Below are 72,089 nucleotides of genomic sequence, written 5' to 3'. Positions count from 1 at the left end.
AGGTACTTCACAATGCCATAGAATAACTTTTTATCTAAATGGTTCAATAAAGAACCTTTAACGTCTTAAGAACTAGTGTTGGTTTTGGTGGCCTGTTTTAATTTCTTATTTCTGTAATTCTTAGTGTGAAGCTATCATTTTAGTTTTTATTAGTTTTAGTCACGTTCATACTCTTTTTAGACTAGTCAAGTTTCGGTCAACTAAATTTCTGAGCATTTTAGTCTTATTTTAGTCAGAATTATCCATGACTATTTTCGTCTAGTTTTAGTTGACGGAAACTGATGACATTTAGTCTAGTTTTAGTCAATGAAAATTGTATTTTAGTCTCTTTTTAGTAATGCAATTCTATTTAAACCAATCAATAAAGTATAAGTACCTATAATGGTATAGACAAAATCTACATTTTCTTTTAGAAAATGGCATTTCAAATTGTTAAAAAGGTTATCTTATTATATTATTGTTACCTTATAGACTCAAAAATACATCCATTCCGGACACGGAAGACACTCTGATTTGAATTTATAGCCTTTATTTTACCAACCAAACATGTTCGAAGTACACACATTGGTCTCTTTTTCTGTGTCAGACTTAAATTTGTTTGTTGTCGTCTTCTAAATAATGCAGTGCGACCTGATGCAGCCCCTGAAGTAAAACTGTAAGGTAAATTACTGAAGCATAAAGCAGAGAGGAAATTGCAAGAACAGATGTTTCCAAAGAACCCTTGTGAGCGCTGAGTTTGTATGTGTTCATCTGCCTGTTTTTAGTGTGGTAATGCCAGGAGCCAGAAGCTGAGGGTGAATGAGTTATGACTGCCAGTTGTAAGCCTCCACAGTTACTCAACTTCAGGTCTAGCCTTGGGCATGAATGTGAACATCCTTTTCTATCAGTCCTCCAATGCCTACACTGGAAAAGAAAAGATGGGAACTAGACTGAGTATTTGAGAGAGAGAGAGAGAGAGAGAGAGAGAGAGAGATGGAATATTAATAATAATGTCCTTTGACAATAGCCTTAAACTAAGGTAATTTATTTAGATTTATTCTTTTTCCTTTTTTCCCTCTGAACTGCCACTGTATGGTATAATATGTGCTTTAAAATAATCATTTGCACAAGTTTAAAATGAAAGGATTGTGAATAAATAATGACAAATGTTTAGGTGAACTATCCCTTTAAACCATAAAATCATGAAATGATTTGTTGAAACATTGTTACATTTTCCACATGACAGAAGCATCAAATTAGTAGAGAAGAAGCTGCAGCTAATGGCTGTGGTTGTTATCTTTGAGTGATTGCCCCAGTTAAAAATGTAAGCCAGATTGTGAAAGTCAGAAAGTCCTCTAAGCTTCCCAGGAAGGAGACCTAGTTTGTATCATGTCACCTAACAAGCTCTCTACTTAGTGTGTCTTAACAGCACAAATGTGTCAGATTACACACAGAAGAAAAACTAATGACCCTGTCAGTGCCATATCTGATATAAAAAATGGATAAAGAACGTAAACTCTTCCAAAGTCTTAGAAATGTGCCTGTTTTGACAGCAAAGTAAAATGTATGTTTTTTTTATTTATTTTTTTCGTAAAAGCTTTTGTAATCTACCTTTATGTCCAAAACAGGTGTCATACGGAGAAACATATGAACAGATGTCTGGACTGCAAGTGTCTAAAGAGTAGCAACAGTTATTTCTGTCCATATATTCTGTCCATATATAACTGCCATATGTTAAGACATCTAGTTTGATTGACTACGACTAGTCCATGACTAGGGATGGACTGATTTAAAATTGTGTGGTGGAGCTTTTTAAAGTTATTTAAAAAAAACAGATATTTAATAAATCTGAAAATACTTATTATTTGTGTAGTTTGTTGGTGTCTCCATTCAAGTTCAAATTAAATAAAGCCATTGGCTTTTATTCAGTCTGCCATTTTCCCCACATTTATATATTTTTTTATCATGTTGAAATTAGTTTTTATAATAGTTTGTGCAATACAGTGTGATAATAAAAACAACAATGCATTTTGCCATGCTACACTGCTACATACTGTAAAAAATAGTTTACAACTGGAAAACCACATTACATTTTTCAGCAGTGAGGCAATAAGTCAGCTGTGTTAAAAATAATTAACTTAGTAGCATCTCTATTTTTAGTAACCCACTCTCTGGCACTCAAGATTCATCATGAATAAGAGCTATACTCAAAGATTCTTTCTTTAAATCAATTTTATGCATCCATGCAGATTTATTGTACACCTCAACAAAGCTACATTAACATTACTGCTGTCTTCAGTCAATTTAATCGGAATACCGTTTTCTAGTTAGCTGACTATACCAAGAAAAGTAAAAAAAAAAAAGTGCACACTTGACCGATATTTTTATGTTATTATTATTATTTTTAATTCCTTTTGTAGCTTGGCTAATACATAAGATTTCAGCAAATGCATTTAACACTTCAGCAATTTGGTGCCAATTAGCTGAAATTAATTGGTTTTGTTTTGAAGTGAAAAATTATCAGTGAATCTGAATGATTTATGGTCTATCATCTGCTGTGAACAGTGAAAAGATGGCTTGTAACTGAGCCATACACTGCAAGAAAATTAATATGTAAGAAATAAAATTCACAGAAAAATGGCAAAACACTGATAATTTTGTTAATTGTATTTGTGACATGATGTTATGTGTAATGTATTATGTATTCGGCATAATTACTGTACATGAACCTAATCAACTAAACCCTAATCCTGACCATAACTCTACAGTAAGTAAAGTACTTAATTGTATAAGTGCACTGCAACAAGGACACGTTAAAATACAGTGTTACTAACTTTTCTATAGTGTGCACTAGATCAAATAAATTAAGACGTGGATTGGTTTAAAAGAAATAGAATGTAGTCACTGAAAAAAAATGTTATGTTGACTTTACTTAATTTTATTATGTCAAGGGGTTGCACGAAATAAATTTTTCTAAATCCATATATATTTTTTAGGTTGAGTGTACTTATATTTTATAAATTGGTTGTACTTATATTTTATAAGTTGATTTTATTAATAATAAAAAAAAAAAACATGCTGCAATGCATGCTGGGAGCCATGGATGAGTTTTGTACTACAATAGTACCCAGCATGCATTGCAGCATCTTTTTTCGTCACCATTGTTGAGGTTCATATTCTGATTATTCATGTCTGTGTGTGACTAATTGCTGTCATAGAAGAAAGATGTATAAGCACAAGATAATTGAAAAGTCATTTTTGACTGATTATGACAGAACCACTGGCTCTTTGAATGTTTTTTATTGTAAACATCCAAACTAATTATAAACCACCTATTTAGTCTGATGTTTGACTCTGAACAACTCCATAATTGATGATTGTCTGATATCTGATAATATTCTCTCTATGATTTTGAGTTATAACAAACATGTCTCATAAAAACATGGTTACAACAATCAGAGAAAAATAAACTGAGACAGAAGTCAAGGGTCAGGAGCCCAACTAAAGCAAACACTTATCTCTAACATGGTTACTTCAAATGAAACAATAAATCAACATCTAAACCTTAGTTCATTCTCAATTAGATCTTATGTAGACGTCTGACAGAAATAAAGTCAGTCTGGTTATTAATAAGTGGAGCTGGTGATGCTGTTTGTGGGGTTGTTTAATCGGACTGGAAACTCCTTTTGGCGCCTGTGAAAATGTGCATTTTCGCGCATGCGCACAGCATCAACTTAATATTTTTATGCTGAATTTAAGTAATTCACATCATTTAATTCACACATTCATACATCATTTAAATTACATTAGATCAGGGGATAAAATCAGTGTGCTTGATAACCTCTTATTATATGGCATGTGGTCTCATATTTCAGATCGTTGTATAATACCGATGTTGCTTAAGTGATCTATGTGACCTTCCCTATGAGAACAAAATGATACCCAGTCAGATTATACAAGCAGAAAACTGGCCTTGGGGCCAACAGATGCTCAGATCTTTCAGGATGTGTGTCGGTGTGCATGTGTGTGTAAAAAAAAGTTCTGCAGCTAAGGAGAAGATGCAGAAGGAAAGGAAAGGAAAGGAAAGGAAAGGAAAGGAAAGGAAAGGAAAGGAAAGGAAAGGAAAGGAAAGGAAAGGAAAGGAAAGGAAAGGAAAGGAAAGGAAAGGAAAGGAAAGGAAAGGAAAGGAAAGGAAAGGAAAGGAAAGGAAAGGAAAGGAAAGGAAAGGAAAGGAAAGGAAAGGAAAGGAAAGGAAAGGAAAGGAAAGGAAAGGAAAGGAAAGGAAAGGAAAGGAAAGGAAAGGAAAGGAAAGGAAAGGAAAGGAAAGGAAAGGAAAGGAAAGGAAAGGAAAGGAAAGGAAAGGAAAGGAAAGGAAAGGAAAGGAAAGGAAAGGACTGTGGATGGCCCAACAACAGACAGGAATTGTGCACATGATGACATTTCATAATTACATTTGGTGCCACAAGTTCTTAATTGAAGTGCCCTATAGTGCCCAAGTATACATTATACAGTGGTGGCTAAAAATATTATTAGAACTCTGATATTTTCACAAGATAAAAAAAGGTTTTAATTTATGAACATTAATTTAGCCATTAATTATAATTCAGTAAGAATTTTGTTTGCACAAGAAGAGTGACAACAGCCAGTGCTCCACACAGAGATCTGATCTCACCATCATTCAGTCTGTCTGGAAGAACATGAAGAAACAGAACAATCGACTAAATCCAGAATAACTGTGGCAACATCTCCAAGATGCCTCAAGACTTTGTTCTCCCAGTATTTCACAGGCTTGTCTAAATGTTGTACAGCAAACTTTAAACAAGCTTCAACATGCTTTTCTTTAGCAATGGAGTCTTGCACAGTGAGCGTGTATAAGCAACCCAGCGGTTGAGTGCATTACTTTTTGTTTTCTTTAAAATAAATGTACCTGCTAATTCCAGGTCTTTCTGAAGCCCTCTATAAGTAATCCATGGCTCTTAGACAAATCTTCTGATAATTATTTTCACTCCTCTGTCAGAAATCGTGCGAGGAGTACCTAGTTGTTGCCCCTTTATGGAAAAATAATGTTCTTTCCACTTGCAGATTATGGCCCCAACAGTGCTGACTGGAACATTCAGGGGTATAGAAATCCTTCTCTCACCAATACCATCAGTATGTTATGCAACAATAAGGATGGGAAGGTCTTGAGAGAGTGCTTTGCTTTTACCCATCATTAAATGTTTCTTGTGTGATATGTTGGTAATGAGACACCTTTTTAAAGGCCATCGGTTGTGACTGAACCAGCTAATATTAATTTCCTCTTATGAGGGGCAGGATTGCTTTCTAATTACTGATAGATTTCTGCTGGTGACTTGTTTTTATTACAATGTATTTGCTTTGTTTTCTTTGTATGTATGGATTACTTGGTTTGTTACCGACATCTGTTGAAAATATATTATCAAAAGTACCTTCAGAAATATATTTACTGAGAAAAATGGTGACATGTTCAATATTTATTTTACCCACTGTATGTATACTCCAAATTCAAACTAACTGTTTTTTTTTTTTTTTTATTTATGTAAAATGTTTACTTAAATGTTGAGAAGCATCATACATCAGAAACTGCACCCACATGTTGGCCATGCAGATATGTTGACCCAGAAACAAGGGGACAATATGAGAGAGAAACAAAACCAAAAATATAATATCATATAATTTAAGGCAGTATATCCCTTCAAATGTGTTACAGTCTTCAACCCCATCACACATTGTATTTTTAGAAAAATATAGGGAAGGCAATTTAGAACAAAAATATGCCTTGCTGATTACCATCTGACATGTTAAGGGCTAAAACCATAAAATTGTGTTTTCAATTAAAATGTTAAATTAAAACTATTTTCTACCAAAAATAAGAGTCCATAGATTGGTGTATTTATAGCTTTAGTCATATAAAAATGTGAAAATTATGATAAATGTTACATTTGTTATCAGGGACGCATGAGCAGAAGGTACATGTTTGTTTTATAAAAAATTCTGTGTCAAAACGTTTTTAAACCAATTTCCATTTGTCCCTTACTTGGTTAAGAAAAAAAAAATAATAATCAAGGGGTCTTTAATGCCTGAGGTTGGAAAATAGGATTTTTTGGAGGTTTGACATGTGCTTAATGATGTGGGGTATTTAGTAGTTGAAAAACATGTACAGTATATGTCAAATTAAAATGTTACTGAATCCCAGGAATGACCCAAATATAGTTGCAAATGGACTTTTCTTTTTCATTTGAAATGTGGCAGTAACTATGTGTTTGCAAATGCAAACAATAATGCAAGATGTGTTTGGATTATGTATTCTTCCACAATACAGTGCTTGGGTATGGTCAAAAATTGGGCCAGGAACTTTTATGTATGTGGTTGGAGAAAAACACTGATATTCCTGATTTCGACAAGAATAAAATCACAGTCCTAGCAATGTTGAACATACCTTACATTCCACATTATAAAAATTATTTTCTTAAAGGTCAAAATCTTATAGATCTTGTTTAAACTGTGTAAACACAGAAATTTTCAAATTCTGTAAACATTTGTAAAATGACACATTTGAAACTACTAAAATATTCTTTTTTAAACTTACAACTTACTAAGCAGTAGCAGGTCCTGTTTGTGAGCTAAAAATTCAGATTGTTAATTAGATAATGTTAGACTCTGATGACAAAGCAATAGTCTTTTAGAGCCAGTGATTGTTTTTATTGCAGGGGTCCCAAAGCACTGCCACTGTTTCACAGTTCAACAAACAATACTGGGCCTGATTCTGACTTACAGTGGCATGTGGGAAATAGAGAGCATAAAAAAGAGAAGAAAAGAAATGGACTTTATATTAAAGACTACATTAGAATAAATTTGATTATTTATTTGTACTTTCATGCATTCCATCCTTCTCATTGCATTATTATTAATTTGTTTATTCCGCACAAAATAGGCATAAAGAGATGTACAAAAATCAGAAATGATAAGTAAACCATTCTGTCTCTGCATTCTGTCCAGATTCTCAGTGGGAATCTAATCATGGCTTTGAATGCTGGGTTACAGTATTAGGTGACCTTTTTGTAATCATTACTTTCTATTTAATGCTGTTTTATAGAGCATGCTTCATTAAAGGCATTATTATGGATAAATCATAAAGATTACTATTCTTTTTATTATCAATCGCGATAGTGAGAGGGGTGATGGGAAACAGTAGACACAAAGATGGACTTAAAAGTCATTACATGATGTGAGCATGACTCTAACTCACATGCTTGAGCACCATCTCTTCCTGTTCGGTAACTAGAACGTCTTGTTCCCTTGAATGACACAAAGGCAGAATTGTCAATCCTTCAAAGGTATTTTTAATAAAGTATATCTCAAGAACAACCACGGGACAGAGTATGTGGTATCAATAAGTCAGATTCCATGAAAAATGTCTGCCATGTCATATGTATATATGTGTTTAATGGTCAAAAATATAGAGACCATGAATATTCTTCCTCATGGAATGACTTAAAACTCTGCTTAAACACTAACAGTTAATTTAGTCTAAGCAGTAAGGTTTATATTTGTCTTGTTGGAAAAGATTAAAATTTATACTCTGCCAGGTGTTTTTCTGTTTACAGAGAATATAGGAAACAAAGCAGCATTAACAAATCTGTTGAGATCTTGATATGCAATCTGATCAAAGTCTAAGCATCATTAGACAACAATGGTTACTATTGATAATAATTACAGGGTTAACCCATCTCAGGCTTTTGAGAGAAACTAGAGGGTTAGTGTTGATTAGACTATATTACCCTGATTTATTTTTTTGCAATCTTTTAGCATTTATTTATTTATTTATTTACTGAGTGAATGCATGAGTGAGTGACTGAGCCACAAAGCTAATATTTTCCACTCTTTAACAAAAATAAAACATTCAATGTGCATTAGCAAAATCATAGATCTGTCCACCTGAACAGACAAAACATAAGGATATTTTAAAGACAATTTTAAAAAGATAATTATAAATTATCATACAATGTTTGTGTCAAACTCATTTTCAAAGCATAATGGTTATTGTGTATGTGACTAAGTGTCTCTGTGAAGGTGGTGAAATGTGAGGGTGAGAGAGCACAACAAACCAAAGGTTTCAATCAAATCATGAGGATCAGTTCATATTTGTGTTTTCATTTGACTGCTGTGTGTGTCACAGCATCATGACAGCCGCTAAAATGTGATCTTATTTGAAACATTCAAAACCTTCACACAAAAACACCATTTTCACAATGTAAAAAACACTGGCTTAATGTCTTCACCATCTTTACATGTTCAGCATCATTAAAACAGTGGCACCGCACTTAATTAACCCAAGCAGGCATATATGAGTGGAATTAGTGTAGTGAACTTAAAGACATGAGTCATATTAATTAATTAAAGCGAGCAGTTCAAGATTTCTCTGTGACCCATGCACGGAGGAGATGTGGGAGAAAACAAAAGATAAATTAATTAATTGTGATTCTTACTAATTAATTCTGTGAAATGTTCTTCCAAAGCTTAATTCAGAATTTGCCCTACCATAAAACAAAAAGACCAGAGTTAAAAGTGGCCACTTCATTAAAAACATCTGTTTATATTAATGCAAATAACTAATCAATCATGTAAACGTAGAGGAAATCTAAGTGACTTATCATAATGAAAGGATTGTTTATTATGGAAGCATATGGGTAGCAATATTCAATTTGGGATGTAATATGCAAAATGACAATGCAAAATGTAAAATGACAATGCATTTCTGTATTTATATTTACATTTTCCAATACATTTGTGCAACGTTTGGTGAAAAATGAAAATTAAAATTAAATTACATAATTTTCATTTGCCATTTCATACACCAGTTTTAATATGTAAAATGAAAACTAATTTTAACGCTTTATAAGTTGCAAAATTAAAATGAAAATTTATTACAGAAATTATTAGATATGTATAACATGTTCAAGCAAAAACTGTGGCAAAATTATCATTTAAACACTAAACTTGGAGATGATATTATAAGATCCACAGAACTGAAAGTGTAACGACCAAAGATGTGCAAAGATACATTTTAATCATCTCAAAGTGCACAATTATTATATTAGTGTTGCTTTTGTTAAAATAATCAAAAGATGGTTACAAGATAAATATTCAGATTTTCCCCCCAGCGGTCTGTTTTATTCAAACAATTATGAAACATTTTGCATTTAGATACAGAAGAACTTTGCCTGTTGAATATTAAAAACAAATGAACAAACTAAAAATCTGGATCTTCATGTCTGCCATGCAAATCAACTGTTCTTGCTCATCTCCAGACTGGATCTCTTCTCTCCACTTTCCCTAATTGCAGATTCAGTTATTAGATCTGTCAGCATTAATATTTTTATACTTAGATTTTTGGGGGGTCAAACTGTAAAACCATGTGTCCCAACCAGATGTGATGCGACGCAATGTGATAAAAAGTATCTTTTTCATGTAATTTTGGCCTAACCACCCGCAACAGCAGCATGTGACAATAAGCAAAATGGAATTCGATTTTAGAAATACTTTTTATTTTCTGCGACGTCACAGCAGGAACAACATACAAAATATGACAGTGACAATAATGATTATGTGCTTTATTCAGTGTTAAAAGTGTCTAATGTGAGCTTAAATATTATTTTGCGTGATCTTTATAGCCATAGTGAAAGCAACAATAGATATTTTACCTCAGATCTCAAAAATCAATTATTCTAAAGCAAACTTACCTTAAAACTGTGAACTCACTGTGAACCAACATCCATTTATTAACTTTTATTAACTATTATGAGTTTGTGTACTCAAATATTTTAAGACAATAAGTTTCCACAAATGTTTTGATTATTATTAACTTACCAGGTTTACAGTGTACATTGGACAGGACAAAGCATTGCAAATCATTTGAACGTTGTGTCGGCACGTCATAAATAGAATAAGTCAGCAGTTTTCTGTCGAGGATTTGTCGAGCCGCGCCACATCAAGTGTAGACAGCATCACTGATTATAATAAGTTATGTTGTATTTTGTTGCATTGCACCAAAAGTTAATGTTGCTATCTGATGCTGCGTTTGAATTCTCTTGCCACTATCTTTTAAATTAGCATGGGCCAAACATTTTTCTCTCGTTGGCCGCCTATTGAGGAACCCTGACATATATTGTTTTATTGTAGAATGAAACATGAAAATATCTTGAGCTTGTGCTCTTTATAAACCTTATTTCAGGCTTTTATCCAAAAACCCATTCAACAAAGCCATTGACTTCAGGACGATGGAACTGGAAGTGCTAAAATGGAAGCTCATTTTCTGATTTTGGCCTACAAAAAATGTCATCCCTGTAGAATTTCATTGTCTTACAACACTGCTAAACCACATTTGAATGAGTTATTTTATTATATATTACTATCGCTGTGCTGTGCTTTAGTTTCACACTCACCTCACTAATAAGCAGTGTTGGGGGTAACGCATTACAAGTAACACAAGTTACGTAATCAGATTGCTTTTTCAAGTAACTAGTAAAGCAACACATTACTTTTTAATTTACAAGAAAATATCTGAGTTACTTTTTCAAAAAAGTAACTCCAGTTAATTTTTCCCATTTATTGACTGACAGTTCTCCTGTCTCAATGTTCAGAGAAATCAGAAGTACAGAGGCACTGTTGATGTAAATTAGGTTCCTTCAGCCTGAGGTTTATTCATTTCACTTTTTTTTTGATGTGAAAGGGCTTTTACATTTACTATAAATATAACTTCTTATATTAAAAACAATCAAGCCCTGCTCATATTTAAAAAGTAAATCAAAAGTAATGCAAAAGTAATTTAACCCATTACTTTCCATAAAAAGTAATGTAATTAGTTACGTTTTTAAGGGAGTAACACAATATTGTAATGCATTACTTTTAAAAGTAACTTTCCCCAACACTGCTAATAAGTAATAAAATAAAGAGAAAATGGTTGAATACAACAAATGATAAATAATCACAAAGCCACATATCTGATAAGCACATTGATGCACATCAACTTTTGAGTAACATTTACTTTGTGGTAAACTGCTTTACCGGCAAATAGCATTTCTGGATCAGTACATTCCTGGTTTGTATTTTACTTAGACAACATTAAGTCCTACCAAGTCAACTGGAAAGGTCTGCCATGTATCCAATGGTGCCTCAGGGGAATGTGGTCTTGGCCACTATCTGTCCATAACAAATCACTTGGTTCTTCTGTCATCACCTCATCAGATTTCATTGCTTTCTGTCAGCAACAGCTAGTTCTGCACCATATAATTTTCTGAGAACGTATCAGCCCTTATCTCTGAGACTTCAACATGGATATCTACTCATCACCTCAAGCTAAACCTTAACAAGACTGAGCTGCCCTTCACTGCTGTCACAACCTCCATCTCGGTTAAAGGTCAGACAGGTGCTGTTTCTTAATGCTGAAAGAGTCTGGTTCAACATGACCACACTTACTCACACTAGCTGCTCCGCCTGCATCTCCCACACAATCCAGACTGAGACTAACACAAACACCAAATCATGAAAGATAAAATGCTGATTGATTCATCCCATGCATTCATCCTGTAGTTAGATGTTTATTGATTCCTGAACGGAAATGAAGGACACAAAACACCAGCGTTCAAACTGAGAAGTATAAGAGATGGTGAAGCAATCAGAAACACATCAAGAGCTATTACACACTATTGATGGTGGTGTCAAAAAGAAAGTTGAATGTGCTTCTAGCTTTGAAGGCACAAAGGAATTGGTTCAAACTGATCATTTTAATCTACCAGCTACAAAAACGCCATTGCGGTATTAAGTCAAAACAATGAATCTGTGTGCCAAATGCAAGGACGAAGTTTTGATTTGAACATTTTGGGGGTTGAAGTGTGAATTGTTTTAGTAGAGTCCCGGGTTATGCTCACTCATAATGTTTATTTATTTGTTTATATATATATATATAGGGGCCGAGGGGCCGTGCAAGACTTAATTCATTCTGGCACTCTCACACACTTACATTCTCCTTTCACATAAAAAATAAATTGGTTTTTAAAAAATAAATAAATATTATTATTGTGAAAACTTTACATGGCCTCGTACTTTGAGCGAGAGGACGCGAGCTCAACCTCAGTCGTGTTGCCAGATAGACGAATTATAAGCGTACAAGGTTTTTTTTTTTCATTTAATTTAGGAAGTTAATTAAGTGGGATAGGGATTAGGGACAGCGATATCTTTGTTTAAATAACTCAAGACTCAGTGCGGTTTATTTATTTTTAGATTTTCATTTACTTATTAATTTTTTTTTTTTTTTCAATTGCAGCTCTGCGTGCACTCAGCGCTAGACTAGTGTTCTATAAGCGCCACCTGCTGTCAGAGATTGAATTAGCATTTTCATTAGAATCAGAAAGAGCTTTATTGCCAATTGTTTACACACAGAAGAAATTTCGTCAGGAGCTTCCAGTACAGAAAGTACAAACATAGTGCAGACACACATATAATTAAGGATATAAAACTAATAATAATAAATAGTAATAATAAAATATTCATTAAGCCAATCTGATGTTTTTGTTTTGTGCACTTGCTTCATGTTGCATATATTTTTTTGTTTGTTTGTTTGCTCAAGGTTAGTATGGCCAGTAACAGAGCAAAATAAAAACATTTAATAAATGTAAAAAAGAAAAAACAAAAGAAGAAGAAATAAATAAATTGGCAACGAGAATGGGAATCGGCTCATTTGATTGTAAAATAAATAAAATCCTGATCAATGCATCCTTAACTGGAATAGTTAGGCCTACCTGAAAGACCCGAAAAAGCATGGTTTATTTATTTGTGCAAAATGGTTATTATTTATTACAATACAATGTTACAGTCAACAATGAAAACGATAAGTCTTATTGATTGATTGATTGATTGATTGATTGATTGATTGATTGATTGATTGATTGATTGTGGCAAGTCCTGTGAAAATTTTGCCAGAGCAAGTGAAAAATAAATAAACCACTGGCCGAACCGGACCAATTGAAAATGTCTTTAGCGTTAAGCCCTGTTAATACGATCAAAATCAGTGTCTTAGTACTTGTACACAGATCTTTAGAACACGTTGGTTACATAATGATATGTTAAAAATAAAAACTTAAAATATGTACTTGAAAAGAAAACAGGATGACTTTGAATAGCATAACTGTAAAATTGTGAGGAAGAGCTGAGCAGGTCTTGCACATTAAATTCCTGGTCCTGGAGAGTGACGTCCTGCTTAAACAGGAAGTAACGGATACCAAAAAAGGTAGAAATATGAAATATATATATATATATATATATATATATATATATATATATATATATATATATATATATATATATATATATATATATATATATTAGAGATCGACCGATATGGGTTTTTCTATATCCGATGCCGATGCCGATGTTTAGAGGTCAGGGTCAGCTGATGGCCGATATGTGCTGCTGATTTTTAGGGCCGATATCGTGAAGTTTTCCCCTTTATTTGCATTCTAAAATGAAACACTAATAATAAGTGGATGCACAACATTTCTAAACTTATCATCATTTATTGAGCACTGACTTGAACCATCTCTCGAATCTTAATTTTGTGCACTGCACGGTATTAAAATAAAAAATGTATCTAAAGTTAACCAAACAAAATCAATAAACTATATATAAATATATATATAAAAGTCAATCATTTGCATTAAAGTTTTAGAGCATTTATCAAGTAGAATTTTTCAAGTTTGTTGGAACATAAATGTAAACTTAAATATACATTTAAATAAATACAATTTTAGAAATAAAAATCAATTAAACTGAAAAATATAAAAAAATAAATATATAAATATATAAAAAATTAATAACAGTAGTGCTGCAAACACACTAGCAACCAGCAACATTTGTGTTTGGTATAAATGACACAGAACATCTAAAGTGCATTCTAATTTCAAACTTACATCGCAGTCTGTGCATTATTAAAATAAAGTACAGTCAACCAAACATTTAAAAGGTTACACTGGTCAGTTTAAATAGACCGTATACCGGTCCACTCTGCTGTTATTCCAACGACGTTTTTGCTCATGTGAAGAAGATGATCTTTTCCGTCTAGTTTACATTAAATGAATAAAAAATATTATAGTTTAACATTCAGATACATTGCGAAAATGGAAACATTTGGATATGTGCAGAACGAGATGTGAGAAATAACCTCCAAATACATCTACTCAAACCCGCGCTCGCATGGATCGGATCATTTTTCGGATCAGCAAAAAAAAAAAAAAAGGCCAAGACAAATAAACATACGTTTTGTCTTTTTTTTTATTAACATTAAATTATTAAATTAATATATATGAAATCAACTTAAAGTGCACATAATATCTTCTTTTTAAAGGTCCCATGACATGGATTATTTCCTTTTCTTTAAATGCTTTTTAATGTTTCCTTAGGTGTACTTATATTGTTAGTATGATTTTTACATTTAAAATTTAGAAATAAAAAGCATTTTTATATCCTGATAATAGCCCTCTGGCTTGAATGCTCTGTTTGAAGGGGCGTGTCTGCTGTGAGACTCCGAGTAAACGACAACTGTTGTGATTGGCTGACATCTTTGCATTTGAAATGCGTATAAATACAGTCGGCATCTAGTCATAGCTGGGGGCGTGGCGAGGGCGGAGTCGGCGTGGGAAAAACACTGCGAACATCGTGTGTATCTGAATGACAAAAATGCACATATTGAGCGCTCATTCCCAGAGACACGTAGAACAATTGTAGTCTCTTTTAACTTTAATATTCATATACACTAGTCCATATCGATATTTGATTCATTTTACAGCCCTAATGTAGATGTATTCATTCAAAAATAGCCAAATTCCGTGACGTTCTGCTTTATACAGCAAGTTCTATTTTTGACTGGATTCCGCGATTCAATCGTTTCGCAAACACAGACGGGGTGAATTTATGAATGAAAGTGTAAAAGTTCTGACACAAAACTAAGTTGTTACGTGTCCACATGCTTTTTTAAGTGGGTTTATGTTCGACACTAGGCTAACACATAGTTTAGCTTCAGGTATAAAGCTAATTATATATACATGCCACTTTCTGAAACAACCTTACACAGTTTTGATAACGTTAATAATGAACACGATGTTAATATAGCCTGCCTGTGATGAATGCCGACTGCACACATACACATGTTTAGTCTTGGGATTCCACAGCTTCCCTTGATCATCCTCACAACTTATTGCTTGTAGCCATTTTGTCATCCTTTCCGGCTCTGTATGTTTATTAGGAAGATGTAGAACTTCAATTCATAATATGTTAGTTTATTGGAGGTACAGAAAACGACACAGCAACTCTTCGGCGTGATTGTCCCGTGTATTTCAATTGGCGCCAAGGCAATGTTTTCCCCATAGACTGTATAAAAACATGGACGTAGTGTCCGTGACGTCACCCGTAGATTCCTGAAGTGTGTTTTTGAAGCCTAAAGTGTGTAGAGCGGGCCGTCGCCATCTTGGCAGTGCGTCACCGCGCGACTCTCCCAGACAATCAAAAATGGGCAAAAAGGCGGGAGCTAGTTGCTGAAGCCACACCCACCCAGCACGACGGCAGTGTCAGCAGCGGCAATCCACCTGTCACTCAAGTGGCTACGCCCTTAATTATGCAGAACTTTAAGTCTTAATATAATTTAAACAGATGAGTTATAAAAAAAAATTCATCCCTCTCACAGTTGTTATGAAGGGCAAAATTAGCTATTTAGACCAAAATAATTTTTTGAACCAGGCAGTAAACATGTTTTTTCCTGCTGTAAAGTTGGGCATTTTAACATGGGGAGTCTATGGAACTGACTCCCTTTTGCAGCCAGCCTCAAGCGGCCAGTCGATGAATTGCAGTTTTAGTCACTTCCTTATTGGCCTCACGAGAGAGAGCGGGAGGTTGGCGCTCGGTTTTCCCCCACGGGCTAAATTCACATCACGTGACGGGGCGTTCCCGGGGGCGTTCCCAGACCAACCGTCTGTATCTAATAGATGTGGCATGTGGAACCCTCTCAAATATATATATATATATATATATATATATATATATATATATATATATATATATACTACAGCTGTCGAGATTAACGAATCGTGGATTTGTTGATTATATAATTATTTTTTCGATCTTTTCCCATCACATGAAAGGCTGCAGTGATGAGCATTGAGAAGACAGAGTCTGTTTATCGCGTGAATGCAGTGATCTCGTCATTATTGCAACACGTTTTCTCTCACAAAATGCTTTCACCACAACTAACAGCAAACACATGAATACAGTAAGAGCTCCGTTGTGCAGCATAACAGCGTCATTCATTGTGACGGCAGTTTGGGCAAGAGTGCAGATAATATATACTCGCGATGTGTGACAGCTCCGAAAAAAAGGAGCGTTCTTTGATCGCTCTCTGTAGTTAAATCACAATTTAAATAACAGATTTCTGAAGACAAGAACTCCAAGGCACTCGAATATCTCAGTGAAAAAATTAAAAAGCCTTTATTACATTCTTGGCTTGCTTTTTTTTAAAAATGGTGAGAGGTACACCTACGCGTTGCGGCTACATGCCTTCATCAGGGTGTCTTATACAGTACAGACCAAAAGTTTGGACACACCTTCTCATTCAAAGAGTTTTCTTTATTGTCATGACTATGAAAATTGTAGAGTCACACTGAAGGCATCAAGGGGCTATTTGACCAAGAAGGAGAGTGATGGGGTGCTGCGCCAGATGACCTGGCCTCCACAGTCACCGGACCTGAACGCAATCGAGATGGTTTAGGGGTGAGCTGGACCGCAGACTGAAGGCAAAAGGGCCAACAAGTGCTAAGCATCTCTCGGGGAACTCCTTCAAGACTGTTGGAAGACCATTTCAGGTGACTACCTCTTGAAGCTCATCAAGAGAATGCCAAGAGTGTGCAAAGCAGTAATCAAAGCAAAAGGTGGCTACTTTGAAGAACCTACAATATGACTTATTTTCAGTTTTTTCACAATTTTTTGTTATGTATATAATTCAATATATAATTCCACATGTGTTAATTTATAGTTTTGATGCCTTCAGTGTGAATCTACAATTTTCATAGTCATGAAAATAAAGAAAACTCTTTGAATGAGAAGGTGTGTCCAAACTTTTGGTCTGTACTGTATATATATATTTTTATATACCTTTCAGCATTCACAGAGCCTTCCAAAACATGCAAGCTGCCCATACCGTATGCACTTATGCACCCCCATACCATCAGAGATGCTGGTTTTTGAACTGAACGCTGATAACATGCTGGAAGGTCTCCCTCCTCTTTAGCCCGGAGGACACGGCGTCTGTGATTTCCAACAAGAATGTCAAATTTGGACTCGTCTGACCATAAAACACTATTCCACTTTGAAATAGTCCATTTTAAATGAGCCTTGGCCCACAGGACACGACGGAGCTTCTGGACCATGTTCACATATGGCTTCCTTTTTGCATGATAGAGCTTTAGTTGGCATCTGCTGATGGCACGGCGGATTGTGTTTACCGACAGTGGTTTCTGAAAGTATTCCTGGGCCCATTTAGTAATGTCATTGACACAATCATGCCGATGAGTGATGCAGTGTCGTCTGAGAGCCCGAAGACCACGGGCATCCAATAAAGGTCTCCGGCCTTGTCCCTTACGCACAGAGATTTCTCCAGTTTCTCTGAATCTTTTGATGATGTTATGCACTGTAGATGATGAGATTTGCAAAGCCTTTGCAATTTGACGTTGAGGAACATTGTTTTTAAAGTTTTCCACAATTTTTTTACGCAGTCTTTCACAGATTGGAGAGCCTCTGCCCATCTTTACTTCTGAGAGACTCTGCTTCTCTAAGACAAAGCTTTTATAGCTAATCATGTTACAGACCTGATATCAATTAACTTAATTAATCACTTAGTCAATCTGAAGGGTGATTTATCCAGTACTTCTGAATAGTACTTCAAAGTTTTCATTTATTCTTCTCCATCGTTGTCCGCGTCTTTTGATAAATATCAAAATCAATAAATCGTTATTTAAAACTACAAAAGGAGACAACAATGGAATAGGAGAAGACGGCATTCTTTCCATCTCCACAAGGACATGTACCACGGCAGATCAACATTGTTTGTCGCGGACAGCTACTGAATGTTGTATAATAAATAAACCACTTGTTCTGTGCTTTGTTTTATTTTATATAAGAAGGTGTAACATTAAAATATATTAAAGTGCACACAAACACACACACACAAAACACCTCAGGTTATTTATGTGACCATGGTTCCCTGAGTAGAGAATGAGACACTGCATCCTCCAGGGGTCGCTATGGGGAAGCCTCATCGTGACCTATGTCTGAAGCATACATTGAAAAACACCAACAACACGTTGGCCACCAACAGCCCATGACGACACTACCGGTGTGACTATAGTATAAATAGGCGCTGGGAGAACATGTCATCCACTTCTTCATCTGAAGCTTGCGTCCAAAGCATGGCAGGAAGCTAGAGGAAGCACTGTCTTGTTCCCTACTCAGGGAACCATGGTTACATAAGTAACCTGAGACGTTCCCTTCGGAACTTCAAACTGTGTCCTCTAGGGGTCATTATGGGAATAGTATATCCACACCACCATGTTGAGGGGAGTACAGGCCAGAACCATGATGAGCACTAAGTACCAACTCTACCATTTCCATGGGAGTTTCCCCTGGGACGTTAGACGGCTGCCCGTGACATTATCCCTTACGGCCAAAGGCCTAGATCTCAAGGCTTGGAATCAAGAAGAGATTCCTTCAAAGGGATACGACCAAGAGCCTAACATCATACTAAGTCTTGGCCTTTCACACAGGGGCTACCACTTGCTCTTGCATAAGCTTGATGAAAGAACTGTCTCAACAGATCCCTGGTAGTAACACCCTTTTTAAATAGGTGTCCTGAGGATACATAGGTGGAGTGGCACCCAAGATGAACGGGGGTTTTACCAGCTCAAGAAAGGACATGAAGTAACCATGCAAAGCCCTTACCATATACGTTTTTAGAAAAGAATGTAGAGCACTAGCGTTCAAACTTACCACAGTGTGGATTTTAGAAAGTATGCAAAGACTTCACGTGCAAACTTACATAACATGGATTTTAGGAGACCATTCTAAGGGGCTCTCGTGGCACTCTGAAAAAGCAGCTCATAGATGGAATGGAACATCCCAAAACCAATCTATGGTATAATGCTTGAGTGGCTAGCAGTAAATATCTAGCTAAGGGGAGGAGCAAACCCCCAGCTCTCAAATGAGAGGGGAGCTTGACCTTCCGCATGTTCCAATGCTGGTACAGCTAGCAGTAATTTACTTACTAAGGGACCATAAACCCAGCTCTCAACGAGAGAGGGGGCTCAACCTACAGCATGATCATTAGAATCAGAAGGGTAAGAGTACTGCAAGCTAGCCAAAAACTCAGCACATCAGAGAGGCGGAAGAATATATATATATTTGTATTGTACAAACTGAAACTGTATTTTCTATCGCACACCAACCCAACAGCTACCCCTCAGGAAACTTTCTGCATTTTTTGGTTTTCATTTTGTATGATTTGTAAGCTTATTCAAATCTAACAGGATTTAACAGGATAAGTTTTGAAAATGTGTGTAAGCAGCTGAAAAACTCTTTTCATACTAATGTTAAAGTTTAGAGTGACCATCTGTAATTAATTAGTTTTGTGACGTCTCTTTGATTTTAGCCCTGCATGTTCTACATAGGTTCAAAGTTCAAGTGTAAATATTTATTTCTTTTTATTTAATTTTTTTATTTATTTCACTGATCAATACAGACCATAATGAACTATACAGTGCACAAAATAGATTTATTAAAATGTAATGCACACATGAGAAAGAGTGAATAAACAGAATAAAAACAGCCATATTCATTAATACATATTGACAGGTTCTATTGTATTCAGCTTCAAATCCAGCATGAACTAAAATGTCATTTGTTTATATCCAGCATGGCAGTTTTTGTGTTTTAAACACCTACCTTTACCTCCTACGCCACATTAATGGCCGAAATCTTAACCTTTAACTGTGGGTGTAAACATGAACCTGAGCAGTATTGACAGCTTATATTTGTTTGACTAAATAAATGTCATACGCATGCTTCTGGTCACAGTGGGAGTCTCACATGCGTGCATTTTAATGATACACCTTCCACTACACAAACACAATAAACAGGATAAACACAAGCAGTAGTGGATGATGGCCTTGTTCACTCCATGTGCAATTACATTTTTGATGAGGTTTTTGTTCTCGGAGGAAATAGCTCCTTATCAGTGAGATCTAATTCTCATTTTCATGGCTCATTTACTCTCTCATTAATGTTCAAGTGAGGAAACTTTATGTTAAAGATTGTAATTTAAAAATTATTTGTGCAACAATGCACATGTGGCACTTTTTAAAACCAAATAAATATACCAAATAAAAATAAATAATTATTTTATTATTATTATTATTATTATTAATATATATATATATATATATATATATATATATATATATATATATATATATATATATATATATATATATATATATATATATATATATATATATATATGATTATTATTATTATTTTTTTTTCAGATTTAGACTAAAAGTCTATGGGCCATGATTAACAGTTGGCTTTATAATTAATATCCTAGAGTTTTCTCAGTGCTGTTTAATCAAGAGGGATTTTCCCACCTTCACCAAGTGGAACTGTAATACTATGTGAGAAAGAATATTTGAATTGTGATAGAAAATATTTAAATGTGTGTTCTATTACTCTACTGTCATACAACACATTCAAAATACAACCACTTTCATTATTTGAGTTGTTCTAACTCTGTATTGCTCATTCAGTGTTTAAAATAGGTTTCATTAGACAGCACATAGACAGCACATCACTGGATAACATAGGGAAGGGTTTTAATTTTTTACACACTTAATGGAACCAGATAACAACCCCTCCATGTCATAATCATCCAATTACTAACAAGTAAACAAGCCAATATTTCTGTTGCAATTATTCGCTGAATGAATTCAGAAAGAATGTTTAGGGAACAGTAAAACAGACTTCCCACTGATTTTATTGGCTTGTATTAGTACCACATGATGTGAGGTAGAATTGCAAAGAGAAAAAGTAAGAAGAACATTTATAAAATGGAAGAGACTGTTACTGAAAAACCAAACCCCCCCCCCCCCAAAAAAAACACTTTTTGCAAAGTTCCCAAACAACAGCTGTGATCACATGCAATCAAGAGTTCCTCTTCAGGAACTCAAGCTGCGTCGAAAACGCTTTGGGGAACGCGTTTAGCGTGAGCGACTCTGAATATCATATCCAATCTGTCTTATAGAAGAGCGTGACGCCACGGGCGGGGTGACGTAAGCGACCAGGAAGCTATAAAGGCACGAGCCACGCAGCAGGCTTCAGCTTCGCATATTTCAGCAAGCGCTCTGTGTGTGCATGTCATTCTGTCTTGTCAGTCTTATTTATTGTTGTTTGTCACTATTAGCTCCTCAAAGAGTAAGCAATAGTCAAAGAGCAAAACTAAGACGAGACATCTGAAAGGCGAATCCAGATCGCGTTTCAGATTGTGTGTTCATCACGAGTGGGAATACACGGTCTGTGCGCGGTCTGTCTGGGATCGAGGCAAGCTGTTTCGGCTCTTTAGGGAGCCGACTGCCTGCACTGGTACAAGCTTCGGTGTGGACGCTTCGATCACGGAGGACTCTCTCGAGGGGTAGTCTTCGCCAGCGTTCCTCGCGGTGTCGGTCCCACTTTCGCCGAGGCGGAGCGCCGCCTGCACTCGCTGGGTTCGCAGATAAGATCTGCTGGAGGGTATGGATATGGGCACGTCCCTATCTCCTACCTCACCCGCCAGATCTGCCCGATCTCCGGGTGCGGAAGCCCGAGTGTTGCGGTCCTTCCCCCCGAGTGACGGCCGTGACGCACCGCCTTTTTTTCTCCGAGGAGATTGAAACGGAGGGCGTCGATGAGCTCGCAGTTGCACAAACATAAGCTGCATAAACATCAGTTGCACAGACAAACAGTTACACAAGCAGTTACCAGTTACCCTGCGTCGGGACCGAAGGCTGAAGCAACGTTCTGAACCAGGGTTTTCCCTGCCTAAGGCAGATCGGAGAGCCGTACTTCAGGCTGTGAGGCCCTCGGTTAAGAAGTCCTGACACGTTTCGGTCACGACTGCAGAGGGCCTGCAGTCTGGGGTAGAGCGGCGTACACCACATTACACAGTGCCCGTCTCGCCTCAGTGCCCTCTGGGGGCCGGTCTGCCAACCCTGGCAGAGTTCCAGGGCGCAACGGCCTCCAGCAAGCAATGTTCTCAGTATTTTCCGCCCGCATGCGAAGCGGAGCTGAGATGCTCGCCGCCCCTTCGAGGCCCCTCTTACACCAGAGGTCAGTCTCGAGAGACTGATTCCCTTAGTAGATTATTTAGCAGCATGGAAACTACTGCCAAATGTATCTCAATGGGTCCTGCATACAGTAGATAAAGGCTACCGTATTCAGTTTGGCTCTGCACCGCCGAGATTCAACGGGGTCATTCCGACGATAGTCGGCCCCAGGCAGGGTCTGGTTATGAAACAGGAAGTGAAAACCCTATTAGAGATGGAGGCCATCGAGGTGGTCCCTCCTCAAGACAGGGAGTCCGGGTTCTACAGCCGGTATTTCATAGTTCCAAAGAAGGATGGGGGGTTGCGTCCGATTATAGACTTGAGGGTCTTAAATCGTTCAGTTATGAGATTGAATGCTCACGATCAAGCATGTTGTAGCTCAGATCAGGTCCGAGGACTGGTTTGTCACAATAGATCTCAAAGATTCATACTTCCACATATCCATCCTTCCACAACACAGGAAGTTTCTGAGGTTCGCTTTCGGGAGCGAAGCCTACCAATATCGAGTACTTCCCTTCTGCCTTGCACTCTCACCCTGCACGTTCACAAAATGTGTAGACGCAGCTCTGGTTCCCCTGTGTATGCAGGGCATCCGCATTCTCAACTATAACGATGATTGGTTGATCTTAGCTCAGTCAGAGCAGGTGGCGACTCGGTATCGAGATGTCGTTCTCGCACATATGGGGGAGCTGGGTTTGAGACTGAACGCCAAGAAGAGTGTACTTTCTCCGGTTCAGAGAACCACCTATCTCGGCGTAGAATGGGATTCGACTGCGATGCAGGCACAATTGTCCCCTGCTTGTATCGAGTCGATCCTCATCTCATTCGAGAGAGTCAGAGAAGGCCAGCCACTCACTGTCAAACAATTTCAAAGATTGTTGGGTCTGATGGCAGCTGCGTCCAATGTGATACCTCTTGGACTGCTGTACATGAGACCCCTACAGTGGTGGCTCAGGACCAAGGGATTTTCCCAGAGGGGCAATCCACTTCGCTCTATCAAGGTCACGCGGCGCTGCCTCCGTGCCTTAGACATGTGGAAGAAACCTTGGTTCTTGAATCGGGGCCCGGTGCTGGGAGCTCCTTGTTGCCGTGTAATACTAGTGACGGATGCATCCCTCAGTGGCTTGGGTGCAGTCATGATTGGCCACCCTGCCCATGGTCTGTGGAGCGGTCACCATCTGACATGGCATATCAATTGTCTAGAAATGCTAGCATGTTTATCGTGCACTGAAGCACTTCCTCCCAGACCTAAGGGGTCACCATGTGTTGGTGCACACCGACAACACATCGGTGGTCTCTTACATTAACCACCAGGGAGGTCTGCTTTCGCGCCCCTTGTACAAGCTGGCGCACCAGATCCCTGTGTGGTCCCAGAGCAAACTCCTCTCATTAAGAGCAGTATATATTCCTGGGAACTAAATAAGGGAGCACACATACTGTCGAGGCATGGGCCGAGGCCTGGGGAATGGAAGCTTCACCCTGAGGTGGTGAAGCAGATATGGAGAGTTTTTGGCAGGGCTCAAGTAGACCTTTTTGCGACTCAAGAGACATCTCAATGTCCCCTTTGGTTCTCTCTAGTTCATCCAGCTCCTCTGGGACTGGACGCTATGGTACAGACCTGGCCGAGGCTTCGTCTGTACGCCTTTCCCCCTATTGCTCTGCTCCCGGGAGGTCTGGCGAGAGTACGCCGGGACGGGGTCCGACTGTTATTAGTAGCCCCGTTCTGGCCGGGCCGAGTATGGTTCGCAGACCTGGTCTCTCCTCGACGGCTCTCCATGGGAGATACCGATCAGGAGAGACCTACTCTCACAGGTGCAGGGCACGATAATTCACCCTCGCCAGGAGTTGTGGAAGCTGTTGGTGTGGCCTCTGACGGGGCACAATTATTAGCAGCAGGTCTCTCAACTGAGGTTGTTGAGACCCTCCTCCAATCCAGAGCTCCCTCAATGAGGAAACTGTACGCCCTGAGGTGGAAACTCTTCACCTCATGGTGCAGAGACCGCCAGCTAGACCCAGCAAACTGCCCAGTTGGTACAGTTCTGGAGTTTCTACAGGCCAGGCTCTCTGCAGGGTTGACACACTCCACGCTGAAGGTTTACGTGGCGGCCATTGTGGCCTACCACGCCCTTCTCGATGGCCAGTCTTTGGGAAGACACCCCTTAGTTACACGTTTTCTCCGTGGTGCGCTGAGGCTGAGACCTCCAGTACGGTCCTGTGTTCCCCCTGGGACTTAGGTGTGGTGTTAGAGGCTCTCTGCAAATCTCCATTCAAACCGATTCAAGAGATCTTGCAGACATCTGACTCTTAAAACCTCCTTTCTGTTTGCCATTACCTCTCTGAGGAGAGTAGGAGATTTACAGGTCCTCTCAGTGGCCCCTACCTATCTTGATTTTGCACCTGGCATGACCAAAGTGTTCATATACCCTCGAGCGGGATATGTTCCTGAGGTGCCTTCTGTCACACCACAACCTGTAGTGCTGCAGGCCTTCTGTCCTCCTCCCTTTCGGGAGCGCGACCAAGAGAAGCTAAATTGTGTGTGTCCAGCTCGAGCGCTGGACAAGAGGGGTTTCCTGCTTCTAAGCAGAGTCGTTTTAGTCGTTGGATAGTTGAGACTATCAACGCCACTTTGAGTCCTCTGGTCGTCCCCCGCTGTCGAGAGCCAAGGCTCACTCTACACGGGGTATGGTGGCCTCCAAGGCCTTTCTAGCAGGTGTGTCCATGCTGGACATCTGCAATGCTGCGGGGTGGTCCACGCCTCCTACTTTTGCAAGACTCTATGGCTTAGACATAAGACACTATGGCTTATTTGAATTTGGCGCTCTCTCTTCAGAGCTGGTGACGCGCTCTGACGCACCTGTCAGCTGATGGAGGCGGAACTTACAGCGATCGCAAATTCCTTTCTTTCTTTTTATTTTAGAGAGTTTTTATATATGTGAGAGTGTGTTTTATGTTGAATGTGAATGTATCTGCATGATTACCATCTGTTTGAGTGCAAATCAGCCCAAATCAGCTCGCTATTACTGAATGGTCACGGCTATCAAAGTGAACGCGTCTATATGAATAGAGAGAGTGGATTATTTACTTCGGCACATTTGTGTTATTATCATCTGTATAAGTGGCCATCAGCACATCAGCACTTATTTGCATCGTAATTCATTGTAAGATATGCATCTCTAGCAATCTCAGGATGTTCTATATTGGCAAACAATGTTAAAACTTTTTTTATTTTTCTTATTATTCAGATTTTTCTTACTCAAATTATTCTTATTGTACTTTTCTAGAGCTCAAATAAATCATTTATATGATGTCTAAGTTTATGTCTAGTGTTTTATAATTGAAAAAAAACTATGCAGTGGTATGTTTACTGACTAAATAGTTTGTAGAAGCCTTCAATACTATTGGGAAATATATTTTCTTATATTTGGGTGGGGGGGGGTGGGGGGGGGGTTTAGACATAGTCTCAGAAAAATATTTGCAGGAGTCTCATTTTTTCATGATATTTTATTCAGATTTGAAATAGAAGCCCATTACTTTTCTAGATTGCTCCAGGACTTATTTCATGTATTTTTATATCAAATAAAAAAATATTTAACAGTGGCAAAAAAAATTCAAGGCACTTCAGTGTCTATAACTTTTAATATTTTTGAGCATTATCAAATCTGGTTGATAAAAAGTGAAGCCCAAAGGGTCTTCTTTCTAAAGACACCACAGTTATGTTTGTAACACACTGAAGTAGGAAACTATTACAATTATAAGTTAGTTAGAGCACTTTCAGCTGTGAGTCCGATAATGGGGGGTGCTGACTAACAGGTTAAAGAACAAAGGGAACAGAGATAATGACTCGCTGCTCTTGACTAAATAACTTTTGTAGCTTTAATAAGGATTAACTATTTAATTTATAGTTTATGCAGTGCAGACTGCATATAACTTTGATAACTTTATTAAATTTCTGTATATTTCCTAACTGTTAAGACAGGAAGGGCAGGAGTAAACATGACATTTATTATGTTAGCATTGTTTTAAGTTTACTTAAATTAAAAACTGTTATATTTTTGACGCCTAATAATAAATGTAAAAAATAAAAAAAATCAGTAGCTGTATTAATATCAGTAATACTGGCCTTCCTTCATAAAAGGTGCCATTTAAACAAGTATTTAAAATATACTGTCTTTATGTTGTTTTTACATTAATTTGATTAACTGTGAAATTATTACATTAAAAAATATATTAAAAACGTACAAAAACATTTCTTTTTTTATTGCGATTAATTGCGATTAATCACAGAAAAAATGTGTGATTAATCTAGTTAAAGTTTTTAATCGATTGACAGCACTAATATATATATATATATATATATATATATATATATATATATATATTAGTGCTGTCAACGTTAACGCGTTAACGCATGCGATTAATTTTTGTCTGGTTTAAAGTGTCAAAATATTTAACGCAATTAACGCAGCATCCGTATTTTCTGCCATCCGTTGGCTAGCTTTACATTATATGATCGCGCTCTTATTCATTTAAATGCTTTTAAACATTTCAAGAGCGGCAAGACAAAAGAGAATGCACTGTCTGTGAATGCCCTTATGTGACACATACACACGTACACACACACACACACACACACACACACACACACACACACACACACACACAATGCATAGACAGGGCGCCAGAATTCAGTTCTCTTAAGCGCTTGAACTAACAATAAACATCCCAAAGTGCCAGTTTTGTCGATTATCCTCATAAGAGCAATCTTAAATGATTTATATAAAGTCTAAAATGAACAAAAAGAGTTGTGAGAGAATGAGGCGAGATCCATAGACAGTATATAAACGGTGAGATCCGCGTGTCTGTCTGCTCTTAAAGGGACAGCAGCCAATAAAGCTTCCTGTCAGTAAAGTTAAAGAACAAAGGGAACAGAGAAAATGACTCGCTACTCTTGACTAAATAACTATTGTAGCTTTAATAAGGATTAACTATTTAATTTATAGTTTATGCAGTGCAGACTGCATATAACTTTGATAACTTTATTACATTTCTGTATATTTCCTAACTGTTAAGACAGGAAGGGCAGGAGTAAACATGACATTTATTATGGGTTTATGTTAGCATTGTTTTAAGTTAACTTAAATTAAAAACTGTTATATTTTTGAAGCCTAATAATAAATGTAAAAAAAAAAAAAAAAATCAGTAGCTGTATTAATATCAGTAATACTGGCCTTCATTCATAAAAAGATGCCATTTAAACAAGTATTTAAAATATACTGTCTTTATGTTGTTTCTACATTAATTTGATTAACTGTGAAATTATTACATTAAAAAATATATTAAAAACGTACAAAAACATTTCTTTTTTTATTGCGATTAATTGCGATTAATCACAGAAAAAAATGTGTGATTAATCTAGTTAAAGTTTTTAATCGATTGACAGCACTAATATATATATATATATACATATATTGAACAGAGCTGTAAACACTATGGATGTTTGGAGTGATACAGAAAATGACTTAAGAAAGCATGTAATGTTCCTACATCATGTCACAGTTGTAGATAAACAAAGAAAGTGAACACACATGAATTGTAAAGATAAACTTGTGGATAAATTTAACTTCAGGATCAGATGTTTACTGTCAGATATAAATACAACATACACTTGTTCAAGCCTGATCATCATATATTTAAGCGCTGAGAGTTCCTGCTTGCTACGATTTTGTCAGGAGCTGCCAAAGGCTGCTTGCTTCCTGCTCCATTTAGCCGATCATCAAACGTCACCTTGCTCCCAACTCCTACTCATCAGCATCTCAAAAATTTCCCCATCCATAAATCTCTTCATCCTCACACATAGATAACTGTATAGATGCCACACTGAGCATCAGATCAGATTTGACAGTTCAAATGAAGCCTAAGAGACACATCTTCCAGATGTAACTATTTCTAGAACTCTCACGCATGTAATTTTATTTTACCTTAAGCATTTGACTTGTATTTTCAACTACACATATGGTTAATTGGCATGTTCCAGGGAAGAAGCCCTTTGTTAAGGACATAAATGTAAAAATAAAATGTCACTGCACTGTAAATTATGGTATGCAAAGGCTAAACTGTCTGTACAAAAAATGTCAAAGCTTTGATCCACTGCGTTTGATTACAATGATCAGACTAAATAGCACTTGACAAAAGTTGTCTTGTTTCCAAGTAGATATTTATTCTATTTTGCAGAAGTTTAAAAGGCAACAGAGCTTGAAATGTAGGGAAAAGTGGATAAATAATGTTGTTCAATTTTTACCCGCAAATGGATTACTATATGGCCTTATTCCTCGAGATATAGAATAAAGATGGAAAAGTGCATTAATATGTGCAAATATTTGATAATTAAACTAGTAGTATTAATAAACTACTGTTTCAGTCAAATTAATTTGGCCACTTCCACTTCAAACAGACCCTGCTGACTTTCTATGCTTATAATAACCAGTGTTCGAATTGTGTCAAAGCTCTTGGGGGGTCCCCCCACCCGACTCAAAAAAAACAACAACAAAAAAAACTAATAATATATATTTTTATTTATTTATTTCATATAATAATATAATTTCATTTACTTTACTTGTGAATTTAATTTACTTTGTGTGTTTCAGAACATGTTTTTGCAGCTGAGCATTTGCTATATGTAAAATTAAATAAAAATCTATATACTTTGAACAGTGCACATGTATGCATTTTATTTTATTAAAAAACAAATTAATCTTGAAAGTAGTTACATAACCCTTTCATATTTTCTAGCGGAAGTTGTCATAGTTGGGTAAACTTCTATAGTGGTGAATGAGAGACTACATTAAATATGTTTTGTCACAATAGTGTTTCTACAAGAGGGAAAAAAATAGAAAGAATTTGATACGATTACGATGCTGATGACCATTAATCAATTTCGATCTCTTAATTCACTATCAATTCACATGAATAGGCCTACTGTACTTACTTTTCTTGGGTTAAATTCAGTATTTTCTTGCATTAATTAATATTCCTCTTTGCACTGAATTTAAAACCCTTTTCTCCATTTAACCTTAAATACTACACTAATTGTATTAGGCTATACATAAAAGCAGAAAATGGGATACAATTCATAACAAAAACGGTTGATCTGCATGTTTGTCTTCGGCGTGATAATCAATGCATGTGTCTCTCATGCACAATTTGTGAGTTAGCAACCCTGCTTTGTCATCGTTGACACAAAAAAAGCCTTCACCTGATGAGCATGTTCATCAGTAATAATGTCCTTAATTAAATTAACACTGTTTTTGAGCAGTTAGGCCCTGTGTCAACCAAAGCGTTTTTAGGAAGGCGAAAAAGCCAGGCGCTCTGCTGAAAACGCCCAACTGTGAGCGCTTGAGAGCGCTTTTTTTTTTTTCAATTGAGACCACTGATCTATATATGATATCTATATTATAGATCAGTGGTTGAGACGCTTTGGTTGCTATTATACAGAATAACCACTAAACTGTTACTTGTATCTGATTTGGTAAATATTTTTTTTCTGACTTAAATGCTCTGGATGCTCAAAAAACAGCAATATGAATTTATATTCCATTTTCTCGTTGTTGCGCTTGTTGACAGGTCGTTGTAAGAAATAACAGTTGTGACAGCTGGTTGGTGTGGAATTTGGCCCGCCCCTCCTGCACTCTGATTGGTCAGCTGACTAGAAAGTGCAGTGATGAGCGCAGCGTTCTATCCAAAGTTGAACATTCTTCAACCCTCGGCGCGAGAGTTGAAGAATAAGACGATCAGCGCTTGGCGGGTGGTGGTCTCTTGCCAAGGGCTTAAGTTATCCTTCCGCTCTCTTCCCTGAACTGAAGTGAAGTAGTGGGCTATACTTTCCACACGATTGACATCAGGTTAGATTACGCCCACAAGCCGTGCGAGTTATTCGTGTATTGCAGGTTGGCTGGTGGTTATGTTGCCCGCATACCGCCTCCCATGGCCGAAACTGGTATTACGACACCTGTCGGGCCGGGGCTAGTAATGCTACTGCTAATTAAGGTTGATATCTCTGCAGCACTATAACTTGACATTTTTGTAATGACATCATCGCCCTTATTTCTTCTCATACTTTTAATGCGTGTAGGCCATTTTTTGTATGTTTTTACCTCAATTTTTGCACATGGCACCTTTAAATAAATGAACACACCTGCTAATTAGTGTGATTAAACTCTATCGGTCACGTGACATGCCATAGACCTTCGATCCATTTTATATTAATTTCAGGTTCAATGATGTAAGTTTAATTTGTAGTAAAATCATGGTAATCACAACACTTACAATAGTAATAAATGAAATGTGAAGTTAAAACACAGTAAACAGGACATTTACCATGTTTTTACCACAGTAACTGTAGTTTTACTATGTTATATTAATAATCAATACAACAATACAATAATCACCAAACCAGCTATGTTTGTATCACTGTAATGTTAGTGTTTTTATGTGCTTTTATATGACAGATATCACAGTAATCATATGTTCTGTACCATGCTTTTAATACCTTTTAATGTAATTAAATAAATTTATTTTTATCTTGCAGTTCATTCATATCAGTTTATATCTAAATATTTTGCTCACAGATCATTATTAACATTCTGTATATAATTCAATTTTATTTTCTCTCCCCTTTTTTATTATTTTTATTTTTAGCTGAAAAGACGTAAAGGAAGCAGTCAGCCCAGTGGTGTTTCTGGAGAGGTATTTCTTCAGAATGGAGAAGGCAGAAAGCTGCGGAGGCAGATATTTGCAGCAGTAAGTCTGTGATAGTGTTTCCCTTTTATCAAACATTCCTGCTGTTATAATTTGTACAGCATTTGTTGTTTCTTAAACTGTTGCACTGTCCAAATACCCACACTTGCCATCTTTGCACTTGACCACTTGATTACTTATTTGACGTCTTTCATGTGTTTGTCTTAGTGTTCGAGTGAGCATGAGATCACAAGTGTGTGTCGAACTTTTCATGACCTTATGACTGTGTTTCCCAATCCTGATCCTGGAGAAACCCAAAACTGCACGGTATCTCTCTTATCTGACAAACACACTTTTGAGGTCTTGGAGTCTTCACTGATGAGCTGATGAGTTGAACCAGGTGTGTTTGATCAGGGAGACATCTCAAATGTGCAGTGTTGGGGTTCTCCAGGGCCAGGATTGGGAGCCACTGCCTTATGGGACACACTTATGTGTTTACAGAGATTTTTTAATATCTAATTATCAATATTTCACATACTGTACATTGGACAGCTTTCCGTGACCTCTTGTGAGATCTCGGCAAAAAGTCTGACGATTTATTCCAAAACATGATGCATTATGGGATACACTAAGCGTTGTATAGCACTCCGGAGCATTATTGGAGAGGTTAAGTGTGTGTTAAGGATGCTGTGCTTTGGCATTATTAAGACCGGGGACGGTCTCATTCACACACTGTCACGTACACACACTCTCAAGTGGCCAAGACTGCAAGTGTGGGTATCTGGACAGGGTCAAAGTCTTAAAAATGAACCCTAAACACAGTCGCACATCACAGTCTTAATAATTCAGTTTAACACTTGTATGATACTGTACAAGCCCCAGGACTGTCTCATCTGACACTATCAAAAGAATTAGTTTGACTATAGCTTGCTATTAATTACTTGCATTCAATAATGTATGCATTTAACATTTAATTATAAAGCATCTTTACAGAGGCTGCTTTTATGGTCTAAACAAAACCCAATGTAATGTACAAGTTGAATGTAATTTAATAATATTTCCTTCCTTTCTGTCTTACAGGATTGTTTGCAGATAACACTGTAGTTCTCCATCATGCACAAGGACTCACCTCGTTAACTCTTTATCCCCCCCACACACAGAAATGGTCCCTGGATCAGTGATTAGACTTTGCAGTGGTTTGATTTTTGCATGAATACATTACAGAACCAGTGATGAAAACAATAGTTAAAAATAATATTTTTCATATTGATAAAGCATTGTGTTCTCTTTTTCAAGCTTCATACAGTAAACTTTACTTGGTGTCTTCCTAATGCTATTATCATTAAAATAAAAGCATCAGTTCTCATCAGAAGTTTTAGTAAAAGAGATATTCATACACAGTCATCCCCTAGTTCCAGTCATGAAGTGAATTCATGATGTTATTGTCAAAGGTAGCTGGTGTTTGTTTTCCTGAACACTTTTCTATCTTCCATTGTTCGGACAATCAGTGTTTATTTGATGCTGTGCTGATAGAGTTTTATAGATGATATTGCACACTTGACATGCATGTCTTCATGGTGTTATTTTGTGAGTTTGAAACATTTACATTGTGTTGTATAATATTTTGGTCAATTAAATTTTTAAGAAAATTGATCTTTTTCCAGTGTTCTCTGAAAGACATACTGTATTTACTGTTTGTTTTTTAATAAAAGCATTTTTATTTGCATACTGAAAATAGTTAACGTTTACAACATAACTGCCTTTTTATTCTTTATGGTGGCAAAAACGAGCTAATTTGGGTATGTCTTTGAATGAGTTTGACATATCAATAAATAATGGAAGATCTTTACAAAAATATGAATTTTCATTATGCTTTATGTATTTATTTGTTCATTCATTCATTCATTTTTTCTTTTTTGTTTTTATTCCTAGAGTTCAAATGGTAGAGAATGGTAAATCACAGAAACACAAATGTGAACAATTGTAACATTTAAACACAAATATAATATACAATGTAAATTTTAGAAGCACATCTTTTGATTAGTAAATATATTTGTCTTTGGTCAAACAAAAATCTAAATCTTAAAATTATATTTCATGAGAGGAATCTATCTTTTGAATACAACTGCGACTGCTGGGCATGTGCACATCAATATTGCCCAATTTTTGTCAAGCTGAACAACGGAGGAAGGTGTAGACGTTAATAAAACAGAATCTAATAAGTAGCAAATTTAATCTATTGTTAACCGAATCTATCCCTTCAGCCGAAAAACAAAAGACATTTGTCATAAATGGATAAGGAAGTGTGACGCCGCTGCTCAGCTTTGATGTCATTGGCTGTGAATTTTCAGGACAGTCTGTGGTTGGACTATCTTTTAACCCATTTTAAACAGCGCATCATGTTAAAAAGTATGTTTTGCTGCTATCATCACATAAGTTATATATTAAGTCAACAATGAAGTGTCGCTATCTTGAGAAAAATTACATCTTTAGCAAGATCCTAACCCTAAGCATAACTTCAATGAACTACAAAAAACAGCGCCTAGTTTTGCCTTTCCATAGATAGAACGACGGAGGCTTGTGGGTAATGTAGTTTAAAACTTTTTTATTAACGAAACGAAATAAATGATTTATTTTAAGAAAAACTGGATATCTAAATATGTTCAATGTGCAAACCTCTATGATATATTTGAGAGGCAGGCTGAAATGTTGTATTTTACAGTGAGCAATATTTAAAATGCTTTTATGCCAGCTTTCCATTTATTTCTGAAAACTGAGCTCAACATTATTTTATCAGCATAGCATAAGCAATAATCCTGCCCATTTTCTCTTTGATGTGTTAATTGGACTCTGATTTACAGCCGTTTGAAATGTACACTTTTTGGCTCTTCCGGGGGGTGCTACTGGGCCCCTGGGGGTAGAAGGGCAGTAAAACCTACATATATGTATTCTCCTCATCATGGACAACAAACTGAGCTGAGTCACATTTATATCTGACAGTTTTCACAGACCAACCTTTTCTATTTTTACATCATGACAAGGACAGCTTTTAACAGAACATTGTGAGGCCATCTGATGAAACATGGAAAAATTATAAAGAAATTATTTAATAATTAAAATAATAGATTATTTCTTGATTTTTGAAGTAAATGGCAATAAATATAATTGATGAACCTGCAACAACTTGCCTTTATCTATTCCCCATGCACTGTAAAGCAGTAATCAAGGACAATTTATACGTGATACTTCACTATTACACAAGGACAAATTCATGCAGTGCTAAGAATATTAATATATATATATATATATATAAACTAATTAGCAAAAATCAGTGTAAAAATGTCCTCCTCACCCCCGTATCTTTCTCCTCATGTGCTGGACATCAGTAATGTGCATGCTCTTGGTTTGAATACAGTACAAGATCCACATTGATCATTCCTGCTACATTCTCAGTTATCCCTCAAGTGTATGTAACAATAAAGACCATGGCACCATCTTGTAATGCAAATAATTAATCTCGTAACTCCCTTTATTTCACAAAAAAATTGTATATTTGTTACTAAAATATAAAAAGTAACTTTCTGGTGTACTGATGTCCCAGATGTTATTAATCCGATCAAAAATGTTTATGACTTAAGTAAAAAATAATCCCAATAATTAATATGTAGTTTTTCCAAGTCTAAAATAAACACATATGAGCCTACCTAGTAAAATTATGTATTTACCAAGAATCTTCAGAACACAATATTCACAATTTTCATTTGATTGAAGCATAGACTATAAAGTTGATAAAGTAGCATCAAGACAAATAAGATTCAAGGAAAATAATTATCATCAAAAATACATTAACCTCATATATTAATCAGTTCACACAGATGAGTGATGAAAAAGTCACAGTCCCATCCAGTCAACTGTGATACAGATCATGTGATACCTATAACACATGTTATACTGTTTCAGAAAATAATGATTCCTTATCATCACATCTAAACTGGTTTCATCTCCCCATCATGATCTTCTTCTCTCGTGTCTGGAAACAGTTTGTGGTTGATATCCAGCACTGATGTGTTATAGCTTGTTCTCAGCCAGAGGATCTCTCAGTCCTAAAATCCCAGACCTGGTCAAAGTGAAACAAACAATCCAGATGAAGTTGTTTAATGGACAGAGAGCTCAGCTTATGTTCTGTGTGATTTTAGCAGGGTGAGCAACTATGGCTACGTTCACACTGCAGGCTGAAACGACCCAATTCCGATTTTTTTGCCCCTATCTGATCACTTCATGACAGTCTGGATGACACAGATCCGATCTTTTCAAATGCGACCCAGGCCACTTGGGTATATGGTCCTAAATCCAATACGTATCCGATCTTTCGAAATGCGACCTCCGTCTGAACGGCCAGGTCACATGTATCCGACCCGTACGTCATTGATACGCTACAAACGTTATAATTCTGCGTTGAAGTAGGCGGGAATGAGAAGATAAACAACAACCATGGCGGACGATGCTGCTTAAATAACTTTAATATTGCTAAACAAGCTCCACTGTTGACTACACTGTTGTTGACATCCATGTTTAGCTACTTCCGCAAACAACGAGTGATGTCGTTGGCTGTTGAGTACTCTTCTGCGCATGCGGATCACTTCTGGGTCATTTCACGTTCACACAGGAGATCACAAAAGGTTGCATTTAATTGGAAATGTGAACGGCCTTGCAAAAAAATCCAATTTTTAAAAAAAATCGGAATTGAGCATTAAGCCCTGCAGTGAGAACGTAGCCTATGACCCTTGTAGTACTGTACACTTGCCATTCTTCAAGCTGTTTTAAGACCTTTTGAGAAGTTTTTTCTTTGAAGACAATTTACCACATCCTCTTCTTTCACTCATTTCAAGAGCATCACTTGGTCAAAACCCCTCATTTGGCTGATGAGATCATCTGTACAAATTAAAATACTGCAATACAAATTTCATTCTGCAAAAATTAAGAAAAAGTTACAGAAGCAAAGAACTTGCTCATGAGACTGCATTAGCATGTGTAGTTCTCAGAGACTGGAGTTTTTGCCTCTAGAATTCATCTATTGTTGCAGTAAATGTGTCTTTTTCCTCTAGAATCTTTCTCCAAAGTTCCTGACTTCTCTCACAAATGTGTTTTAGTCTGTGCAGCGTAAGGCCTTGCTTCAAACCAATCAACTATCAATCCACAATTTATGACAACATTTACAAAACAATGAAATAATGTCAATTGGTGTTTATATCAACTAAACCAATTTCATGATACTTGTCTGCTTTTAAAACAGGTGGTGTGTTTTTAAAAACATAAGATTAAAAATGTCCAGTCACACTTTGCTAACATGCTGTAATTGTAATAGTATAAAAAAAAAATCAAGGCTGACATGAACAGTTCCGTGAGAGATCATCATAAAGTGCTGTAATAACACAGCATTGCTTCAACACACACATACCAGAGGACTTTGTTTGAGTATAAGATGGCCATCTTCATTCCTCATCCTGAGCAAATAATTTCCTTGGTCTTCTTTCTCTTCTGTGAAACTGTCTCATCTAGTGTAAGATGAGACAGTCCTGGGGCTTGTATAGTATCATACAAGTGTTAAACTGAATTAATTAGACTGTGATGTGCGACTGTGTTCATTTTTAAGACTTTGACCCTGTCCAGATACCCACACTTGCAGTCTTGGCCACTTGAGAGTGTGTGTACGTGACAGTGTGTGAACGAGACCGTCCCCGGTCTTAATAATGCCAAAGCACAGCATCCTTAACACACACTTAACCTCTCCAATACTGCTCCGGAGCGCTATACAACGCTTAGTGTATCCCATCATGCATCATGTTTTGGAATAAATCGTCAGACTTTTTGCCGAGATCTCACAAGAGGTCACGGAAAGCTGTCCAATGTACAGCATGTGAAATATGGATAATTAGATATTAAAAATCTCTGTAAACACATAAGTGTGTCCCATAAGGCAGTGGCTCCTGGCCCTGGAGAACCCCAACACTGCACATTTGAGATGTCTCCCTGATCAAACACACCTGGTTCAACTCCAAGACCTCAAAAGTGTGTGTGTTAGATAAGAGAGACACCAAAACCGTGCAATGCTGGGGTTCTCCAGGATCAGGATTGGGAAACACAGTCATAAGGTCATGAAAAATTCGACACACACTTGTGGTCATCATGCTCACTCGAACACTAAGACAAACACAGGAAAGACGTCAAATAAGTAATCAAGTGGTCAAGTGCAAAGATGGCAAGTGTGGGTATTTGGACAGTGCAACAGTTTAAGAAACAACAAATGCTGTACAAATTATAACAGCAGGAATGTTTGATAAAAGGGTCAAACTATCACAGACTTACTGCTGCAAATGTCTGCCTCCGCAGCTTTCTGTCTTCTCCATTTCTGAAGGTATACCTCTCCAGAAACACCACTGGGCTGACTGCTTCCTTTACGTCTTTTCAGCTAAAAATAAAAATAATAAAAAAGGGGAGAGAAAATAAAATTGAATTATATACAGAATGTTAATAATGATTTGTGAGCAAAATATTTAGATATAAACTGATATGAATGAACTGCAAGATGAAAAAAATAAATTTTTATTATTTATTTATTTTTAATTTGTTTTATTTTTTGGATTTACATTAAAAGGTATTAAAAGCATGGTACAGAACATATGATTACTGTGATATCTGTCATATAAAAGCACATAAAAACACTAACATTACAGTGATACAAACATAGCTGGTTTGGTGATTATAGTATTGTTGTATTGATTATTAATATACCATAGTAAAACTACAGTTACTGTGGTAAAAACTTGGTAAATGTCCCGTTTACTGTGTTTTAACTTCACATTTCATTTATTACTATTGTAAGTGTCGTGATTACCATGATTTTACTACAAATACAAATTACATCATTGAACCTGAAATTAATATAAAACGGATTGAAGGTTTATGGCGCGTCACGTGAACGATAGAGTTTAATCACACTAATTAGCAGGCGTGTTCATTTATTTAAACGCAATGAAACTCAAAGACAGCCGCGGATGAACGATATTATACAGCAATTAAACAATCTGATTAATAAAGTAGACAGAATACATTTTATACAAGGCATTAAAAGAGCGTATTTACGACTACTCACCCAAACTGTGGAACTGATAGCAAGTATCGCGATGTGTGCTGAATGAGACTTCTTGAACGTGATTTCATAGCGATAAACATCTCATGTGCTCGTGTCGAAGTTTTGATGCCAAAAGTTTCCCACTTAAAGCAATGAAGGTTGTAGTGTGATGATATTTCGACGCCGAGAGGCACATTTGGCGTCATAAAAGTGGCGCTAGGGGCGCTTGACCATGCTTCGGTTTTTGACGCTTTTGGAGTGAGAATGGGTTGCTAATTTACAACTAACAATCCGATAGTGAGCTTGCATTATAAGATAGAAAAACAACTATTGACAGACCAAGATTATAATAAAAGTGACTGTCCGATTCTAAGATAAACACTTATTCAGTAGCAGTAAATTAGGTGTACTAAACAATCATAAAACAAAGAAATATTATCTTACCGTCACCGTGAGGTAAAATAATGAGGGAGGATCAGTCTGTCAGCCAACCACACAGTGACGTCGAGACACCTCTCGCTGCAGACTGTAGCGCGGTGACGTCACGTTCGTACGTATGTGTTTACTGCGCATGCGCTTGTAATTTGCATTGCATGATGACTTAGTTGTTTTCGCGTCGTGCGTGCATTAAAACGATGCGCATGCTTAACAGAAAACTCTAATAAAATGTTAATGTATTAAAGAACATTTAGGTGTAAAAAAGACGGGAAAAACAACCATGTTTAACCATGTTTCATCTGAGGTAAAATTATATGGAATGAAAGTTTATTCTGTAATATCTGTGTAGTATCTTACTTACAATATATTAACATTCTGTTGCACTTTACTTCACTGTGTATATTGTAATTTTACACTTTAATGGCACCTTATATTTCTTTTTGAGCTAGTCAAAATAACAACAGATAAAGTACAGTTGTAGGCTCTAATAGTACAGATGGTAAAATGTGTGTTGTTCACAATTTGATGCAAACGATCCGGGTCCGAATCTGCCTTTTGACAGTTTTTTTCTCCCTTTTGAAATTTCAAATCACATCAGAAAAGCATTTATTTTGAATAAAAAGTAAGGAAATAATCAATAAGTTGTGAGGGAGGGCTTTATTGTCCTAATATGGTGGCATCCATTTAATAATTTGAATTAAAATTATAATTTACACTCACTAATTATTGTATACTGTTTTATAATGTACTACAATACTGAGGTGCAGATAATTGCCACTATTTGCAATAAGTAATATAAATAGCAGAAAATCCTGTTATTTTAACATAGTATAAATGGAATCTATAGCCATTTGCACTTAGTGTAAATAGCCACTGCCTTTTTTTATTTTAATCTGTCTTTTGCTATGGTTCTTGTTTATCTATTTATTAACTATAAATTTGGACATTTTTCTTTTTCTTTGGCAATTCTGCACGTGAAACATTGAAACCAATAAAGTAGTTTTAAGTGCAGTTGACTACATACAGTATATTTTCAGTGTCTGCATCCCATTTTATGCAAGGTGCCTCCAAAAAAACCAAACTGATGACAGTGATCTTTTTTTTTTTTTATTTCAAAGAACAAAACAGAAAATATAATTGTATATACAAATATAGATTAAGACTATAGACATGACACAAGAAAAAAATTCACCTCCATCACTGATAAAACAATAAGCCAAGCAGTAGCCCTCTTCTTTGAATGGATAAAACCCCCACAGGACTCTCCTCCTGCGATTCCTCACACATCCAGGTGGACAGTCTTTAAATATCTCACTGCACCATATGCACTGGGTCAGAGAACATGACGCCCGGAACTCAGGTTGTATTGTTCAGACAATGCACTCCAGTTCACGACACCTAATTTACATAAAAGAAAAAACAATACTAAAGCAATATTAAATCATTTTGAAGAAAGGCAGAAGAGCCATACAAGGCAAATTATTTGAATGTATTTTTAAATATATTATAGCATGGTGTTAGAAAAAGTGTTATTTGCTTTGTCTGTAAACTACCTAAGAGATTTAATTTATAACCAGCATTAACATCAACTAAATTAATACATTTTGTCAAGTCAAAATTTAGGTTGGCTTGGCTTGAGAAAGCATGGCCTGAAAGTTTGAAGTTTTTTTTCAATTTGAAAAATTTTACGGTTGAGGGCTATACAGATTGTCAGAGAAAGAAAAACAGATAATTACAGTACTCTAGCCACATGAAGTGGGTCTCTTCTCTGAATTTCTTCTCACTGACAATGTCCCCAAAAAGTCATATTAAGACATATGCAGGTCAATTTGAGAGGTAACACTTTAAAATAAGGTGTCTTTAGTAAACACTAGTTAATGTATTAATTAACATGAACTAACAATGAACAATACATGTGTTACAGTATCTATTAATCTTTGATAATGCAATGCATGCAACCATCAATTGAATTACTTACATTAATAAAGTCTTTCTGCTCTATTTTAAGACATCTTTAATGGTTCATTTTAGGCGAAATAAGACTTTGAAAGACCAGCATTCGAATACTATATCATAAAACATGTCATAAATGTTTGAAATCGCACACGTTTGCAATGACACTCCCTATGATTATGACCAAAGCATTCTTACAATTAAAAACAATTTAAACGCAAATTTTTAAGAAAACAAATGTAATATCTCATATCCACCATACCTTACGAACATCCAGAAGTGAATGAACCTGGATATGCGCATTAATGACAGTCAGTACGGCGCACAATCGTATTTACGGTTAATACATATACATTACTGCGCATGCGCGGTACATACGTGACGTCACCACGCTACATATGTGACGTCACCACGCTACAGTCTGCAGCGAGGAGTATTTGGTGACGCCGCGCCCGCAGTCTGTAAATTCCTTCAGAAAACAGTGTGTGGCGCACTTGAGTGTATTTTCAGACGCACATCTAATTTGAAGTAGCTGTTTTATGGGAGCGGCAGCGCAATACTTTGATAAAAAAAACAGATAAGGCTATGTCAGATATTGTTTCTATTTTAGTTTTAATGAAAAAACAGGGGACCCCCCAAGGTCATTTTTTTGGGCATCATGGGGGGTCCCTTTGATGCTTATGGGGGTCCCGGACCCCCCCATCCCCCTTCAATTCGAACACTGATAATAACCCATATTGATGACTCACAAAAACATTAGTTGAATGCTTGAAACAATAAAATCTATTGGAAACCATAAGGCAACAACTTTTTATAAACACTATTGTCAAAACAGCTATAATAATGACACCATAATCTAACACTGGGGAGACAGACAATCAAACTTTTACCATGGTTATGATTTTAAAAAATGATTAGCATAAACAAAAAGTGAAATTTACTTCTCAGAGGGATGACATAACCCACTAATCATACAAACCATATGTTTTAGTTCAAACCGCATATCATGTTCATCAAATCTATCATATCAAAACTACATAACAATTCATTTCTACCAATTTGAATAGTGTTTGCAGGGCAATTGCTAAAATTCACTGAAATGATGGATATCACATAAAGAGCCTTAAACTTTACATTTGATTCATTTACATTATCAATGAATATGTACAAAAAAGTAAAAAAAAAAGGAAAAAAAGTAACAATTTTACAATTTTACATGTATATAAAACCAATATAAAAAGAGTTACTTTGATGAATACAAAGAATTCAAAAGAACAGCATTTATTTAAAGCATAAATCTTTTGTAACATTATACATGTCTTTATAGTCACTTTTAATGCATCCATGCAAAATAAATAGATATAATTCTCAACGACCCCACATTTTGAATGATAGTGCAGTTAGTGTATCCCTTTTTAAAAAGAGATTTTCACAATATTATTGAAAATCTTAGAGAGGAGTTGTGGGCCCAGCTCTCTGCACATTGTGTCATGCAGAGACTTTAATTTAACATTAAACAGGCCACAGGTTGTCTAGGATCTCCTCTCTCAGCATGCACAGGTAATGAGCGTATTGACACATGAGAATATCAGAAGTCAATTTCCTTTAATTCTCCTAAAGAGAGCCAATCAGTCACACAGGTCCGTTCTGAAACTATCTTGTTACTCAAGCTCATGAAGCTCATCATCAGGAGACGCAGATCAGGGCTCCGGTGCAGAAAGCCAAAGAGGTATTCTCCTTTAATCACGGAGTAGTGATGAGAAACACAAAGGGTATAATTAAAAAAAGGATGAAACTGAAAAGACAGCAGGGCCTTCATCCAGGATATCTGATATTTTTTCCTCCTCACTAATTAACATGTCATGTCAATTAAAAGCGAAACAACATCAGATAATGCTTAGCATTTACAATCCTCAATCTCACGTGCATTAGTACCTTGTCCTAAACTGACCTCAGCTCATGGTCACCATTAATCCTGCTTTATGTTGTCACTGTGAATCTGATTTGCAGAACCTGATTGTATTCTTCCAACAACAGGAAATCAAGAACAGCAAGCAAGCAAGCAACTGCTCGGAAAAACTCATTTAAATACAAACATTTGACAATAAAACCTCACAGGAATTCATTTGAATATAGGAAAAGAGAGAAAAGACTTGATATTTAGTGACTGCAGTTTATATACATTTAATATTAGTCAGCCATTACCTTTTCAAAACCAGAAAAAAAATGTAATGGGCATTGTGAAGTAAAGAAAGACATATATGGTATAGATCAATATATCATAATTTACCTTTATCAAAAGGCCTTTATGCATAGGTATCCAGTATCATACATTTGCATAGAAACTCACTGAACTTTATCTGCTCCACAATAATATTCATTAAAAACTAGACAAATGTTTTAACTAATTTTACTACAGCTGGTGATGAAAATTCCTTAACACTTAACAACTCACTGGTTTTAACCAAAAACTTTTAATAGGATTCTCTGAAAAGCCTTTTGCTTAATTTTAATTGCCAGCAATTTAACATGAGGTCAGATCAGTTTCAATTAAGTATCATTAACTAACAAAATCAACAAATGTTTCGCAATTTAATAATCTAGGTTGGTGTTGATAGACGATTCTTCATCATTCATTTATGTTAAATCATAATACGTACACCTAGATTGATAACTGCTGGTAATTTCCACAATGCTCTTTTTTTCACACAGTATAAAACACTTGTTAAAGTATTATTAATTGTTAATTGTATGTGTTAATTTCTGCATCAATTAATGCTAACATACACTTTCAGGAAACAAAAGATACAAAACTGTCACTGAGGTGGTACCCTTTTAAGAGATGCTAATATTTACTTTTAAATGCTTAATGTACTTTAAAAAGTACTAATATTAACATTTAGTTACTTATATGTAACGTTTGCCAGTACCTCTGAAAAATAACTCTGTTTTAAGATGGGAATGCACAATATTTTAACTAAATTCTCTGTCACTCTTATACAATCTTTCGCTTAACAATATATCACTCACCTCATATGATGACTGGATAAGGGCATAGTGAGCCAATCACTGGATCTGATGTTGAACAATAAGCCAATCATTCACTCTTATGATAACTGGTTGTGGTTTAATCGAACAGTCAGCCACATGCTCTCTAATGTAAAACATGCAGCTTTGTGCTCTGGGTAAGAAAATTACTTGTTAGCTTAGGACCAAATTGAACTATTCTTGCATGACTAGAGAGCCGAGACCTGGTGGGATAACCCAATCATAATGACAGAAAAGAAGAGAGAACACGGGATTGTGAAGTCTTCTTGTCATGCTAATTTTCCAGGCTCATTGGAAGTCTACATGCCTCTAAATACATTTATGTAACACTGTTATGACGTACATCACTGGACAACCTTCAGAAAAATGTAATCCTGTATTTCAAATATATATTAATATGTCATAAGTGTACATTTTTTAAAAATTGAAATGTATGCATAATCTGAAAGCTGAACATATAAGCTTTTCCTTAATGTATGTGTTGTTAGGATAGGACAATATTTGGCCGAGATACAACTATTTGAAAATCTAGAATCCGAGGGTGTAAATAATAATAACAAATAAGCAAGTTGTCCAAATAAAGTTCTTAGCTATGCATATTATTTATTAAAAAAAAAAAACATATATATATATATATATATATATATATATATATATATATATATATATATATATATATATATATATATATATATATAATAAAAACATTTTGGTAACACTTTAGAATAGGTAACACCTATTAGTTGCTTATTAGCATGCATATTACTAGAGTATTAGCCATGTATTAGTGCTAATTAAGAACATATTAATGCCTTATTCTACTTGACCTTGTTCTACATCCCTAATCTTACCCAGTACCTAAACCTTACAACTACCTTACTAACTATTAATAAGCAACAAATTAAGAATTTATTGAGAGAAATGTCGTAGTTAATAGTTAACAAGTGTTACCTATTCTTAAGTGATACCAACGTTTTTATATATTTACGGTGGTAAATTTAAAACATTATTTCATTATTTATGTATTTATTATTATAATTTTGACCCAATAATACATTGGCTATTGCTACAAATATACCTGTGTGATTTATGACTTGCTTTTTATGCTCCAGTGTCAAATATAGTCAAAACGTTGCCAAAAGAGAGTGTGAGATAAAAATCCTTCTGATTTTTACCTTCTGAAAAGCAAGCATCCGTTTTTATAGAACACTGGTAATCTCACGCTTTAAAAATCACTGATCATTGCTTCATCTATTAATATGTCCATTACTTTTTCTTAATTTTAGGTTCAAAATTTGTTATAAAATGTTTCACTTTACAAGATGTCAACTGATGGACTGGAGTGTGGATTACTTGTGGATTATTGTGATGTTTTTCTTAGCTGTTTGGACTCTCATTCTGACGGCACCCATTCACTGCAGATCCATTGGTGATCAAGTGATGCAATACATACATACATAAATACAGCAATATATATATATATATATATATATATATATATATATATATACAGTACAGACCAAATGTTTGGAAACAATCAATTATTTTTAATGTTTTTGAAAGAAGTTTCTTCTGCTCATCAAGCAGATCATGTGATAATGATCCTAAAAATGCAGCTTTGCATCACAGAAATAAATGTTAATCAAGTGATGCAATACATACATACATACATACATACATATATACATATATATATATATATATATATATATATATATATATATATATATATATATATATATATATATATATATATATATATACAGTACAGACCAAAAGTCTGGAAACATTAATGTTTTTGAAAGACGTTTCTTCTGCTCATCAAGCTTGCATTTATTTGATCAAAAATACAGAAAAAAATGTAATATTGTGATATATTATTACAATTTAAAATAATTGTTTTTAAATTTATTATACTTTAAATTATCATTTATTTCTGTGATACAAAGCTGAATTTTTAGGATCATTATCACATGATCCTTTAGAAATCATTCTAATATGATGATTCATTATCAAAGTTGGAAACACTTCTGCTGCTTAATATTTTTTCAGAACATGTGATACTTTTTTAGGATACTTTGTTGAATAAAAAGTAAAAGAAAAGAAGCTATGTTTTTAAAATATATATATTTTGTAATAACAATATACACTACTGGTCAGTAATTTGGGGTCAGCAATTTTTTTTCTTTCTTTTTTTAAATAAAATCAATACTTTTATTCAGCAAGGATGTGTTAAACTGATAAAAAGTGATAGTAAAGAAAATATATTATTAGAATATATATTATTAGAATTTTTATTTTATTTTGAATAAATGCAGTTCTTTTTAACCTTTTATTCATCAAATATATTAGACAGCAGAACTGTTCCCAACACTCATAATAAATCAGAATATTAGAATGATTTCTAAATGATCATGTGATAGACTGGATGTTACATGTGACACTGAAGGCTGGAGTAATGATGCTGGAAATTCAGCTTTGCATCACAGGAATAAATTATTTTTTTAATATATATTTAAATAGAAAGCTATTATTTTAAGTTGTAATAATATTTCACAATATTACTGTTTTTTCTGTATTTTTGATCAAATAAATGCAGGCATGATGAGCAGAAGAAACATCTTTCAGAAACATTAAAAATAGTTCACCATAGAACATGTCAACCCCCTACACATAGGCAATCAAAAATAATTCGTGACTTTCAGAGAGGAGCAGATGAGGAGAGCGCGCAGCACAATGTGACGTCACCAGTCTCACTTCTTTCCTATTTGTTTGGAAAGCGCGAGCTGAGAGAGTGGACAGCGCGCGCACGGAGAAAGAATATCCCACACGGTAAGAACACGCGCCTTTCACCGCTAACTGTTGCTTCTTTACTTTTAAAAGTAGCATTTGCTGTGTGTAAATGAATAAGCTACAGTTTTGGGCGTGCAGTGTTTTTATCCTATGTATGTTTTTGTTGATAACAAAGTAATTACGCTGTTATATTCTGTTCTGTAAATAATCCGCATATGTTCCAAGTTTCCAAGTCAGCGTGCATTACATTCTGAATAGTCTGTCTTCTGCAGGGTTGCCAATGTTTTGTATCACCCTCAGATATCGTGATGTGCAAAGAGACATATGAAAGACATCGACCACCTTAGACTCGTGGAGAAATCTACGAAAGCAATAGCGCATCTTTATAAAGTAAAGCACTTATCCCCGGAGGCTCAGCTGTCACAGAATGGAGAACACCACGAGCCTTTTCATCCCAAACCCAACATGCAACTACAGCATGGACTTATACTACAACTCTCCAAACAGGAGCGATCTGAACTGCACGCCGCCGGCTGACTACTTCTTTAACGCAGATCTGTACGTGGTTCTCCCGGTCATTTACTCCGTGATATGCGCCGTGGGTCTGACGGGCAACACGGCGGTCATATATGTCATCCTCAAAGCACCCAAAATGAAGACAGTGACCAATATGTTCATCCTGAACTTGGCGATCGCCGACGACCTGTTCACTTTAGTGCTGCCTATCAACATAGCGGAGCATCTGTTACACTACTGGCCGTTCGGCGAGGTGCTGTGCAAAATCATTTTAAGCATCGACCACTACAACATCTTCTCGAGCATTTACTTTCTGACGGTTATGAGTGTGGACCGGTACCTGGTGGTGCTGTCGACTGTGCGTTCCAAGCGCATGCCGTACCGCACATACCGGGCAGCCAAGATAGTGAGCCTGTGCGTGTGGCTGCTGGTGATCCTCATCGTCGTGCCGTTCACCGTGTTCGCGGGAGTCTACATCAGTCCCGACGACAGCGAGAGAAAAAGCTGTGTCCTAAGTTTCCCCAGTCCTGAAAGTTTGTGGTTTAAAGCGAGCCGGATTTACACCCTCATACTGGGCTTTGCCATTCCGGTGTCTACGATTTGCATTCTTTACACCATGATGCTGTACAAATTAAGACACATGCGCTTGAACACCAACGCCAAAGCGCTGGACAAAGCCAAGAAGAAGGTGACTATCATGGTGTTTATCGTACTGGCCGTGTGCCTGTTCTGCTGGACGCCCTTTCACCTCAGCACCATCGTGGCGCTGACCACAGACCTGCGGACCACACCGCTTCTCATCGGCCTCTCGTACTTCATTGCCAGCCTGAGCTACGCCAACTCCTGTCTGAACCCGTTCCTCTACGCCTTCCTGGACGACAGCTTCAGAAAAGCCTTCAAGAAGATGTTAGAATGTAGACCTGCTTGATTGTAAAGCGCTTTGAAGGGACGTGTTCAGAGAAATCCAGAATTGAATTTTCCAGTGGGATTCCAGGATTTGAATTGAATTTGAATTGAGGTAGCAAACAGGATGCAACCAAGGCGTTTAGCAATTGGGATTTGGATTTAATTTAAAATTAAAATCATGTTATTAAAAAGGCATATGACTGCAATAAGCATAGTTTGAATTGGAACAGCAAAGTAATGACGATTTTTATTGCTTGACAAAGCATTGCCTGGCAGTTTTTTATGTACATACAAGTATATTTGATAAAATATAAAAGATAATTAAAATTATTAAACTAAATTTTGAACTATTGTCATTACAATTCAATATCCGGTACTTTGTCATTACATTTAAATTAATCATAAATTCCTAGCATCTCAATTTAAAAAATACGAACTATGGTTATCAACATAATATGATCATAACTTATTATTGCCAGTGTCTCAAAATAATGAGCAGCTCATTTAGACATCATATTATTAAAACCAATGTCATTTCAATTCAATATCCTTTAGTTTGTTGCCAATAAAATTACATTTACACTCAGTTTTATGTTATGCCTGAATCTGATTAAAATACAGTTGTGATGACTGTGTCCACTTTCCAGACTCCCATATTCCTGTGTAGTTCCAATAATAAAGATAAATGTTTTCCTGATACTAAATTCTAAAGTAAGAGTTTGTCTCCCTCTTGTGCTCTCTGTGATTAAATAATGAAGCTGAAATCTTTTGAAATGTGCTTCAACAACATTTGTCTGACGGAAGTGCCCTGGAAACTTTGATTAGGAATTACAAAATGTGATATCATTGCTGTTTTAGGATGGCATCATGTGTTTCTCAAACAGCAGGCATTTATGTGTATATATTTATATAGACCTGCTTTTGTCACATGAAAGGTCATCACTTCCTGTCCAGTAGTATTTCATCTTAATAGCAAATTTGAGGCATGTATTCCTGTTTCTTTAAATTAATAAATATAAATGTAAAACGCTTTTGCTTGTGTCCAGAGATGTAAGTCATGCAGATCAACACAGTGTAGCATACTATGTTTCATGGCTTTTTAATACATGTCATAAATAAAATGGAATAAATCAGTTGTCTTTCATTTAGTCCAATGTAGATGTCAAAAACTAATATTACCCAGGACAACAACAGCAACTGCCCAAAGTTTGAAATTAAGCATCATCTAACACACTTTTCTATCTCAGAATGTTTCTGAATATGAGAAAGTATTATGTTTTTGTGTTTGTACCAGAACTGGCTTTTAAATTTACAAGGCCCCTCGCTGTACATTATACAAATGATAGGTGTATAAATCCTTGCAGTTTTTTTTTATAAATCTACAATAATAATAATAATAAAATTAATACTAATAATAATAACAATGTAGTGTAAACTGCAAGGATTCAACCTCATTGTTAATGCCTTTATCAGCCTTTATCCAGTTCTGTCACAGGTTCTTTCCATACACCATCTGGCTGTAACATTAACTGTTTCCACATCGAGCAAGAAAAATTGAGCTGTAGAACTGATCAAACTGCAAACAAGTAAACATCAACATATTACTGAATCGGTTACTGCAATCTCAACCTGTCGCCCACATAATAAAATAGGATAAAATATGAGGTCTGCAATCATAAATTTTAAACAAAGTATATAGTTGTAAATTCCGAATCAAACAACGCATGCAATACTGACAGTCATGGTGTTACGATAATAAAATGGTGTCACAAAAAGAAGAAATCATATAAAGCCTAAATAAAATTATACATTTCTAAATGCTATTACCAGTGCCGCTGCTGGGCAAATGGGTGCCCTAAACAGAATTGTATGTTTGTGCCCCCTCCCTCAAATATTATGGAAGTAAGAAATACCTACTCTTAAGGTCAAAATAGAACTTTAATAAAATATAAAATTAAATAAATCTTAATTGTATTATTTACAAATTATAGTTACAGTAGCTCTAGACAGGTATGGCTATGATTTTATTAAAACAGTTGTCTGATTGATTTTATAGTCTCAGGCATTCAGAATTCACGCAAAAGAAAATCAAGCTGTCAGACACAGACGGGAACACAGGTAGGTGAACGTATTAATAGTGTTTATTGGAACAGAGGTTTCAGACACAGGTGAAGCAATAGGAATAATCTTGACACAAAGAGGGTTGTGAATGCAGTGAGGAACTGACGAGGAAGATGGACAATGGGTATCCAGGGGAACAACACAGGTAGCGCGAGAACAGGTAAGGGCCCTATTTTAACGATCTAAACACAAAGTGTGAAGCGCACGGTGTAGGTGCACTCAGGGCGTGTCTAAATCCACTTTTGCTATTTTAAGACGGAAAAATGGCGCGCCAGGGCGCATGGTCTAAACGGGTTGTCCCTATTTTCTTAATGAGTAATGGGTGTTTTTTGGGGGCGTAACGTGCAATAAACCAGAGTCTCATCTTCCATTCCCTTTAAGAGCCAGTTGTGTTCGTGCCATGTAGGATTTGCTATTTACACGGCAGAATTTGGCAAGTGCAAAGACAGAACGCGTCTCTGAGATGGAAATAGATAGCCTAATTCTGATACATGCGATGACTATCCATTATGACATGTAGGCATTTTTATATTTAATTAGCCTACAAAAAATTCTTATTCATGGAAAACCTTAAATTTTTAATATTTGACATGTTTGTGTGCTGCTGTGTGTCCCTGTGTTTAATAAGCAGCATGTATGTGCGTTGTGGACTCGCCTATACTAACACGCTCTTTAAATAACAAAGAAAAAACATTGCGCCAGACTTTAGACCAGGTTTAAGTTGGCCTATGGCACAGTCTATTTTCAGCTCCTTAAAATAGCAATGCGCCAGCAATGCGCCTGAACAGACCTCTTTTTTAGACACAATGGGTGCAAATGCATTTGCTAATTAAACGACGTGGCGCTGGACGGGAAAATGCGAACAGCGCCGGACTGAAACTAGCAAACACACTTGCGCTGCGCCTTGCGCCGGGTGGATGATAGGGCCTAAGTTTGAGAAGGTCGATGCAAGATCAGACAAGGAGTGAGGGAAAGTGATAGTCCTTTTATGAGAGTCTGGTGATGATGAACAGGTGATCAGAATTCCGGTGATTGTGAACAAGTAGTGTGGAGAGGGTGCAGGCTGTGACTCCGTGACAGTACCCTCTCCTCCACGGGCGGCTCATAACGACCGGACGTGTTGTTGACGATGGGGTCTGCTGCGACCCCGAGGAGCTGGGCGATCTGGGTGTTCCTGATGGAATTTGGTAAGTAGAGTAGGGTCCAGGATGTCGTTGCGATTAACCCAGCATCGTTCCTCAGGGCCGTAGTCCTCCCAGTCCATGAGATATTCCAGCAGTGGACCCTGTCGCCTGGAGTCGTGGATGGCCCACACCCAGTAGATGTTCTAAGCCTCATCGATGGCAGGAGGAGGAGGTACCGCAGCATCACCAGACTCTGTAGAAGGAGGAGACAAAGGGTCAGTGTAAGGTTTCAGCAATGAGACATGGAATGACGGTGAGATACAGTATTTCACAGGGAGGTTGAGTCTGTAGGTGACTTTGTTCAGCTGCCTCTCGATGGCGAATGGACCAATATACCAGCGACTTGGCTTACGGCAAGGCAGCCGGAGACGGATGTCTTGGGTGGACAGCCACACTTTCTGGCCAGGTTGGTAATGCGGAGTGGGACATCTTCGGAGTCGACTTGTTCTTTGTGTCTCCGGACTGCCTGTTGGAGATGCACGTGAGCCAAATCCCAGACCCTCACGCTTTGCTGGAACCAGCGGTTGACAGCTGGAGTTTCGGAGGGCTCACCTGACCAGTGGAAGAGAGGTGGCTGATAGCCCAGGACACATCGGAACGGGATGAGCCCAGTGGTGGTTTTGTTCCCAGTGAATTTTGTGCGTATTCTGCCCAGGGTAGGTATTGGCTCCAACTCTCCTGGTTCTGGTAGCAGTACAGCCTCAGGAATCTCCCGACTTCCTGGATCTTACACTCAGTCTGGCCGTTGGTTTGAGGATGGTATCCGGAGGAGAGACTGATGGACACCCCTGGGAGACAGAAGAAAGCAGTCCAGACGCGTGAGATGAATTGGGGACCTCTATCCGAGACAATGTCTTCTGGGAGTCCGAAGTGACGGAAAACTTGATGGAAGAGTGCCTCTGCCATCTGTAGAGCAGTAGGCAGACCCTTGAAGGGAATGAGTTTGCAGGATTTAGAGAATCGATCAATCGTCCACAACCAGGATGCTTGTGTATCCTTGGGATGGAGGGAAATTGGTCATAAAGTCTATTCCAATGTGCATCCAGGGTCGCTTGGGGATGGGCAGATGCACGAGTTTCCCTTCTGGTAGCTTCCTAGGGGTGTCAACAATGGCACAAACTGAACATCCTTGCACATATTGAGAGATGTCCAGAGATATGGAGGGCCACCAGTAGCGTTGTTTCAGAAGCGAGAGGGTCCTTCTCCTGCCTGGGTGTCCAGAGCCCGTGGATGAATGGGTTAAGTCCAAGAGGGGCTGGCGATGAGCTGGGGGGAACGTAGAGACACCCCTCTGGACCTCCCGGCAGAGCAGGGTTTTGTCAATTCTCATTGATGATCTGTTGGTTGACTGGATCGGGCCAACAAGCATGGCTGGAGGGAGAATAGATTCAGGAACAGATGGTTCAGGATCGGCTTGGTAGAGGCTAGAAAGGGCATCTGCTCTGCAGTTCTGGTAACCTGATCTATAAGTGATCTTAAAGTTAAATCAGGTGAAGAAGAGAGCCCATCAGGCCTGGAAATGATTCAAGCGTTTGGCTTCTCTGAGATACTCAAAGTTGCGATGATCAGTAATGACTTGGAATGGTTGCTTGGCTCCCTCCAGCCAGTGTCTCCACTCCGTGAGAGCCGATTTTATGGCTAGGAGCTCCTGGTTTCCCACGTCGTAATTCTACTCAGCCGGGGATAACTTCTTAGCGTAGAAGGCACATGGATGGAGCCATGGGAGGGGTCACCCTGCTGCTGAGAGAGGACTGCTCCGATCCCGGTTGCCAAGGCGTCAACCTCCACGATGAAGGGCAGTTCTGGATTGGGATGAACCAGGACCGGAGCGGATTGGAAGGCCTGTTGTAGTTGGGAGAAGGCTTCTCGGGCAAGTGTTGTCCAGGATAGAGACTTGGGCCTGTTCTTAAGCATAGAAGTTTCTTTCACGGTGTTGGGTAATTGCCACTGCCGGATGGTTTCCACCTCCCTCTGGTCCATCTTAATACCATGCTGGTTGATCGTGTAGCCTAAGAATTGGACAGTGGAGGCATGGAATTCACACTTCTCTAACCGGTATTCGTAGTGACCTGACGGGGTTATGAAGGCAGTCTTCCATTCATCGCCTCTTCTAATGCGGATGAGATTAGGCGCTTCGGAGATCGAGCTTGGAGAAGATGCGTGCAACTCGTAGCTGTTCCAAAGCTGCTGGGACCAGAGGAAGGGGATAACTGAATTTTACTGTTTGGGAGTTCAGGTGACGGTAGTCAATGCACGGCCTCAAGCCTCCATCCTTCTTGGCCAAGAAGAAGAAACTCGAAGCGGCAGGGGCCGTAGATGGATGAATAAATCCTTGGTGCAGAGCTTCCTGAACGTACTCCTCCATGACCTTCTGTTCCGGTATGGACAGTGGGTAGATCTGACCCTTTGGGAGGGTCGCTCCAGGCAGGAGGTCAATGGCAAAGTCCCATGGCCGATGAGGTAGTAAACATGTAGCCAGCCGCTTGCTGAACACATCCTGGAACACCCGGTACCCTGGTGGGATTTCCACTTTCATATTGGTCTCTGGACTCTCCACAGAGGTGGACAGTACAGGAAGATGATTAGAAGTTGCAGGAATTTTAGGTTGGGGCTTTCTTGGGCGATTGATACACTTCTCCAAACATTCATCACTCCATTTGAGAATCTCACCGGTTGTCTATTTGAAGTGTGGCTGGTGGGCGTTTAACCAGGGGCATCCCATGATTATGTCCACGGTTGACTCCTCCAGCACCATGAACGTGATGTCCACTTTTTAAGCTGACTGCCAACACGGAGGAATAGTGTAGGGGAGTAATGGCGGACACGCCCTCTACCTTCCTCTACTTATATATATATATATATATATTACAGTGGCTACACAAACCATGATTTTTGGATGTATTCGTGTTTTCTTTTCTTTTCTTTTGATTTTATTTTTTATTTTATTTTCGTCTTTCTTTCCTTCAAAGTTTCAAGATTAATTCAACTTGTAGTTTGTTTGTTATTGTTTGTAAGATCTAGGCTACTTCTGATTTTTGAGTAAAAAAAAATGTCTACACCATTATACAGTATACAATGGTTTGGCTATATTGCTATACACTTATATATATATACAGTACAGACCAAAAGTTTGGACACACCTTCTCATTCAAAGAGTTTTCTTTATTTTCATGACTATGAAAATTGTAGAGTCACACTGAAGGCATCAAGGGCTATTTGACCAAGAAGGAGAGTGATGGGGTTTTGCACCAGATGACCTGGCCTCCACAGTCACCGGACCTGAACCCAATCGAGATGGTTTAGGGGTGAGCTGGACCGCAGACTAAAGGCAAAAGGGCCAACAAGTGCTAAGCATCTCTCGGGGAACTCCTTCAAGACTGTTGGAAGACCATTTCAGGAGACTACCTCTTGAAGCTCATCAAGAGAATGCCAAGAGTGTGCAAAGCAGTAATCAAAGCAAAAGGTGGCTACTTTGAAAAACCTACAATATGACATATTTTCAGTTGTTTCACACTTTTTTGTTATGTATATAATTCCATATATAATTCCACATGTGTTAATTCATAGTTTTGATGCCTTCAGTGTGAATCTACTATTTTCATAGTCATGAAAATAAAGAAAACTCTTTGAATGAGAAGGTGTGTCCAAACTTTTGGTCTGTACTGTATATATATATACCTATTTCCTTATTTCCTTCTCTCTCAATACGACCTGATAATATTTAAAAATAGTCTAGCAGTCAAATATCATTGTAGTTGACAGGTAGGACTGTTAGTGCCTTTTTGGAAAGGCAGTTTAAAAATAAAGTCAAAGAAAAGACGTTTCTCCCGGTGACTGCGCGCAACAGGCAGTAGAGGGCAACATGCGATCATATTTTTCCATATAGCTATTATCACAGTCTAAAAGATTTGCAATGATGCGTCTTAATTAATAAGATAGAAACCACGTTTACAAGCGCCTTTTTTTGTGGTTTATTAAGGATTACATTGTGCCAGTCATTTTTAAACGGTATTGTTATGCAGGAACTATTATAGTTGTATACTATTGTTGATACTATGTAAGGGTTTATAGCAGTTACACTTATCTAAAGTTCTATTCAGGACCTAAAATAATGATGTTGCTACTGCTAAACTCAAGTTTAAGATGCTATGTTGATCATTAGCTGGTTGACAATGTAAAATAAAATAGAATGAAATAATAAAGCTTCACCAGCTGTTATATGACCAGCTAATAGCCAGCTAGAAACTTGTTACTGTAATCCAGCAAATGGTTTCATCTGGATTTTCCAGGATACTTCTAAATAACGTCACTAGATGGCGTTCATTTACCACTTCTCATTACTGTGCTCTTTTATTTGACAAGTGTGAGGATATCTAGTCCTGTTGGATGCTGGACACTGACAAAACTGGAACACAAACTGAAATTTGTCACTGTTGTTTTATGCTTGAGCAAACTGACAAACATTAGACACTGACCTCGAGCGATCCTGCATTCGTATAATTTTGATGTTAGCTAGGCTCTGAAGGAAAAACTCTGCTGTTGACTGTCACGTTACATTGTGCTTGTGATTGGGTCACATTACAGCAATTGACTTTGTGACACTCCGTTCCAAACACCAGGGCTGCCGACCTTTGATTTGCCCGTCACCTGCATCTGAGATTGAAGCCCCCGCTCTATTCTGTCTCCATAAGTCAAACACTCGAACACACAGGGGGGACCTGGTTGCAAACTTCAATTATGTCCCAGCCTCCGCACCCTCACAAATCAATGAGATCGACTTGCTGTTAAGGAGACTCACATCCAGTTTCAGGGAATGTGACTATCTGCGATAAATGAATAGGCGGTTGTCACAGAGAGTGATCTCATTGTGCTTCTCGCCACTGCTGTTTAAGTGTGTGTGCTATAGTTATTGTTCATAAGGTTCAAGGTAGGTGAAGGTAGAAGGAGATTCAATACAGAAAGAGCGGTTCGTTAGTTACACACACTTGGTGATGAAACTCACATTTCATCCTGAATCATCTGCCAGCTGCTCCTCCTCAGGTTTGGATCTGTGGTTCACAATATAATGTGCTTATTCATAATACTGATAGGCTACTGGTGCAAACAGCCCAGCATGGAAAGTCTCATCAGCCAATTATAAGGTCTGATTGTATTCTATATGATGATTTTTTATAAATCAAATCCACATCGTACTGATGTCTGGACTGACTCATGTTGCCCACATGCAGATGCGGTTTTAACAAGCTTCCAGACTGTCTGGCTCGCGTCCATTCACGGCAATTAACATTTCTGTAATGTGGCATTGATTCAGCTGTAAACAAGGCATATTCTCCTCTAGGCGGAGGACAAAAACATTAGACGCCATATAATGCAAAATTTGCAGCAGGCTCATTGGAAATGAATTATTCTAGCTACATTGCTCCCACCCTCTTAAAGATTAAAGTTATTTATTGACATTGATGGTTCATGGAATCTTTCTATTGAACAAAAGGTTCTTCATAGTGGAAAAAGGTACTCTGGATTATTAAAATGTTCCTCACACTAAAAAATTTCACTGAAAGTTAACCCAACATGACATTTCTGTGGCATATGACCCCCCCCCCCCCCCCCCTTTTGAAACCCTTATTTCTAAGAATGTATACATACAGTGGAGATCAAAATAGGAGAACAATTTAAGAACACTTGATTTTCACTTGATTCAGAAATACTGTAATGTAATCTTCATCGTTCAAAATTTAAAGTAATTTTTGTTGTGGGCTACATCATGCTAGTAGAACAGTGTTTTACAAAATAACCAAAGCACTTCAACAGAAAGGCTTCATTTTGTTTAAAACTGATCAAAATAAGGACACAGCAATGATTGTGTGATCACAATGGTATGATCTTGGTCTCTTCCACAGTTTGGTGACTGTAACTTTGTCACCAAGGATTTTCCAGATATCTTCAGTTGGGTTTAAATAAGGACTCTGGGCTGGCCAGATCTGTTTTAATGTTTTCAGGTTCAAGTTACTGATTTACCTGTTTTGCATGAACATTGCAGGCTGATTGGGAGATACTTGCATGGAAGAAACTGCATGTTGCCATAGAAGGTTCTGATAAACATTCATATTCACTGCCATGTAGCTGTATAAGAGACACAACTCTTGCTGCCAAAAACATCCCTCAAACAATAACATTTCTTCCTCCACCTTTCACTGACTTTAATGCACCCAGGGTTCAGTCTTTCCCCAGTTTGATGACAAACATAATGTTGTAACTAGACTTGCTTTCATCACTGACGTGAACTTTGGACCTCCTCACAACATGCTCCTCAGCAAAGGTTAGTCTAGGCTTTTGATTCTTTCTGTTGATGAGAGTGAGTGCTATTTCAGTATTTCAGCTATTTCAAAATCTCTTAAACATTGAGAGACTGTATGCTGAGATATATCCTTTCCTTGTTCTGCGGTGAACTGGCGAGCAATTCCAGCTGCAGTGCTGAACCAATTCTCCATTGAGATTCTCCACATTATCCTGTCTTCTTATGCATTTGTCTTTATGCCAGCCAGCCTTTATGGGGGACTTGAATGAGTTAGTTACATATACTAAGATGCAGTATTCACAAAATCACAGATTTGATTAGTATGAGGTGCCAGATTAACACTGGTAACTGGGAGGTATCTGAAAGTGTTCTGTAATTTTGATCAGTGTTCTTTTTTAAATATCTGATTTAAGGTTACTTAATCAGTATCACACATTGTGATACTTCACTATTACACAAGGAAGAATTCATGGAGTACTAAGAATACTATATAGTATCAATCAGTGTAAAAATCCCTCAAGTGTTTGTAACAATAAAGCAAATGGCTTATCAAAATAATTCATCTAGTAACTCCCTAGGCATAAAAAGGCATATTTGTGATTAAATATATACAATAATAACTTTCTGGTGTATTGTTGTTCCAGATTTCATTAATCTGATGAAAAAAAATGTTTATGTCTTAAGTAAAAAATAGTCCTGGTAATTAATAATATGTAGTTTTTCAAGTGTAGAATAAACACATATGAGCCTACCTAGTAAAATTATGATTTTATCAAGAATTTTCAACACACAATAATCACCATATTAATTTTATTGAAGCATAGACTATGAAGTTGATAAAGTAGCATCAAGACAAACACGATTTAAGGAAAATAATAATGGATCAAAAATTCATTAATATCATAAATTAATCAGTTCACACAGATGAGTGATGAAATGTCCTTAAAAGTAAAAAGATTCCATCCAGTCAACTGTGATACAGATCATGTGATACTGTTTCAGAAAATAATGATTCCTTATCATCACATCTAAACTGGTTTCATCTCTCATCACGATCTTCTTCTCTCGTGTCTGGAAACAGTTTGTGGTTGATATCCAGTGTAGCTTGTTCTCAGCCAGAGGATCTCTCAGTGCTAACATCCCATTTTCAGACAGTTCCCAGACCTGGTCAAAGTAAAACAAACAATACAAACAATTCAGATGAAGTTGTTTATTGGACAGAGAGCTCAGCTTATGTTCTGCGTGATTTTAGCAGGGTGAGCAACTATGACCCTTGTAGTACTGTACACTTACCATTATTCAAGCTGTTTTAAGACCTTTTGAGAAGCTTTTTCTCTGAAGACAATTTACCACATCCTCTTCTTTCACTCATTTCAAGAGCATCACTTGGTCAAAACCCCTCATTTGGCTGATGAGATCATCTGTACAAATTAAAATACTGCAATAAAAATTTCATTCTGCAAGAATTAAGAAAAAGTTAGAGGCAAAGGACTTGCTCACGAGACACCCCTTATCATGTGACAGAAATTTTTGCCTCTATAATTCATCTATTGTTGCAGTAAATGTGTCTTTTTTCCCCTAGAATCTTTCTCCAAAGTTCCTGACTTCTCTCACAAATGTGTTTTAGTCTGTGCAGTGTAAGGCCTGGCTTCAAACCAATCAACTATCAATCCACAATTTATAACAAAACATTCATGAAACAATGAAATAATGTAAACCACTTTTATAAAACTTGTATTCTTTTATTTAAGACAAACAGGTGGTGTTTTTTTTTAAACTTAAAATTTAAAAATGTTCCAGTCACACTTTGCCAACATGCTATAATTATAATAGCTGTATCAAAAAAAAAAAAAAAAAACATATTACAAAGAATAATTACAGCTGAGATGAACAGTCCTGTGAGATAAAATCATAAAGTTCTGTAACACATAACACAGCATTGCTTCAACACACACATACCAGTGGACTTCTGTCTTTGTTTGGGCTCAAGATGGCCGTCTTCATTCCTCATCCTGAGCAAATAATTTCCTTGGTCTTCCTTCTCTTCTGTGAAACAAGATAATCTCTATTTACTCTGTGTGCAATTAATATTGCTCATTAAACATATAATTAAGTTAATTTAAAATAAGATTCAGATCAAAGCATTTGATGAGTAAATGTTGATTCAAAAATATTTTAAACAAATGTACCTGGGAAGAGCTGATCATGGCAAGATTCACTGAGACTCAGTAATAGCTCTTTTAGTTTTTAGGAAGATTTGTGGGGGTTGGCTTAACAAAAAATTCTGAAAAAGAAGAACAGCATTATCTGCAAACATTCCTGTAAGACAGAAAGAATGGAAATATTATTACATTACATGCAACTTATACATTACTGTGTGTATGTGTGTGTGTATTTATACAGCTATATTCATATTAATTATTTTAAAAATTATTACAAGCTAACAGGACTGTTATGAGTAGTGCACAAGTCTTAATAATGCCAAAGCGCAGTGCCCTTAATGCACACTAAACCCACACTATCTCAAATACCGCTCCGGAGCTCTATACCAGGCATAGTGTATCCCATCATGCATCATGTTTTGGAATAAATTGGGAAAGTTTTTGCCGAGATCTCACGAGGGGTAATGGAAACCTTTCCAATGTATGTGAAATATTAATAATAATAATAATAATTAGATATTGAAACTATTTTTTTCACTTAATTAGAAGTACCAAAAATTAAATTGTCCTCTGTAATAGGGACTTATGAAAAGAGATTTAGAATTTACTTTAAAATGCAAAGTTGAATAATAATAATAAAAAAAACTAAAAATCTCTGTAAACACATAAGTGTGTCCCATAAGGCAGTGGCTTCCAATCCTGGTCCTGGAGAACCCCAACACTGCACATTTGAGATGTCTCCCTGATCAAACACACCTGGTTCAACTCATCAGCTCATCAGTGAAGACTCCAAGGCCTCAAAAGTGTGTTTGTCAGATAAGAGAGACACCAAAACCGTGCAGTGTTGGGGCTCTCCAGGACCAGGATTGGGAACCACTGTCATCAGGTCATGAAAAGTTCAACACACACTTTTGGTCACCATGCTCACTCGAACACTTGGGCTAAACACAGGAAATACGTCAAATAAATAATCAAGTGGTCAAGTGCAAAGATGGCAAGTGTGGGTATTTGGACAGTGCAAACGTTTCAGAAACAACAAATGCTGTGCAATTTATAACAGCAGTTTGATAAAAAGGTAAAACTATCACAGACTTACTGCTGCAAATGTCTGCCTGCGCAACTTTCTGTCTTCTCCATTTCTGAAGGAATAGCTCTCCACAAACACCACAGGGCTGACTGCTTCCTTTACATATTTTCAGCTAAAAATAAAAATAGTAATAATAATAAAAATAAGAAAGGGGGGGGGGGGGTAGAATAAAATAGAATTATAAACAATTTTAATAATGTTTTGTGAGCAAAATATTTAAAATATAAACTGATATGAATGAACTGCAAGAGGGGAAAAATGTGTCCTTTTTTATTTACTTTTTTTGGAATTATATAAAAAGGTATCAAAAGCATGGTACAGTATAAATGTGATTACTGTGATATCTGTCATATAAAAGCACATCAAAAAACGACCATTACAGTTGTACAACCATAGTTAGTTTGATGATTATTGTATTGTTGTATTGATTATTAATATACCATAGTAAAACTACAGTTACTATGGTAAAAACATGGTAAATGTCCCGTTCCTGGGTTTTAACTTCAAATTTAATTTGTTACTATTGTACGTGTCGTGGTTACCATGATTTTACTACAAATGTACATCTTTGAAATGAATATATTGAAAGTCTATGGCACGTCACGTGACCGATAGAGCTTAATCACACTAGTTAGCAGGTGTGTTCATTTAGTTAAATGCAATGAAACTCAAAGACAGCCTCGGATGACTGATATAATACAGCGAGTAAACAATACGGCGCTAATCTGATTAATAAAGAAGACAGAATAAATTTTATAACAGGCATCAAAAGAGCGTATTTACATCTACTCACCGAACCTGTGGCACATGTAAACTGATGGCAAGTATCGCGATGTGTGCTGAATGAGACTTCTTGAACGTGATTTCATAGTGATAAACTATGAATAAGCGATAAGCGAGAATGGGTTGTAAGAAAACGGTTAAACTGCTTGTACGCGCCTTGGAGCGTTGTTAAACTCACCTTTTAATGCCGTTTAACCTGCAGTTGAGCGTTGCTTTGGTCAAACTCACCGCTGAATGCTGTTTTACCTGGAGTTGAGTGTTGTTAAACTCACCACTGAATGCTGTTTTACCTGCAGTTGAGTGTTGTTAAACTCACCGCTGAATGCTGTTTTACCTGCAGTTGAGCGTTGTTAAACTCACCACTGATGAACGCGCTAAGCCTTTGCACAGAGAGCACTTTGATATCAGATTGCGAGGATTCTTAAACCTCTAAAACAAGTTGGAGGGCCAGATAACACGATCTCTGTCATATATAATTTTTTGTAGCCTATTCTTTTTTATTTTTATTTATTTAGTCTCGTTGCGGTGTGCTGACCCAAGGCGTCAAATTTAAACGCTGCTGAGTTCTATAGAAGTCTACCGGACTAACCTGCACGTTGAAAAATAACGCCAAAGGTATACCCAGTGCGTCAAAAAGGTGACGCCAGATCCCTTGACCATGCGTCAGACATTTGACGAGTAGAGAGTGAGACTGTGTTGGCGTTGCGAGAGCGCGTACACGAGAGGCTGGAAATAGATGCGATGAAGCGCGATGCGGAACACTAGACCAGACCATCCTTGATTTCGCGGCTTAATGCTTCTTTCAGTACGATTAAACAAAGAAAATGAAATAGTAGCATAGTAATTATAGGGGTGGCACCCGGGGTGGCCGATCAGATGTCAGGGGTGTCCAGTGCCACCCTGGACACCCCTCTGGCTCCGCCACTGAATATAATATAATACAATTGTTTGCCAAATATTTTATTTAGTCACAAATCATAACAAATTTAAAATGGCTGCAAACTGAAAAACATGCTTTTTGGAACCCCCATGGCATCTACCAGATTGGGATATTCAGACTATTTTAACCTAACCAGAAAAAAAATTGATTTTGATTTATACACAATAATTGAAAATGAATATGAATTTCTTCTCAGCCATTTTCATTGAGCACTTATCTGTCCTTCTGTTCTTAGGAAAATAACAGCTCAAATAACAGATAGAGATCTCATCTAAAATTTAAGTGGAAACTGCATCACATAAAGGTGTTAACCCCGGTATATTCATAAGGTTTTTCTTCAGTGTCATAAATCAATCCTCTGGGATTTGCGGGATGCAGAATGAGGTGAATTTGAAAACAGGAGTACACTCCCACAGCCCTCCTGGCCTGTGCGTGGACCCCAGACACAGCTAATACTGTACCTCAACAGCACACAGAAGAAATATGCCTCCCTGCTGACCGCTGAATTATGGAGTCTGTATCCCTCCGTTTTGCCTTGGGACATGGAGGTGTGTACATGTGCATGACTGAGGCCACATAAGCATCAGTCTTCTGCGCATTTTATTACCCCACACGTCTTCTCGCTGTCACTGCACTGCTGATACTAGGACATCTGTCTGGATTCACTGTGACACACACATACACACAACACAAACACACACAAGTTGATTTACATTAAACAATCCATCTATCCGTGGCCCGTCATTGCTTGATGGTGTTTTAGCCTCCACAACTTCATCCCTTGGTCAATACTGAGCACATACCAAATCTTTTCCATCATCAAGTCACAAACGGTAGTATTATAACCTGGTTAGGGATACTGGGTTGAGAAATGACAAGGTGGAGCTCCCCGGGAGCCGTGCTTTTCACCAAATTGTAGCCTGCGCTAATTGAGAGGAGTAGAGAGTGCTGGTGCACTAATGAAATGGCCTAATGTGATGGCAGAGGGTGGCACTAGAATAAAATATCTCACGGTGGGAGGAGACAAAGCCTTTCTTCAATCTGTTAATGTGTGAAAATCTCTGTGGACTGTGCATATCAAGCAGGGATGGAGCTTTGTATTATTGATGTTTTACTCTGCAGACAGGTGAATAAATATTTTAAGATCAAGACAATTTTTTATTTTATTTTATTTTTGTGAATGCAGTCATTCTCAGCTGTTTTTATGTTTATTCTTAACAAATATGTTAATCATTATATTTATTATTATTATTAAAAATAATATATATAACTATTATTATTACTGCTATTAATTAATAATTATATTATATTATATTATATTATATTATATTATATTATATTATATTATATTATATTACTGAATAATATTAATACTGATAATTCTAATAATACAAACAATCCAATTAATTTATGAATATATTTTATGATGATAATTATGATATTATTATTATTATTATCAGTGTTGGGTAATGTGTACAAGTAATGTGATTTACATAGTCAGATTACTTTCTTTAAGTAACTAGTAAAGGAACGCATTACTTTTTAATTTACAAGAAAATATCTGTTACTTTTTGAAAAAAGTGCATCCAGTTACTTTTTTCCCTCATTTATTTATTGACAGCTCTCATATGTCCCCATGTTGAGAGAAATCGGGAGTAAGATGTTACTGTAGTTGTAGAATAAATGAACATGCCTTAATTAATCTCACTCTCACTCTCAAAAACAAAAAAACAACTTTTTATTCGGAATACAACATAGATGACACATCAAATGTTTAAACTGAACAAATGTATTATTTAAGGGAAAAATAAGTTGATTTTAAATGTCATGGCATCAACACATCTCAAAAAAGTTGGGACAAGGCCATGTTTACCACTGTGTGGCATCCCCTCTTCTTTTTATAACTGTCTGCAAACGTCTGGGGACTGAGAAGAGACAAGTTGCTCGAGTTTAGTAATAGGAATGTTGTCCCATTCTTGTCTAAAAGGCTTCTTTGCTCAACTGTCTTAGGTCTTCTTTGTCGCATCTTCCTCTTTATGATGCGCCTAATGTTTTCTGTGGGTGAAAGATCTGGACTGCAGGCTGGCCATTTCAGTCCCCGGATCCTTCTTCTACGCAGGTCTTCAGGTCTTCCCTGAAAGAGATGACGTCTGGATGGGAGCAAATGTTGTTCTAGAACTTGGATATACCTTTCAGCATTGATGCTGCCTTTCCAGATGCTGCCCATGCCACACACACTCATGCAACCCAATACCATCAGAGATGCAGACTTCTGAATTGAGCGCTGATAACAACTTGGGTTGTCCTTGTCTTCTTTGGTCCGGATGACATGGCGTCCTAGTTTTCCAAAAAGAACTTCAAATTTTGATTAGTCGTCGGTAGAAACATGGAACACATCAATAACTACAAATAAGTACCCTGGTAAGAACTCTCGAAACCCAACAGGAAGTCAGCTATTTTGAATTATATAAGCAAATTTTGTGTCATTTTTGCCATTTTGAACTGGCATACAATGTCCAATCTGCCGCGAACTTCACGTCATAGCACCACCTGCTGGCAACATGAAGTGTCACGTTTTAAGCTGCAACAAACTCCAACTAAAGATTTAATGACATCAGCATTTTATTTGGTCAGTCTAATCTGGAATCAAACCATGGGTCATGACCCACTTGTCGCACAAAGTCACTTGGCTGCAGAAAAATGTGCATTTCAATGACACTCACATAGTTCAGTCTAGGGTTGCTAGATGTAGCCTGCCAACATAAATTACGAATTAAAATATCTTTAGTGCAATTTTTGAATCGCAATTAAGTCCGCAATTTAAAACATGCATTGCGTGCAAGCAGTGCACAAACGCAGGGTTAATTACAACACTACAAGATTTAAACATTTCCACATAACAAAATTTGCTTAATTTCTAAATTCCTTAACATATCATCTCTATATATGAAGAAAAAATTTGCCAAAGTAAAAAACATTTATTAAATCTGAACATTTATTAAACTATTGCAAAAGTACATTTCTGACTGAAGTAAATGTGTCATCTTGATTTTTAGTTTTTATTTAAAATCATAAACATCTGTTTATTATTTTTACCCATTTCACAATTATAATCCAAACTGTTTTAAATAATTCTGCTTTGCTTCTTATAGTTTTCTAAAAAAAGGGTTTTTGGTTGTATTCCGCTCTCCCCTACACACACTGAAGGACTATGAATGCATTTTCTGCGCTGAACCCTGCAATGAGTTTAACAACACTCGCAGGATGTTTTATATTTTAACGTCTGTAAACAAAGAAATTAAAACAAATATTACTAGTGAAATTTTACAGTTGTGCTCTAAAATAAAATGGTTATTTTTCTTAAATACTTCATTTCTGTCATATTAAAATTAGGCTTAATGTAATGTCAGTTGCTTTTTGATCTCAAATATTTTGGTGAGTCGTGAAATACAGCTGCATCTCAATAAATTAGAATGTCGTGGAAAAGTTCATTTATTTCAGTAATTCAACTCAAATTGTGAAACTCGTGTATTAAATGAATTCAATGCCCACAGAATGAAGTGTCTTTGGTTCTTTTAATTGTGATGATTTTGGCTCACATTTAACAAAAACCCACCAATTCATCTCAACAAATTAGAATACTTCATAAGACCAATGAAAAAAAAAAAAAACATTTTTAGTGAACTGTTGGCCTTCTGGAAAGTATGTTCATTTACTGTACATGTACTCAATACTTGGTAGGGGCTCCTTTTGCTTTAATTACTGCCTCAATTCGGCGTGGCATGGAGGTGATCAGTTTGTGGCACTGCTAAGGTGGTCTGGAAGCCCAAGTTTTTTTTGACAGTGGCCTTCAGCTCATCTGCATTTTTTGGTCTCTTGTTTCTCATTTTCCTCTTGACAATACTCCACAGATTTTCCATGGGGTTCATGTCTTGTGAGTTTGCTGGCCAGTCAAGCACACCAACACCATGGTCATTTTCATCTGAAAAGAGGACTTTGGACCAATGGCAACAGACCAGTTCTTCTTCTCCTTAGCCCAGGTAAGACGCCTCAGGAATGGCTTAACAACAGGAATACAACAACTGTAGCCAGTTGTGTGGTGGTTCTTGATGCCTTGAACTCAGCCTCAGTCCATTCCTTGTGAAGTTCACTCAAATTCTTGAATCGATTTTGCTTGACAATACTCATAAGGATGTGGTTCTCTCGTTGGTTGTGCATCTTTTTCTTCCACACTTTTTCCTTCCACTCAACTTTCTGATAACATGCTTGGATACAGCACTCTGTGAACACCCAGCTTCTTTGGCAATTAATGTCTGTGTCAATGATTGTCTTCTGGACAACTGTCAGATCAGCAGCAGTATGATTGTGTAGCCTAGTGAACCAAACTGAGAGATCATTTTGAAGGCTCAGGAAACCTTTGCAGGTGTTTTGAGTTGATTGGCATGTCACCATATTCAAATTTGTTGAGAATTGGTAAGTTTTTGTTAAATGTGAGCCAAAATCATCACAATTAAAATAAATAAAGTCTTAAACTACTTTCGTCATTGTACAATTAATTTATTGAATACACAAGTTTCATAATTTGAGTTGAATTATATTAATAAATGAACTTTTCCATGACATTCAAATTTATTGAGATGCACCTGTAGATTATACTTGTCTAGGTGGGTGGTGGAATGGAAAAGTTTGGTAACCCCTGGTCTAATATAAAGGCCTTTGCAATGTTAAATTGTGAAGATCTTGAGTTTTTAAACGGGAGTGTTTGTGGCAGCCTGACAAAGTTTGATGTTTTGCCATTGGAAAAGCAGTTGTTGTAATTCATTCATAATGTCTGATCTGTCCGAAACTTCATATGTTTGATAAGAGTTCTGGCTTGAACACATCTAAAGACCAATATGTTGTTATAATATAGTTCTACCATCTCGAAAGAGGAAATTACTTGTTAAACATTCAATGTCCAATCTGCACCAAACTTCACATGTTTGGTAAGAGTCCTGGCCTGAAGACATCTAAAGTCCAATACTCCATTTTAATCATAGCATCACCTGCTGGCAACAGGATATGTAATGTTTTACACTAACTCAAACATGCCATGTCCAATGTGCACCAAACTTCATACAGTATGTTTGATAAACGTGCTGGCATGAAGCCATCTACATGCCAATATTCAGTTATAGTTATAGTGCCACCACCTGGAAGCAGGAAGTTTGGCACATACAAATTACTTTAACATATTCCTCCTATATCTAACTCTTTGAATGCATATTGCTCACCATTCGCTGTTTTCCTAAAGTCACCAGGAGGCGGTGAGCCTGAGTGCGAGGGCCCTTTCAATGCAGCTCGCAGCTTTAATTATTGTTGTTCTTAATGTTGGTACTATAGTTTATCATCAAATTATAAAAAAATAGACAATTATATAATATTATTAATTGTAATTCATCACAAATAAATGTATAAGTTTACATGAACTTCATGCTCATGTTAAATAAATGTCAATATTTTTAAAATCTCATGGAAACACTTAAGTCTGAGTCATATCATAGCAGTCGAGTTTTGGTGAAATAGGACTAACAGTCCTTCCTAACTTGTCCTTGCCCAGAATATACGTATACACATAATTCAGACTGCAAAAGGCCTTGATGTTGTGTGCTTGCTCTCACAGATATTGATGATGCACACCATGCATTTAATCCTCCAAATATATGAATTTATGTTGTTTCATACACTTTTAAAAGGAGCTGCAGGCAAATGAAGTTGTGACAAGTTCATCACATTTTATTATTTCTTTAAAATAAACCCTTTCCTTGATTTGTAGTGATAAAGCAGGTTCAAAAGCACCTTGATTTGCTTCGGAGAAGGTGATTACATCTACCTGTTTTTGAATGCATGATGTTTTGGTCTCTGTGGTAATTCCAGTGCGTAAGTGCTGCGATTTCATCCGTTCCAGATGATGGAAGTCTAAAATGCATGCATGGCTCATAGTAAGGAGCCACTCTAAAGCCTCTTTTGTCGAAATCGAAATTTGTACAATCTTATATTCAGTGTGATGCTATTTACATGTTTCCCTAAGGAATCTTATTGAAGGAATTGAATAAAAGGATTACTATTGGTGCCTCAAGTGAGATTGATGACTATTCATAACTAAGTTTGCTCTTAAAAGAGAAAAAATACATTCACACATTAAATGTATTAATTCAGTGGAAAAACAAAGCAATGCTTTATGGTCTATGCAAGGTTTTCTGTTCTCTACCTTACACCGTTTTCCATAATCCTCTATTTCAGTGTTATCAAAAATGAACACTGAATGAACAATGAACACTGAATAAGTCTTCTGAAAGAATCTGCAGAGATACTCACACAAAGGCACTAAATTGCACAGCATGTAACAAGTGAACTGAAATCCTTCCAGTGCTCTATTGTTCGTTTTTAAATGAAACAAAACAATCATGCCAGTGACACAAGTAGAATGGTTTATACATGTATGCTGTTTGTTCGCATGGTTAAGTAATCTAATTTGCTAAAAATCTCAAAAGCAACAGCAAAGTCGTTTTTCATTCTAAATTACAATTCTTTTAGTTTACCTTTCACCAAGATAGATACCAGACAGTCAGACAATCGCATCTTTTGTTAAGTTCCACAATACAGTCAATGGGTTGAAAAGCTTATCAAGGTCAAGTATGAAGCAAAACCAATCAATGTTTTGTTACCAAGCCTACGAATATCAGCTAATTAAAGTAATCGTTGATTTTCATTGCTCTAGTCCTGCTTTTAGTCGTCTTTGCTTTGGAAAGAATCTCAGAAACAACCTAATGTCTCTCTCAAGCACAGAATTTAATTCAGCAACATCAAAACCTTAGCCTTTAGGCCTTCGAAGCAAAGTCTTCTGCAGATCTGCTAACCTGTCAACCTTGCTGCAGTTATATATGCAGACTATCTGTGCATTGATGCACAATGTAAAACAAGTATTGTTTCACTGACTCTTGAAGGCTTCTGCAGAAGATCTGCATGTTTTCAGGATAGATTCAGACTTGAAGAACACACTTGAGCACATGATTTGATTCAAACTGATTTGAATCATTTTCTTTACTTCCTGTTTCTCAGAACATGTGCAGATTAGTGTCTGACAGATAAGTAGTCAAAAGGAATTAATGTAGTTTTTATTCTTATACATGCTAATACCCGCTAATACCCTGATTATACTGTCTGATTATCTGATTGTATTGTCTTTAATAATCAGGGTTTTCAGATGACCATGTCTGTAATCATTATATTAATCAGCTGGCTATAATCTTCTGATATGAGGCCAAATTATTATACTTTTTTTTTTTCAAGATTAATGACTATAATAAAATATAAATATGGATCTGCATACTATGCATAATAATTTGTCAAGCAAAGCATCCCTGTGTGTGACAAACTGTAATATAATTAATCATAAATGTTTCCTACAGAAACCCAAAAAACTATTCATTCTACCTATGCTACTCCTTACTGAAGAAATATGGAAATTTGAAAAACATTATTTTAGAGAATGTCAGCAAAAACACATGAAAATAAAGAAGAAAAACCTCTACACTTATAGGGGTTTTAATGATACAGAGGATTAAATTAATAAAAAAAAATATTTTAACAATTAGTAACTGGATACTCCAGTAAAAATAAAAAAATAAAAATAAAAAATAAAACAATGCATGACCCATAAGAACTTCGTTGCTTGTGCTTGAAGAAATAGCTAAAAAATGTAAAGAAATAAATCCTGTCTATTAACTTAATTCCTGTCTTTACTAACTTAAATTAGTTATATTTAGAGTAACCATTTTTTTTTTCAGTCAACTCACAAAATAATAATTAATTATAAATAATAAAAATCATAAAATAATAATAACAACATTAATTACTACTACTAATAATAATATATGATTATGATTACTATTATTATTAAAGAGGAGGAGGATCTGGGAAAAAAAATAATAAAAGAGTGCGTAGCAGGTGTGGATAACAGGTGGAGATTTCCACTCACACCTCAGAGAAAAGATCAGAACAGAATAAGTGGGGCATGAAGAAAAAAACATGTCAAAGTTGCTGAAAAGCTTTGGAAAGTTCCAGCAGCTCGACTGGGCAGGAGGGGGAGAATAACAACACAATCAAAATACTGTGGACGTGTGGGGCTGGAGCCAATCAGCAGGCAGTCAGCACTTTTATTCATCCCTTCTTTTTTGCTCCAATTCATGCTGTGCTTTTATTATAGGATGTACATATCAAGTACCCACTGGCTATTGGCTCTTCTTCACATGCTGAGCTCGATTCTGGAATGGAAAAAGTGCTGCTTTATCCTGACCAGGGAATACAAAGCCTTCTTCAGTCTCAATCGATAAGGTTCTGGCTCTGATAGAGAATAGGGCACTAGATCCTCCCCTTGGTAATAGAGTTTACATCTAGTGCTTTTCCCAAGCAGAAACTGCTCTGATACTTTTATCAAACCACAGAGGCGTGATAGTAGTTTATCAAAACAACCTGCTTTGGGCCAATGACCTTTTAAGACTTATAATTTTTTTTTTTTTTATGTAAAATATGTTGTCTTATTCCAGCTTAATATGCAGAAACAACTATAAATAAGCTACTGTATATGTAGGATTTTGCCACCCAAAAATGTTAACTTCTCAACTATAAGAGGATATTAACAACAATGGTAATTTTTACACAATGGCATAATGATTAATAATGGCAACACAAGGACACACATGGTCCCAAAATGCTTTATTAGTGATAAAAACCGAAGAAAAAAGAAAAGAAAAAAGTCAATTTCATGCTTGAATGAATACATAAGTAAATAAACAATCAAGTAAACAATGTAAATTAAGTAAATAGGTAAATTAAAAATAAGTCACCTTTATTTATATAGTGCTTTAAACAAAATACATTGCATCAAAGCAACTGAACAACATTAATTAGGAAAACAGTGTCAATAATGCAAAATGACAGTTTGAGGCAGTTCATCATTGAATTCAGTGATGTCATAATCTCGATTCAGTTTAAATAGTGTCTGTGCAATCGTTTGCGATGAAGTCAACGATATCGCTGTAAATGAGGAGTCCCCAACTAAGCAAGCCAGAGATGACAGCGGCAAGGAACCAAAACTCCATCGGTGACAGAATGGAGAAAAAACCTTTGGAGAAACCAGGCTCAGTTGGGGGGCCAGTTCTCCTCTGACCAGACAAAATCAGCAGTTCAATTCCAGGCTGCAGCAAAGTCAGATTGTGCAGAAGAATCATCTTGTCCCGGTGGTCATCTGAGACAAGGTCTTTACAGGGGATCTGTATCTGGGGCTCTAGTTGTCCTGGTCTCTGCTGTCTTTCAGGGCTATAGAGGTCCTTTCTAGGTGCTGATCCACCATCTGGTCTGGATACGTACTGGATCCGGGTGACTGCAGTGACCCTCTGATCTGGATACAGACTGGATCTGGTGGCTACGGTGACCTCGGAATAAGAGAGAAACAGACTAATATTAGCGTAGATGCCATTCTTCTAATGATGTAGCAAGTGCATCAGGT

General features: G+C 36.8%; 1 protein-coding gene and 1 long non-coding RNA gene across 2 annotated transcripts; one reads left to right on the top strand and one right to left on the bottom strand.

Moving 5' to 3' along the window:
* Positions 1-34,780: 34,780 nt before the first annotated feature.
* Positions 34,781-59,839, bottom strand: LOC132117695 (uncharacterized). Its single transcript, XR_009425825.1, has 4 exons — positions 59,757-59,839; positions 59,527-59,613; positions 58,861-58,988; positions 34,781-35,295 (listed from the first exon to the last, which is right to left on the bottom strand). It is a non-coding gene; the product is annotated as an uncharacterized LOC132117695 (long non-coding RNA).
* On the top strand, positions 46,820-48,218 carry npbwr2b (neuropeptides B/W receptor 2b). The gene has a single exon (XM_059527007.1). The coding sequence runs from the start codon at positions 46,970-46,972 to the stop codon at positions 47,984-47,986; it is 1,017 nt and encodes a 338-aa protein (XP_059382990.1). The 5' UTR covers positions 46,820-46,969; the 3' UTR covers positions 47,987-48,218.
* Positions 59,840-72,089: the final 12,250 nt, after the last annotated feature.

The sequence above is a fragment of the Carassius carassius genome, chromosome 37, assembly GCF_963082965.1.
Source record: "Carassius carassius chromosome 37, fCarCar2.1, whole genome shotgun sequence".
Lineage (NCBI taxonomy): Eukaryota > Metazoa > Chordata > Actinopteri > Cypriniformes > Cyprinidae > Carassius > Carassius carassius.
This window is presented reverse-complemented; position numbering and strand designations above follow the sequence as displayed.

Bases quoted from the DNA above. Each gene is read 5' to 3' on its own strand.
- npbwr2b (XM_059527007.1), top strand. From the start codon at position 46,970: ATGGAGAACACCACGAGCCTTTTCATCCCAAACCCAACATGCAACTAC.